This window comes from Oncorhynchus tshawytscha, linkage group LG34 (genome assembly GCF_018296145.1).
Source record: "Oncorhynchus tshawytscha isolate Ot180627B linkage group LG34, Otsh_v2.0, whole genome shotgun sequence".
Taxonomy (NCBI): domain Eukaryota; kingdom Metazoa; phylum Chordata; class Actinopteri; order Salmoniformes; family Salmonidae; genus Oncorhynchus; species Oncorhynchus tshawytscha.
Window position 1 is genome coordinate 11,005,398 of NC_056462.1, and position 72,089 is coordinate 11,077,486.

The 72,089-nt window shown below is 43.3% G+C and overlaps 2 protein-coding genes across 3 annotated transcripts in view; one reads left to right on the forward strand and one right to left on the reverse strand.

The window, feature by feature from the left end:
• Positions 1-3,250: 3,250 nt before the first annotated feature.
• On the forward strand, positions 3,251-37,663 carry LOC112231937 (deoxycytidylate deaminase-like). 2 transcript variants are annotated; one of them, XM_024398738.1, is made up of 6 exons: positions 3,257-3,414; positions 7,320-7,437; positions 13,816-13,951; positions 20,690-20,806; positions 30,077-30,173; positions 37,137-37,663. In XM_024398738.1, the coding sequence occupies exons 1-6, from the start codon at positions 3,347-3,349 to the stop codon at positions 37,213-37,215; spliced, it is 615 nt and encodes a 204-aa protein (XP_024254506.1). In that variant the 5' UTR covers positions 3,257-3,346; the 3' UTR covers positions 37,216-37,663. The 2 variants fall into 2 exon arrangements, with proteins under 2 accessions (XP_024254507.1, XP_024254506.1); XM_024398739.2 differs by lacking the exon at positions 30,077-30,173 and having other exon boundaries at positions 3,251-3,414.
• A 29,047-nt stretch (positions 37,664-66,710) lies between these two features.
• LOC112231645 (teneurin-3-like) overlaps positions 66,711-72,089 on the reverse strand; it is a 408,088-nt gene continuing 402,709 nt past the window's right edge. Inside the window, 1 exon segment of the mRNA XM_042311766.1 lies at positions 66,711-71,942. Coding sequence (XP_042167700.1) covers positions 71,187-71,942 — 756 coding nt within the window. The 3' untranslated portion in view covers positions 66,711-71,186.

Here is a 72,089-nt window from a genome sequence, read left to right on the forward strand (position 1 = left end):
CAAACCATAGCTAGGTCACTTGCTACTGTCTTCCCTTCCACTGGCATACTGTTATGTTCAGATCCAGTTCATTTGACCTCTCCCGGAACTTACCAACGCCTACCCTCGCTTTCCATTTACTGTAACCAGCATCTGCACCCACTGAGCACCGACCGACACGGACATCCATGGACGTTGAAAAGTAGGTGAAATTTGGTCAGTCCACCCTGGCCTTAATTTCATTTCGACATAATTGTTTTGGTCCGGACCCGCCTTGATTTCAACGTCCACAGACGTAGATTGGTTTAGACCAAATCTGAACCAATCATGTACTTCTATGTTTCATAAGTTTGGAAAGCACAATACAGTACAGTACAGGGAAGCACAGTGGAGTACAGTAGAGTGCAATACAGTAAAGTAAAGAAAAGTAGAGTGTAGTTCAGTGCAGTAGGCCTACAGTAAAGTAGAGTTCATTACAGTACAGTAGAGCACAATAGAGTACAGCATAACGTATTGTACTGTACTCTACTGTACTCTACTTCAGTGGTTCCCAACCAGGGGTACTAGGACCCCTAAGGGGACTTGGCCTATCCACAGGGGGTACTTGAGAAGACTCATGAGACCATAGGCCTACTGGTAAAATGCACATGAGGGGGTAAATCAGGGGTACTCCAGGCAGAGCAAAATAGTTGGTGGTACAGTAAACAAAAAGGTTGGGAACCACTGCTCTACTCTACTGTCCTGTACTGAATTCTACTATACTGTTTTTATTTTTTATTTTTTTTATTTCACCTTTATTTAACTAGGCAAGTCAGTTAAGAACAAATTATTTTTTACCATGACGGCACACAGATTTGGTTGGTCCGGACCAGATCAAATCTGAACCAATCATAGACGTCTATGTTTCACAAGTTTGGACATCACAGCACAGCACAGTAGCTTTAAACATCAACTATCTGAGCAGCTAACCGATTGCTACAGCTGTACATAGTCCATCTGTAAATAGCCCACCCAATCTATCTACCTCATCCCCATACTGTTTTTATTTGATTTACTTTTCTGCTCTTTTGCACACCAGTATCTCTACTTGCACATCATCATCTGCTCATTTATCACTCCAGTGTTAATCTGCTAAATTGTAACTATTCGCTCCTATGGCCTATTTATTGCCTACCTCCTCGTGCCTTTTGCACACACTGTATATAGACTTTCTTTTTTCTACTTTATTGTGTTATTGGCTTCTTTATTGTTTACTCCATGTGTAACTCTGTGTTATTGTCTGCGTCACACTGCTTTGCTTTATCTTGGCCATTTCGAAGTTGCAAATTAAGAAATTGTTCTCAACTAGCCTACCTGGTTAAATAAAGGTTAAATAAAATAAAACAAATGTGGTATTTTTTTTATTAAAAAAATAATAATTATTTCACCTTTATTTAACCAGGTAGGCTAGTTGAGAACAAGTTCTCATTTGCAACTGCGACCTGGCCAAGATAAAGCATAGCAGTGTGAACAGACAACACAGAGTTACACATGGAGTAAACAATTAACAAGTCAATAACAGAGTAGAAAAAAGGGGAGTCTATATACATTGTGTGCAAAAGGCATGAGGAGGTAGGCGAATAATTACAATTTTGTAGATTAACACTGGAGTGATAAATGATCAGATGGTCATGTACAGGTAGAGATATTGGTGTGCAAAAGAGCAGAAAAGTAAATAAATAAAAACAGTATGGGGATGAGGTAGGTAAAAATGGGTGGGCTATTTACCGATAGACTGCCCCCTTGTTTGGGGGCAGAACTCATTAGAACAATAGCATGTTTGTAGAATAATACCCATATATGCAAAGGAAGATATTGCATATTTCTCCCTTTGTGTACCTATTCAGGATACATCACCACTGTAAATTCCCAATCTGGTCTTCATACTGTACCATCATGGCCACCTAATCATCCCCAGTTTACAATTTGCTGATTCATCCCCCCTCCTCTCCCCTGTAACTATTCCCCAGGTCGTTGCTGTAAATGAGAACATGTTTTCAGTCAACTTACCTGGTAAAATAAGGGTAAAATAAAATGCAGAGAATTCTATAATTAGGAATTTCTGTGTAGTACAGATCTGGGACCCATGATGTAATTCTGTTACCGTAATTCAGTTACCAAGTGAACTCCACTTCACTTACTTTACCAGGTATTTTACCAGGTAAGATGAATCAGTTCAATTTATTTTATTTTTTATTTTACCTTTATTTAACCAGGTAGGCAAGTTGAGAACAAGTTTGCGACCTAGCCAAGATAAAGCAAAGCAGTTCGACAGATACAACGACACAGAGTTACACATGGAGTAAAACAAACATACAGTCAATAATACAGTATAAACAAGTCTATATACAATGTGAGCAAATGAGGTGAGAAGGGAGGTAAAGGCAAAAAAGGCCATGGTGGCAAAGTAAATACAATATAGCAAGTAAAACACTGGAATGGTAGTTTTGCAATGGAAGAATGTGCAAAGTAGAAATAAAAATAATGGGGTGCAATATATTATATATATTATATATTATATTATATTATACCAAAATATATTTTTTCAAACTCAAGGTGTCATGTCATAGCTGACACCCCATTCTTTCTGCAGACATCTTTGAATCTTAATTCAGGGCAGATATTTAACATAGTTTTTGGAAAACTTAGCCACATAGAACAAGGAGCTAGCTGTGTGGCTGTGTGTGTCGTCACAGAGAGTCAGAGGTGTGTGGCTGTGTGTGTCGTCACAGAGAGTCAGAGGTGTGTGGCTGTGTGTGTCGTCACAGAGAGTCAGAGGTGTGTGGCTGTGTGTGTCCTCACAGAGAGTCACAGAGAGTCAGAGGTGTGTGGCTGTGTGTGTCCTCACAGAGAGTCAGAGGTGTGTGGCTGTGTGTGTCCTCACAGAGAGTCAGAGGTGTTACTGTAACTGTTCTTCCCTGATGCAGATGTAAAATTCGGTAACAGAATTATGGTACAATCTCCTTTATTTTAATCTGTGGTTTTAGTAAAACACATGACTGCCACGTAGTGGCGGGGAGGAGGATATATTCTGTCACTCACTTTACTGTTTTTGGTCCTATGCAGCTTCATCTTCAGTTTACAGTGGCAGAGAGCACACACATTCCGCAGGTTTTACATATTGTTCACAGAAGTCCACCTTGGAAGGCTAACTGTAGTTTGACGCGCTCTACAGATGTTCGTTCAACAAGACAACTACGTGGATTTACACATTCCCTAATATAGGCTGGTGGTTGAACCACGTGACATTTACAAGCGCGGGAGATTTTCATGCCTTGTGTCTTGTCCTGTGACGCGGTATGCCAGTATCAGCTAGGCGACACATCACATGCAGCTTGCCAGCACCGAAGCAAAGATGAGCCATGAAATGAAGAACGAGACATCTAAACTGAATGGGTAACTTTTTTTGTTTTGTTTTTACTTTTCAATTTGAAGTTAGCAGCGAATTGTCAGTTGTTTGGTTGCGTGCGTTTCACGGTAGGACTAGCTAGCTAGGCTAAGTAGTAGTATCTAGCTAGCCAACTCTCAGTTCTTTGATAACACACAACGCTACAACGTCAATATATAAACATAGCTCGCGTTTGTTGTTAGCAGCATTTTCAGAAAGTCATTAGACATGTAAGATAGCTAGCTAGCTAAGTTACTGTACAGTGTATTGAAGTAAGGTCGCATTCAAGCTAGGCACTTAATGTATGTATACCTGCCAAAAAACTACTAACTAACTTTTGTCTTTAGCGTCAGGTAATATTCTATCTACTCCCCTTAGTTCCCTATGCCATCTTGGTGAAAGACATGGGGCGGGATGTGTAAGATGTAGAATATGGATACTGCATAAGCTGTGACACACACACAGTTTTTCTTCAGCTGAAACGAGTGCAATATGAATCTGTGGCCCTCAAAAAGGGAGGACGTGTGTGCCCATGGAATGGCAGCAGTGTTGGCACAGGGCTAATCCGCAGGAGGGCAATGAGGACACAAACACACATCCCACACACACTACTCCTAGTCCCAACCACACTGTCACTCTGACTCTGTGTCAAATGTCAAACACGAGGAGCACTCTAGCTCCACCCGTAACATGCCCTCAATTGTCTCGCACACACCTGGAGGGATTCCCGACACCCAGCAGTGTCAGGAGCCCAGAAAGGTGAAGAGGACCTGGGCCAACCCCTGTGGCCCCTGGCCCTCTTCACCACCACTTTAAGCTGGCTGAGGGCCCACTTTGGCTGTTTTGATCCCCCAAAATGAGCCGGTGCCTCCCAGGGCCTAGCTTGATAAGTCTCTTTCCACCGTGATTTCACGCTGTTAAGAAGGCTTGAGTTCCGGATGTGGTTGATTGAAATCTGGATGGCATTTTGAGACTGGTTGCATCATGTTTAGCCTTCATCATAAATATTTTTTAGTGTACGGCACACAGCTGTTCTCTTTTTACTAGTTCAGCCTTCAAATGTTTTCGGCTCTCTGCTCTGCTCACACTTGTATCACCTTCATTGATGTGAAGAATGCTTTGGCTGAAGGCCTATACCTTTTCCATGTCAACCCTCGGCCTGAACTCTTTAGGCTGCCTTCAGAGTAACTGTTGCTTGCCATCGAGTTGACAGTTTGGTCATGTTCTTCTGACCAAGCTCTGAGTTTGCATTCTCATCATTGCTGTGAAGAATGCTGGTGCTGAAGGCTAGGCATATAGGCCTGTCTTTTCCATATCAACTCTGAACTGGTTGCAACCATAAATGTCCTATTAAATTCCTAATTCAATGGTAGCAACCATAGGGTGCATGTATTAAGTTAGGTCGCGTACCTCTGACATTTCCATCCCCGCGCAACATGCATGTTGGCAAACTTGGCCTTCTGAAGGGCCTTCCTGCCTTCCCTAATACCACTCACTATGTTGAGCGTCCCTTTCTGACCGGCTTTGTGCACTTTCACTAAACTAGGTAGCCTAATGCCTTCATTTTCTACATTCTGTTCCCAGATAGAGCCTACGATATAGGGCCGAGTATAGCCAGGAAAAGTCCTATTTTGACGTGCTGCTCGGAAGCGTAATAGCCTAATCCTCCAGCTCATTAAGCCAATAAGGAATAGGCATTTGCGGGAATAATAAACCCCAGAAGGGAGAACGCCCAGGAAGAATTACCCCATGTCATGTTATCTCTTCTCCCAGCAGCTGTACGGTTGAAAATCCTGTTTTGGAAGGCCGACCACCGTTCTGCAGAGTGTAGGACCTCTATGACAATCTGGTGCCTGGGAAAGCCTGTAGAGCCCAGGGGAGCGAACACACTCATCTGCGTCTCATTAAAGGACTAATGTCCTGGGTGACACTGAGACCGCAGCAGCAGCTGCCATTGGAGCAGTATAGGAGAACCATATAATTACAATGAATTGAACTTGAGAGGCATGCAATTGGGGAATGGAATGTCTGACTGTTCTAGTCATTGTAATTCTATGTCAGCATTTGAACATATGACAGCAGGAAGATTCCAGGCTTCTGAATGACCGTGTGAACACCACCAGGTGTCAGGTCTCCGGTGGGGAAATATTAAGGTTTGCAGCCGGTTCAGTGATGCTTTAATGAATAATGAGAAGGAAGGCCCTTCTGCACAAATTGATAACAGAAGACGTTTAAGCTACCAAAGCTTCCCCGGAGACCAATGCTTAATTAGATGTATCAAGGAAGATTCAGACACTCCCTAAAAAGCTGGATCAAATTGAAGGTCTGTATTGGAAGGTGGAGGCCTACTCAACCGAATGTGTTTCAATTCATGTTTTATTCCTCTCATCTTGTGTTATTAAACAGTTTGAACAAATCAAATCTCTACATCAACTGTAAATGATTTTACAACAGCCTCTCTAACTAGATTTTTTAGGCCTAATTAAATGCAATATGCCACATTTGATCAAGCCACAATGAAAAACAAACAAGCAGTTTCTTTGTCTTTTGCGCAACGACGGCCCCTCTGCCCTATGATGTGCGCCACTTAATGCGTCCCAACGCCTGGAAATGTCACTTCACTTTAAAGTTTGTCCCCGTTTGGCAGTCTTGCTCCGCATGCTGTCAACCATTAGCCAATTTTGAAACGTAGGGACGAGAGATCTCACAGTCCGAGCTGTGGAGGAGTTCAAAGGGTCGGACTCCAAACGCATCCCTCTTTCTCCCTCTCTCTTTGATCCCTTCATTTCTTTCTAGTCCAGTCGTGTCTGCGGGGGTATAGGCGAAAGACGTCACCGATCTTGTCTTTGTAGACAGGCAGACGTCGTGCATTGCCGGACAACAATGGGTCTCGGTTGCAAACCTAGGGCAATAGGGCCACTTTCATTTCTTTGTCATGTGACAGCCAGGTGGGTAGGGTTTACTTACCAGGTCAAAACGCACGGCCGAGAGATCACACTCCAAACTGTGGAGGAGTTCAAAGTATCCCTTCCTCTTCTGCCGTCACTGTGTCTTTGGATCCACTTTAGAGAGTGCTTTGTAGACATGCAGACGTGGCATCTAGGCCTAGATCTATGGCACGATCCGCCCTAGGTTGGTGTGACAGCCAGATGGGTAGGATTTAATTGCTGGGTACTGCTGCTTCAGTTTCCAAGGTGCTCCAGCCTGACCCAGTGGGACGTTCTGCGACTGTACCCATAATAGCTCCCGGTTCCTGTGTCTGGATCCGTAATGGTGGGTGAGTGGCCTGGAGCACAGCAGTAAAGAGAGGATATAATGGTTTTCAAAACACAAAGAATGTACGCTGAGATAGTGAGGTCTCTAGACAGGGGTGTTGTAATTATAGGGAGTGGGTGTCTGCTCTCCGTGGGGTTAAGACCCAGGTTTGAAGCCCTTTGAATCGTCGCACTGCTGGCCTTGTGAGGATGTGTGTGTGAAGTGTCCGACTGAACTTGTGTTTGCGTTCACGCCAGCACGTGTTTTCCTTTGTAAAGCAAGAGGACGGAGACCGAGACTACATCATGCTGACCTCAAGTGAAACACGCGACCAATGCCACTGACTGCTCCTTTTTGACAAACGAGCCTTTTGAAGGTTCTATTTTTACGCCATCCCTCACTACCTTGTCACTTTCCTTCTATTCTGGCTTATCTCTCTGACTCCCCCGTTCTCCTTCCCTTCTCAACCTCTAACGCTACCCTCCTTTTCTCTTTCCCCCTTCTCTTCTCTTTCTCACTATTCTTTTGCCCATTTTTCTGACCTCTATATTCTTTTGTCTTCATGTTTTGTCTCTCTCCTTCTATCCTCCCGTTCTGACCTTTCTCCATTTTCTTTTCTCTCTGTCCTTTCTCCCTCTCCTCTTTTCCCCTCCATCAGGACCCCGGCCTCTGATCCTGCTCAGACGAAAAAGCGTGAGGACTACCTGGAGTGGCCTGAATATTTCATGGCTGTAGCTTTCCTTTCAGCTCAGAGAAGCAAGGATCCCAGCTCACAGGTAAATGCATATATATATATATATATATATATATCACACACACAACTCAAAGAAGCATTCAAGATCCTAGGTAACATCACCACCCCCTACCCCCCCCTTCATTGATCCTGGCCCTGCAACCACCTTTCTCTCCATTTCTCTCTCTACCACGGCTGTGTAAGGCGTCCACAGCCCCACCTGTTGTTAAATATTCATCCAGATGCCAGGCCCTTCGCCCTCAATAAGGCCTCCCTGCTTTTCTGATCAGGCCCTGGCACGGACGCCTCTCCTTGACACTGCCGGTCAAGGCGGCGGCGGGTATTTGATTGAGTTCCCAGAGTTCCCGGCTGTGGGTCGAGCACCTGGTTTGGGTGGTGGGGGGGTGTGTGTTTCAAGCAGTTGGAGGCCTTAGCCCTTGTCTGCCTTAGTCAGGGATTGGTTTTCTGGTGTAGGCCTGTAAGCGTCAAGTTGGATGTCTGTTTTGATTTGTTTCGACACCTATACCCCCTGTCTGCACTGTGCTGTCTAGTTTGATGATCAACCTAGAGCTTGTTTTGAAATGGATTTCTGACCCACAGAAGTGGATGGATGGAGTGAGGGATATCAGTGAAATGGAGGGGGGGGGAATGGCTACAGGTTTTCAATCCTAAAAATATTTGGTCAAAAAGAGATGTCTTGTGGGAAGTCTGGACTATACAGGGTTTATTAGGGAATTTAAATCAATAAATTATTTGATCCAGATGTATGGAAGTGTGTATGTGCACTTTAGTGTGTGAGTAAATATAAAAGTATGTAAGCTACATGAAGTAACAAAGAGAACATTTTTAATGTAGCAACTTTGGTTCCTACCCTGTCGCAATAACTCCTCCCTGGCGTTTTCATTCGTTGTCATGTAAAACGCTATGTCCATTAGAATATTCTAACTATTGATTTCAAATAATAATAATATTTCTATGATTCCAACAGTTCACCCAAGTGTTTAAATCGCAAGTCAACTTGCAACATTTGCCAATTTTATTTATTTTATTTCACCTTTATTTAACCAGGTAGGCTAGTTGAGAACAAGTTCTCATTTGCAACTGCGACCTGGCCAAGATAAAGCATAGCAGTGTGAACAGACAACACAGAGTTACACATGGAGTAAACAATTAACAAGTCAATAACACAGTAGAAAAAAAAGGGGAGTCTATATACATTGTGTGCAAAAGGCATGAGGAGGTAGGCGAATAATTACAATTTTGCAGATTAACACTGGCTAGTGTGCAGTGCTATGTGGAGTGTGGATATGATCTCAAATTAGTGCAGGAAAGGCAGACATTTATGAAAAATTCAGAGTTGAAGTTTAATTGAACAGTATAAAACAATCAGAATGGAGAGACCCATTGAAATCACTTGTGTTTCCACCCTAGGGTCATGTACTACTCATAAATAAATATTTATATTATTCAAAACCATAAAATAACGTCAACATATGAACCACAGCTAATGAAATCACTGAAACCCTTAAAGAGTTGTAGTCTGTTTTGGAATGGGTGGCCAGTATTAAACTGGCCCTGAACTTCTCCAAAACTAAGAGCATTGTATTTGGTACAAATCATTCCCTAAGTTCTAGACCTGAATCTGGTAATGAATGGTGTGGCTGTTGAAGAAGTTGACTAAATTACTTGGTGTTACCTTAGATAGTTTACAATCACGGTCAAAACGTATAGATTCAATGGTTGTAAAGATGGGGAGAGGTTTGTATGTGATAGAGATGTCCTGCAGGCTCTAGTTTTGTCTAATCTTAATTATTGTCCAGTCGAGTGCTGTAAGGAAAGACCTAGTTAAGCTGCTGCTGGCCCAGAACAGAGCGGCACGTTCTGCTCTTCATTGTAATCAGAAGGCTTATATAAATACTATGCATGCCAGTCTCTCTTGGCTACGAATTGAATCACTTCTTTTTATAAAAAAAAACATTGTCGAAAATCCCAAATTGTTTGCATAGTCAATTTACGCACAGCTCTGACACACATACACACTTACCCCATCAGACATGCCACCAGGGGTCTTTTCACAGTCTCCAAATTCAAGAAGGCATACAGTATTATATAGAGCCATTATTGAGTGGAACTCCGGTCCATCTCATATTGCTCAAATTAAGAGCAAACCTGGTTTCAAAAAACAGAAAGGAACACCTCACGGCACATCTCTCCCCTATTTGACGTAGATCGTTGTATGTATTGATATGTAGGCCACGTGTGCCTATACATTTTTTTTACATGTTCTGTCCTTGAGCTGTTCTTGTCGACTAATGTTCTGTATTATGTCATGTTTTGTGTGGACCCCAGGAAGAGTAGCTGCTGCTATTGCAACAATGGGGATCCTAATAAAATACCAAATACTAAAATATACGGTCAAACATTTAGAAAAATACCATTATATGCTGGCCATATCGTCCAGCCCTCGACGAGAGCTCTGTTCCTCTGTGATAAGCTCAACCCCAGGGGAAGGAAGGGGGGGAGAGGCCAGTGGGGCACAGCAGGGGGTCTACGGATCCAGTAATCCTCCATCCCTCCCTCCTTCTGACTCCACACCTGCTGCTGGGAGTTAGTGCCTTTAGAAACTATTCACACCTGTTGACTTGTTCCACATTTTATTGTGTTACAGCCTGAATTCAAACTGGATTAAATAGATTTTTTTCACTCACCCATTCAATTTCTTTTCATCCCCAAAAACTCAGTAGTCCTTGCCAATGACAAGCATACCAATAACATGATGCCACCACCACCATGCTTGAAAATATGAAGTGGTACTCAGAGATGTTGAATTTGCCCTAAACATAACGCTTTGTATTCAGGACCCAAAGTATATCTCTTTGCCACAATGTTGTGGATCCATCTTCAGTTTTCTCCTATCACAGCCATTCAACTCTGTTTTAAAGTCCCCTTGGGTTTGTTCTGTGTGTGTGAGTGCACATGAGACGCGTGTCTAGAAAACCTCCCTGGTCTTTGTGGTTGAATCTGTGTTTGAAATTCTCTGCTCGATTGAGGGAACTTACAGATAATTGCATGTGTGGGGTACAGCGATGAAGCAGTCATTCAGAAATCACGTTAAACACAATTATTGCACACAGTGAGTCCATGCAACTTATTGTGATTTTGTTAAGCAACATTTTACTCCTGAACTAATTTAGGCTTGCCATAACAAAGGGGTTGAATACTTATTGACTCAAGACATTTCAGCAACATTTAATTTTTTAATGATTTGGAATTCTACTTTGACAATATGGATTATTGTGTGTGTGTGGGCCAGTGACCGAGAATCTAAATATAATCCATTTTAAATTCTGGCTGTAACACAACTAAATGTGGAAAAAGTCAGGAGGTGTGAATACTTTCTTTCGGCACTAGTTACCAACCAGCCCAGAAAGAACGAGGGGGTGATGGAGATCAAGAGACAGCGGGAATGAGAGCGAGAAAGGGAGGAAATTTCAACAAGTCTTCTCTAATGACCTCTCCTTTCTAAACTAGTTCAGGATGTTGTCTTGTCTCTACCTCGGGGGAGAGAGAGAGAGAGAGAGGTGGAGGCGATGGGGATTAGAAGAATGACAAAAGTTTTTAAACCAGCCAAGCCTTCCCTGATCAAAACAGTGTGAGGATGAAACAGAGGGTTTGGAGCTTTAGTCGTCTATCCTTTATTTTCTCTTTTTTTTTTTCCCCTCTCGGAAGAAAGGGATATCTGGCTCCGTTTCATGTCTCAGCGACGGGTCCTCACGAGGCCTCTGTTTACAGACCGCCACGGGGGGGCCGAAGGACGACGCTTCCGCCTTCCGCTTTTGCCACAATTCCCCCATTGATATCTGACCACCTTAGTTGACGCAGTCCACCAACAAGAAAGGATGGTAGCTTGTCCCTCAGTGGGCTCTCTCTCAAGAACCCACTGTTTCTTAGTCTCCCCTCCCCCCCTTTAGTTCCCTCTGTTAATGTGGTCGTGTGTACGCTACAGCCTCTGTTTTAAGGCTCAGCTCGGCTCTCTAGTCTCTACCCTCTTCCCTCGTCAGATGTATCCTTCAAATAAGCCCCCTACATTAATTCAGCAATGCTCTCTAGACAGGCGCATGTGTGCACACAGCACAAATCCAAGGGGACGCGAGTCGAGACTGAACTTAATTTGATCTGTGATCTGAACAGCTACACTACGTATCATCTTCAAGCTTCGTCTGACTTTGTCTTAGTCAGTCCTATGACACCGAGAAGGACCCTCTATCATTTCACTCTCTCTCGCTCGTCTTTTTGTCTCTCCCTCTCGGTCTCTCTGGCTGACTTCGTCTTTCACACATTTCTCTGACACACTTTTATCATTCTAACATATGAGTGATGGAGCTGGGTGGGTGGAGGGGGGTTTATGTATTGATGGATGGGGTGAGGCTAGGGGGGGTGCGTGGGTCTTTTAAAGTGATAAGGGGCCTGGCGGAGCGTTTCTAGCCCTGATCAAAGCACAGCGTCCTGGGGAGAGCCTTGGCGGGGGGTGGGCTCTCTAGGTCGTTTGATGTGTTGGAGCTATGCCAGTTCACCTGGAGAAAACTAACAGTACAGTGAAGGGCATACGGTACGGTTCCACCGCCGCACCCTCATTGGTTAGATGACCGATTATTAGCCAAGAAGTGGTTAGAAAACTTCGATGTTTTTGTGAGTTAGATTAGAATCCCTCCTGATTGGTTGTTCCACTGTGTTCGTTATGGTGGAGTAGAGGTTTTGTGCTTTCATGTGATTCCTGATAAGTTGATGTCCCCCCCCCCCCACTCTCATCTCTCTCGCTCCATCTCTAATTGGCCTAGCTCTCAGCTGGAGAGCCCTCTCTTCTCTTTCCCAACTCTCTAAACCACTGCACATTGACCTCCACCCTTCATGCCAAGTTGCTCTGCCTCTACTTACATACACAGTGAGCTCCAAAATTACTGGCAATGCAAAAACAATATAATTATAGAAACTCAAAATACCAACATGTGAGAAATACTGTACTTTATTCATGTTTCAATGGAACCCACCAAAATCATTGATTTAGTTAAAAATCAATGTCCTCCAAATCAAGGTTTCACAATTAATGGCACCCTTAAAGATGATTGTAAATTGCATCTTCCAAAATTAAACCAGAAATTGAATTTAATTCATTTAAGTCTCAAGGAACTATATTGAGCCATTACATCACTTGTTTCACTAGGGTATAATGAGGTAACACGCATGCAATATCCCTTTGTCATCCAACACCATGAAGAAAACAACAGAACTGGCAGTTCAAGAGAGACAGATGGTCGTAGACCTTCATAAATCTGGTAATGGCTACAAGAAGATCCACAAACTACTGAGCACTGTCAGGGCAGTTATAAAAATGTTTAAAAAATCAGAAGATATGGAACACTTGAAAACCTTACGGTAGAAGATGCAAATGCATTTTGCCCCCCCCAGGATAGGGAGGAGGATGGCGAGAGAAGCAACAAAACCCCCAGAATCACTGTGAAAGAATTGCAGGCCTTGGTGGCGTCTTAGGGGTCACCCAGGTTTCAAAAAGCACCATCAGACGCCACCTCCACATCCATAGGCTCTTTGGAAGTGTTGCCAGAAGAAAGCCCTTTCTGACCCCAAGACACAGACGCAAGCGCTTAGAGTTTGCCAAACGTCATTTAAGTTATGACCGGAAGAAGGTGCTCTGGTCAGATGAGACCCAAATAAAATGTTTTGATCAGATACAGCATCGGCATGTTTTGCATCAACAGAGATGCATACAAGGAGAGGCACCTCATACCCATGGTGAAATATGGTGGTGGGTCAGTGATGTTTTGGGGCTGTTTTAATTCCAGAGGTCCAGGGGCACTGGTTAAGATTTGATGGCATAATGAATTCCACCAAGTATCAGGCAATTCTGGCTGACAATCTGGTTGCCTCTGCCAGAAGGCTGGGACTTGGCCGTAGGTGGACTTTCCAACAAGGCAATGACCCGAAACATACCTCAAGATCCACACAGAAATGGTTCTGTGACAACAAAATCAATGTTCCACCATGGCCATTTTGTATTAAATAATTGTATGATTTTTGGTTGGTTCCATTGAAACATTAATAAAGTACAGTATTTCTCACGTTGGTATTTTGAGTATCTAATTAATTTGAAAGTATTGTTTGTGCATTGCCAGCCAGGGGTGCCAGTAATTTTGGAGCCCACTGTATACTTGCATAAATGTTAAACTCTTAGGCCTACATGCTAGGGTATAAAAATATCTTCTTACCCAAATACATCATGTTTTGCCATTTGTTTTTGAGGGTGACCAATGATATGCCCAGTCACTTCTTCTAGTCTAGATGCAACACAGTTGAGAAATAATATGCGCACACTGTCTGAACTTTAAACGATCTCTCTCTCTGCTAGGTTGGAGCATGTATTGTTAACCAGGAGAATAAGATAGTGGGCATCGGCTACAACGGCATGCCCAACGGCTGTGATGATGACCTGCTGCCCTGGTCCCGCTCTGCTGACGACAGACTGGATACCAAGTATCCTTATGGTAGGATCTACCTAGGGACATCACTATAGTACCACAGTCCACTACCAAGTATCCTTATGGTAGGAACAACTTCCTAATATTGGGTTGCACCCCCACCCAATTAGTTGAGGCATTGACGCTACAAGGTGTCGAAAGCATTCCACATGGATGTTGGCCCATATTGACTCTAATGCTTCCCACAAAACGGTGCGTCTGGCACCTACTACCGTACCCTGTTCAAAGGCACTTCAATCTTTTGTCTTCCCCATTTAACCCTATGAATGGCACACACACACAATCCATGTCTCAAGTCTTAACAATCCTTCTATAATGTGTCCCCCTTTCTTCCTCGACACAGATTTTTGAAGTGAACTTAGCAAGTGACATCAATAAGGGATCATAGCTTTCACCTGGTCAGTCTGTCATGGAAAGAGCAGGTGTTCTTAATGTTTTGTATACTCAGTGTATGCTGGTTCCATAACTTGATGTAAGTTGGAACTAGGTTAAAACAGCATGAGCTTTCTTTGAAATACTTGGAGCATTTGAGCCTTTCTGGAGTGCCATATGAGCGATGTTAGCATTTTTGGGTCTATTCCATTGGTTCCAATGATCCAAACAAAGTCAATCAATCTTAACTAAAGCATTTGAAGGGTTGAACCCAGGCCTGGGCAACATGCTGGCCATTTCAGCAGCTCGTGACCTGTGAACCCCAACTGACATACTGCTAGGCCATAATCGCACTAGCCACTTGAACAGTACTAGCCAGTCCAACATGTGAAGTGTGTGCGGTGATTGACTCCTGCTTTCTCACCCCCCGATGCCCGGTCTCTCTCGCACTCAGACGCTAGGCTCCATCTGTCTGGGCCTGCTTTTTTCTCAAGACCACATGGTGCTCTTTTTCACACTCATCCTCATTTCTCTCTCTCGCCTCACCTCATAGCTGCCTCTCATTACAGTGCACAACCTCTTTCAAACCAGACAAGCCCTTAGCAGTAGTCAATCCCCTGTTGTTGCTAAGGCAGTTGTTTAACGTCAAAACAAGCATCACCCGCGCAGACAACACAGCTGAGGCCAACAAAGAAGAAAGACTACTCGGCAGCACAGATGGGGTTTTAATGTAACACCGAAGATGGAGGCCAGGTGCTCTTAACCCCAACGAACGGGAAAGGAAAGAAGAGATGTTTTTGTGCGGTTGTCATGGAAACCAGGTAGATTGAGGGTGAAATGAGAGCAGGTGGCACACTGGAAAATGAATGCATTTCTGGGAAAACGATAGAATAGCTGGATGGAAGGTGGAATGCTCTCCTGTCTCCAACTGCTTGCTTGTACTATCTGTTTCTACTTCTGAGAGAGAGCGTGTCCTTGTGAGAGAAAGAGCTTTTACAGTGAAATGATTCAGTAGCTATACCTCTGTTCTACAAGGACATCTTGATTCTTGTCTCAGTCCTTGGAAGTCTGAACTAGAAGTGACACAGTTTCACCTGAAGAGGGCGCTGGACACCAACTTCCAGTTAGTTTCCTTGTCCTCTCAAAACTCAGTGAATGTACACACACAACCTAGAGGGAACTTGCTAGTAGTGTTTTCTCTCCCAACTTCTGATATTGATGATATTAGACCTGACTCTGCCAACCATGACTGGCGTATTTTCAAAGTTTGACTTGTAAGCCTTGAGCTCATGATAGGTAATCGGACCAATGGGGGCAGTTAGTTTGAAGTGAAACGAGTACATCCCTAGTACATAAGTACTTACTAATCATATGCAATTATAACCTATTAGAGATACCTAGGGTGACTAGACGTCCCCGTTTTCCACAGCCAGTCCCCGGTTTTGGTGGCCTGTCCACGAAAAATGTCCTTGTTGGACCTTTTTATAACGTTTTGATTGGTGATGCACTGTAACCATCTCATGAATAACCATGGCTAGAAAGTATCTCCAACAGCATAGGCTAACAGACTTGGGTGGTTTTTGAATTACTAGATGGGCTAAGATTAAGAGAACTGGAGGGATAATCCTGTCTCTTATAATTAATAAAAGTATTGGAAAGAACTACAGTGAAAATTGATAGTTAAATATAGTTCCAGGGCATGCCACTTTAAAAAAAAATTTTTTTTAATGATTTTTGCGCAGCTATACCCAACACGCTCCCGTAAAAATAAATCATTACATTCCCAGATTTTAATTTCCTAAATCCGGTCTCTTTACCTAGGGCTTTTCAGAGTCCTACTTTTTACTGCAATCACATACAGTAGGACTCTGACACATTGAATTGTTTATATACAGTGTAGGCCACTCTGGGGGGGAAAAAGCTAGACGATTCTGAATGGGTTTAGGTATGGAGTTTAGAAGAGAGAAGGGGGGTGGGGGAAGAGCGATCGAGAGGGCTGAGGGCACAGCTGGCAGACTGTGGGCAGCAGATGCCAGCGTGGGAGACTATCAGCGGTTGCCATGGTGAGGGTGTGAAGAGGCAAAGCACTAAGAGCATTTTGTCAATTTTTTTGGGGGGGGGTTGATCTTTTAAACTCTTCCTGACCCCCCCCCTCCCCTTACAAATAGTGTCTCTCAGAAATGACTTTCTACCTTTTTATATCACAATGTTGCATTGTCCCACTTTGTTTAACTAGAGGGAATGTATGAACATACTGTAATATACAGCGAAGGACAGTATATTTAACACGATTAATACTGCGTCCACCCTTTCTACCTTTTCTAACGGCTCATTCAGAAAACCCTTTTCTTCCTCTAACTATTGTCTCTCTGTTCTGTAGATGAATCGTTCTTTAAGTACTGTTAATAAAGAGTCTGTGAGGAGAGGACGTTAAACCGCTCCCTTGGCAGTGACATACACACTCCCTCCCTCAGCAAAACTATCCAGGAATAATAGAAACTCGGTCCTCAGCCCTGTCCTGCTCCCGACCCGGTTCATTCCTAATGCCTTATTCGGACCCATTCATTCCCTACAAACACACAGGAATAGCCATGTAATTGCTTGAGCCGATGTAGCAAAGTTAACGGCCCTCTATTTGTCTGCTGTGTCGGTCGGCTCTACAGCCTCTTTCCCACCGGGTACACTTCTTTTGCTTTCTCTCTCCCTCCATCTCTTTTCTCTTCCTTCCCTCCCTATGCCCTCTCCATCTCCCCCCTCCCTATCTCTAGTCTCCTCAGGGTTGTGATATCTCTGGCTAGGGGCCAGGCACTCTCTCTGGTGTTCCCTGGCAGCCGAGACAGAATCTGTTCCAAATGACTCCCTAGTCCCTATTTAGTGCATTACTTTTGACCAGGACCTATAGGGAATAGCGTGCAGTTTGAGACGTAGACAGAATCTAGAGGAGCTTTAGAAGTCACATGACTCGACAAGCCTGTGGGAATCAGGAAAGACATGCGTCTCAATCAGAGTGACTGGCTGTATAGGCCATAGGCTGTAGTGCCGCAATATTCTTTTTGTGCTGCAGTGGTTATATTAGCACATTTGTTTTTTTGTGTGAGTGTGTTGACTCTGGGAGATAGTCTGAATACCCATAGCTGTGTCCTAAATATTTGTCTGTTTTGAGTATGCAGGGGGAAAAAATGAAGTTTAATACTATGGGACATTTTGAAAATCGAGTATACTTTAAATGTCCAGATACTCGTGTTGGCTTTGACAACCGCTGATCAATTAGATAAGGGGATGCGCTACCCGAAACCGAATAGCGTGAAACAGCGCAAAGACACATTCTCAGTAAACGAAAATAGAATGTTTTATAGCATGTTAATTTTTTTAACCATTTTGATGGTTTAAATGCCAGGATGTTATACTCATCTCAGCTCTTTATCTAGTAGAATTAGATGCACACTTTTCCACAATGCATTGGAAGAGGTGAGAAGTGAGTGATGGGCCCCGTTCTCTTTGAGTAGCCAAACAACAAAACTAAGCTACTTAATTGGGAAGATGCCAAATAGCGACGCTTCTGTGGCGGTTTTCAAATGTAAGCTATACTAGGCTGTTTGGTTTAATTGAATATGTTACAGCACTTTGGTTTCACTAATAAATATGTTCAAGTGGAAAATATTTACTTTATAGGTTGAATGTGATGGTCTGCTTATAACCAGCCTGAGTAGGCCTATAACTCCATACCTATTCCATTCAGAGTTTAGAGAAATTTATCAAATTAGAAGTGAGCTATTATCATCCTGGTTAATGTGATGCATGTTTGTTGAATTTTTAAAAATCCACCCGCACTCGGCCCCACCCCACTTACTCAACCAGTCAGGAGCTGCTACTGCGTTGCGGTCGTGGCATACTGCATACTTTTTACTAAACTGTGCGCTAAATAGTATGCGACGATGAGTACATGCATTGTATGCAGTTTAAGTATGTAGTACGCTAGTATAGGTATTCGGACATGGTGCGTTTTTTTTTTTTAAGGTGCATGCAAATACAAGACTCCATGTCAGTTAACAGGTGGCCAATCTTGACCTCTGACCTCAATAGCTTCTTTAATTGGCTACAGTGGTCAGAGAGCACCCAACTGACCATCTACCAGACACACACACACACTGCATGTGTACAGTTTATTTTACCTAATAGCCCAAGGCCTACTACTACTACTACAGATAATACAATTGTAGCCTTATGCAGTGCTTTAGGTTGGCAATGTACAGTCCTAACCCTTCAGTGCACTCCAGTCTATCCTTTCAATTCCAGACCCCTCCGTCTTCCTACAGAAACCCTATACACTATTCTATTGGGTCACAGGCAGCCTAACATCCACATGCAATTAGCTACAGGTGTTCCAGAATATTCCATTCCAACATTCCCAGACAGACTGTACGTAAGACGCGTCACTGTTTCATCACAGCCGTTTCTAATCGCCACGGGAACCAGATAATTAATCTCCTGAGTTCAGGAGAGAGGGTTCCACAAAAAATATGGAAAGTCAAACTAACTGCCCAGTTAATTTTTGAAGGAGTTATTTTTGAATTCTTTGTCTCATCGGTAATTGAAAGCAGTTTGAGTTAAGACCTGAAGCTTTGTGTGTGGAGATACCTGACGCTTTAAGGATGTATCCAGTTAATATGCAGAGGTAGGGGGGGTTGCTTAGTTGGGAGGACAGAGAGGGAGAGCGAACCGCCGAAAGTAAATGAGTTGGCGAACCTCCAGACAGCCCTTTTTTACATTCAAAGGATGTAGGCCTATTTCTTCCTCCAGTCCACTTCAGAATAATTTTAGAAGGGTTTAGAGAAACACCCTAGTCTTTCCTGTCTAGTTTCTCCCTACCCCTCTCAAGCTCTTTTATAAAGATGTTTGTGTTTTTGCAGATGGAATATATTGGGCAACATGTTGTGCCCAAGTCGTCTTGTGCTGTTAGCAAAGCTTGGTGAAGAATCACTTATTTACTAATCTATTTCTCACCCACTCTTTCTGGCCAATGTGTGTGTCTCTCCCCTCTTCCTCGCTCTTTCTCTCTCATGCACTCGCTCTCTGCTCTGTATCCTCTTCTCGTTAGAAGGAAGAATCTCATTATATTTTATCTTCAAACATAGGATATATTCTTCACCCCATCCAGGGGTATCCTAAAAGCCCTCTTAGGGTTGCCACTATCCAGGTCCTTGTGGAAATTTGCTGCCCAGGTCATAGCACCATGTAATGTTTTTAAAATATTTTTTTATATAGCCATTTCTTTGTGAAACTGGGTAAAGGGGTTGGTGGGGAGGGGAGAACCTTGTAGAAGATGTCTAATCATCTTCAAAGGGAGATAATTGGCTGTAATAAAGGCTGTAATATGCAATTACAAAGAACAGCAGTCTTGTTAGCCAAGACCACACACACTAACACACTTTCTTAACATCCCTCTTGTCCAGAAGGTCTCATGGTTACTGGGTATAATTGCCCTCTACCTGGGAAGGCCATTCTGGTAAACCTCAGCTGATTAGATTTTTTTACGAGCACAAATGGGTCATTTAATTACCTGTTTTCAAGTAACTGACTGCAGCTAATTGGGACCAGAAAAGGCTTTTGTGAGGTCCACATTATTAGTTTCAGGAGCAGTTTTAAAGGGGGGTTGGCTGTTGGGTCACAGTGCGGATCAGTGTTCATTAACGCTATTCACCAGTGGTGGTAATGGTAACTACCACTGCTCTAATTGTAACAGAGACCAGTGACTGTAACATTAAACAGTGCTCAGGATAATATCTTATGTTCCCCAACAAATACATGTTGCCATGACAACCGATTGCACTAATTCTCCAAGTGAACCATCCCATGGCTCTTTCTCTCGAATGGGCCTGATCGTATGAGTTCTGCCTGCTTGCTGTGAGAGCAGTGGACCAACGTGCATGTCGTGCCGTGCTCTGTTGTGCCAAAGCAAATCGGCGAGTTTGGCTGGCTGGCATGGGGCTAGTGAGGGGATATGGTAATCACACTACAGTTTGAGGGGTGGTGGTGGTGCTCCATAATCGGCCACGTCGCTGATTGGGCAATTAATTTCCCATAATTAATGTTAGGAATGAGTCATTTCATGTCTGCCATGGTGGTGGGGAGAGAGGAGGCATCTGTTCAACTCAGCACATTACTTTCCAAAGTGGAAAGTGGAATTTCTGAACTAGGATCAGTTTAGCCTTTTTAGATCAATGAATGATTATATGGACAGGGGGGGAACTGATCCTAGACCAGTTGATTAGTTGTATGTGGCTGTTGGAACTAGGAAAACTATCTGCATATTAATAAGTCTCAGTTTTTGATTCACTGCCACCCCTGGTGGGTTTACTCTCTCTCCTCCAGTGTGCCATGCGGAGCTGAATGCGATCATGAATAAGAACTCAGCGGACGTGAAGGGCTGTTCCATGTACGTGGCTCTGTTCCCCTGCAACGAGTGTGCCAAGCTCATCATCCAAGCAGGTGAGACCCCACACGCAGATGAACACACACATATGCACAGATGACCACATGCGCAGATGAACACACTACTCCTATCTTTCTATACCTCTTCTCTTGGACACACACACTCCTCCCTCTCTTGTCCTTGACTCAGCTATTCACAGCGAGACACCTCTCCTCCTTCCACCAAACACATCCTTTATCTTTTCTCTCTATACATCCCGGTTGACAACCACAATACATAGCTGTTTAGCTTCCCTGACATTGTATTTAGCCGAAGTACCATACAGTATTCACTCTGTACAGTATCAGTTATGCAGGTGTTAGACTAACACTGATGGGATAGCTTTGATGGATGGGCAGACACACAACAGCCAGATATCTGCTAGTCTTCCCTTTTTGATTTAGCTTCCTCCTGTACCGGTGTTTGTTTACCAAATGGCAGTCCTATTTTTTATTTTTTTGAATACTAATTAAACTGTGGTGATTGTCCCGAGAGCAATCTCAACAGATTGTCAGCAGAGTGTGTTGGGTGCGTTTGATCATCGACGCCCCTCGTGCATGTGCCGTGGTACAGTCTGTGTGTCAAGGTGATTCCGACAGTATGCTCGGCGAGGGAGCGACGTCACACGGGGGATTGGGGACGACCCCTAACAGAGCACAAGGTTTCAAGGGGGGGTACAACCCGTACCCCTACCCCTCGTTTGCTCCCTCCCACCTACGATAGAAAGCGAGATGATTATACTCCACAGCCTCCGCCTTTTTCAAACAACAACACAAACAGCAAGCGGAGCTTCTTTTTCCTCTTTCTCCTTCGCACCCTCTCTACTGCTTTCTGCCCTTGCTTGAAAAACTTTCCCTCCCCCGTTATCTTCCCACAAACCCCTGCTGTTGCTCCTTAGGCGAGAGGCCCTCCTGGAGCTGCATACGGAAGGAAGTGAGACACACAGACACACACACACACACACACACACACTCAACTCCTACACACACACACACACACACACACACAGAGCTATATATACTGACATGTATGCAGGCATGCGTACACATACTCATAGCTCCGACACTCTCCTACTCACACTATTTCACTCTGATTACCTTGCCAGGCCTTCTCTCCCCGGCACAGTGGGGTGTAAGCTCCTTCTCCAGGCTCCTACTTCATTAAGCAGGGAGTATATACACCACTTCCCGTTCACCTGCACCTTCAAGAGGAAGAAACTTAACGGCAACAAGTGCCGTGCTTCACAAAGGTGGCGTGTGATGACTGTTCACTCCGCCCTGCCACTAGAAAAAGCTTTTTCCCTCTCTGGATCTCTTACTAATTCTCTTTCTTTCCCTTTTTCTCCCCAACTCTCTCTCCTATCTGTCTCACTGTTATAACAGCATGAGGAGAATCAGAGGATTTAGCAATAGATGTGTTTAGATGTGTTTGCTATTTACCGTGAAACGTGTCAGTGAATCCGATAGGCCTACGGAAGGCAGTTGGGCTCAATTCCACAGCGCTGCACCTGTTCGTTTTGGTTTTAGTCTCCCACTCTAGAAATGGGCTTATTTCCATTCAGCCTTGATTAGAACTTCTCCATGTGTGGTGTCAAAGAGAGTGCGTTTCAACCTCTGAAACCTAGGGAATATGTTAAACTACAGCGTGGGCTGCTCTCCGTGTGTTTGTGCGCCACTCTGCCTAGCCGTTGGGTCGTTTGTGTGTTTTAATAAATGCGCCTCACGTACCGACGAACAGCTCAGCTCTCTAAGAACGGTAAGGGATCCTCCGAGTCCTTTTTTAAGTAACGTTTGCAAGGCCTTGAACGTTAGCCTCTCGGCCCCTCAACGTGTGTTGGTGCGCGCCTTGAACGAAACCCTCTTGGCCTCTCAATACACAGGCTCTTCAGATGAGAGATGGAGGGAAAAAGAGGTGTACTCTTTTGGCTTTAGGGGGCACTGTGGTCTTATCATTCTCACCGCTCCCCCTCCTTTTCTCTCAGTCTCCAGCAGGACACCCATTCAATCAACGTTTGAACAAATCTCTCAGTTGGCTTATTTTTGGACTGGAGTTCAAATGGTTACTGAGAAGCAGCACAATTCGTGTGGAGCCACCCAGAACTCTCTCTCTCCAATCTCTTTCTACCTTTTTATCTTTGGCTTTTTTCTATCCTGTTTTTTTCCCATTTTCACTGGCTCTTTTATTCACCCAATTATTTACTTTTACTCACCCCTCTCTCCTCCACCCCTCCGTTACCAGACAGTTAATGGTACGTAACTATTTTCAGTATAAATCCTCCCAAATCAGCCTCATCTATTATATTCTCAGCCAGTCTCAGTTCTAATGTGAGGAAGCTGCTGCTGTAGCCTGGCCTGACTCCCGCGCCGGTAGTGCTGTAGCCTGGCCTGACTCCCGCGCCGGTAGTGCTGTAGCCTGGCCTGACTCCCGCGCCGGTAGTGTTATGTCTTTAGTCCTGAACGCTGTCTTGGTGAAGTGCGCAAAACTATCTCTTCTCAATCCTCAGTTCAGTTATGCGTTGGTGCATTTAGCCTTAACGCCTCAGTATGGGACTTTGAATTGAGGAATCATTATCCATCTTAAGGTTGTTGTACAGAAAATGAAGAATATTTATGTTGACAAGCGGACGGCACTGTCCTAACAATGTAATTACAACCTAGCAGGTTATCAGTCCTCTGAGTCTACGTAGCTAATTCACTGGTTGCCCCTCTTCACCCCTCTCCTCCCAGTGGCCCCGCTCCCATTGTATTCCCATTAGCTAATCTGGAGGACTTTTGTTGCTTTCCTAATCCCATTGGAATGCTCCTCCATAGTGTCTCCCTCTCCTGTTTATCACTGGCCCATTACAAGACCTGCTATTGTAAGTCACTTCAAATAAAAAATCTAACATTTTATTTGCCAAATACAACTCTTGTAGATTTAACTGTGAAATGCTTGTTTACAACCCCTCACAACAATGCAGAGTTGAAACATTAAATGGTAACACACAAGGAATAAAATACAAGAATGGAGCTATATACAGGGAGGCCCAGTACCAGATTAATGTGCAGAGGTATTTGAGGTAGATGCACTATATATACAGTGCTGTTATTGTGGAGTGGAAACGTCTAGTAGCAACAGCTCACGAAGTGGTAGGCCACACAAGCTCACAGAACGGGACCGCCGAGTGCTGAAGCTCGTAGTGTGTAAATATCGTCCATCCTTGGTTGCAACAGTCACTACAGAGTTCCAAACTGCCTCTGCAAGCAACGTCAGCACAAAACTTTTTGAGAGTTTAATGAAATGGGTTTCCATGGCCCAAATGCATAGTGCCAACTGTAAAGTTTGGTGGATGAGGAATAATGGTCTGGGGCTGTTTCATGGTTCGGGCTAGGCCCCTTAGTTGAAGTGAAGGGAAATCTTAACGCTGCAACATACATTCTAGACGATTCTGTGCTTCCAACTTTGTGGCAACAGTTTGAGGAAGGCCCTTTCCTGTTTCAGCATGACAATGTCCCTGTGCAGAACGCAAGGTCCATACAGAAATGGTTTGTCAAAGATCGGTGTGGAGGAACTTGACTTTCCTGCACAGAGCCCTGACCTTATATGGTTGTTAAGCAAACCCCCTCTGAAGGATGTGTTTTAGACGGACTAGTTTAATTTCATCCCATAAATAACGAGAGGTTACTTTCTTCCTCACCTTGCCTTCTCACTCCTCTTTCTCATTCGGTCTCTCGACTGCCATGTATTAGTCTCCCCTCTCCTTTTGCTTTCCTCGCCTGATATTGGTCTCTTTCCTCTCCGTCGTAGCTGGTCAAACGGATGCTTAAAACATGGATTCATGGGAGCCTCCTCAGTCTACTGGGCTTGGACTGACTCCCCAGCGCCTGCCTGCCATCCATCTCTGCCATCTTGTCACTTTGGGATGCGTCTGTCACAGGCACATGCTCTCACAGGCATGCACACACACACATACACACACACCAACTTCCACTTACCACTCTTGTGGGATGATTTGAAATGTTCTAAAGTTTTAGTCTGGTCCCAAATGGCTAGCTACCCTACCCCCCTCCTTCCTCTCTTCTGAATTACTTATGGCTGCAATCCCAATACCGGGATCGATATGACAACTACCAGTGAAAATAGAGGGCGCCAAATTCAAACCACATATCTCATAATTACAATTCCTAAAACATACATGTGTCTTATATCATTTTAAAGGTAATCTTGTTGTTAATCCCAATGTGTCCGATTTAAAATAGGCTTTTCAGCGAAAGCACTACAAACGATTGTTAGGTCTCCACCAAACCACAATAAGTACAGCCATTTTCCAGCGAAATATAGCATTCACAAAAAGCAGAAATAAAGAAAATGAATCACTAACCTTGAATTATCTTCATCAGATGACACTCATAGGACTTCATGTTACACAATACATGCATGTTTTGTTTGATAAAGTTCATATTTATATAAAATCTGAGTTTACATTGGTTTATTAGATTCAGTAGTTCTAAAACATCAAGTGATTTTGCATAGCCACATCGTTTCAACAGAAATACTCATCATAAATGTAGATGATAATACAAGTTATATACATGGAATTATAGATATACCTCTCCTTAATGCAACGGCTGTGTCAGATTTCAAAAAAAGTTTACGGAAAAAGCAACACATGCAATAATCTGAGACGGCGCTCAGAACAGAAGCCAAATTAGCCGCCATGTTGGAGTCAACAGAAACCAGAAAATACATGATAAATGTTTCCTTAACTTTGATGAACTTCATCAGAATGCAGTCCTAGGAATCCCAGGTCCACAATAAATGCTTGATTTGTTCGAAAATGCACGTTATTTATGTCCAATTAGCTACTTTGGTTAGTGCGTTTGGTAAACAATTCCAAAGTCGAAGCCTGTCCACTAACGTGACGAAATGTCTAAAAGTTCCGTCAGTAGAAACATGTCAAACGATGTACTGAATCAATCTTTAGAATGTTGTTTACATATATCTTGAATAACGTTCCAACCGGAGAATTAGAATAACTTCAGATGACCAGTGGAGTGCAGGTGCTTCCCCTGTGAACGCGCATAGTGAATGCATGGTCAACTCATGGCAGTGGTGACTATTTCCTGTGTCATTCGACACCCCCCCCTTCACATTAGTCATCAAAGTTCTATTGACATCTAGTGGAAGGGGTTGGAAGTGAAAACTCATCCATATCTTGCTGTAATTTCAATGAGAGCTTGGTTGAAGATCTGCCACCCCCAGAAAAAATCCAAACAGGAAGTGGAATTTCTCAGGTTTTTGCCTGCAATATGAGTTCTGTTATACTCAGACATAATTCAAACAGTTTTTTCAAAACTTCAGAGTATTTTCTATCCAATATTACTAATAATATGCATATATTAGCAACTGAGACTGAGGAGCTGGCCGTTTACAATGGGCACCTTTTCATCCAAGCTACTCAATACTGCCCCTGCAGCCATAAGTTAAGCTGTCCTCAGTGGACAATCAATGTTGTGGAACGTTCCAGAATGGTGCGTTTTTTAACTACTCAAACGGTCTCTCTGGTTCCAACTAGTTTTCCATCCCAGCATGACTGTTTACTAGTTTTCCAGTGTTTCTGGTTAGTTTGATAACAATATTAAATGTTTGATTTGTCACATGCGCCAAATACAACGGGTCTAGACTTTACAATGAAATGCTTGTTTGCGAGCCCTTCCCAACAATGCAGAGTTTAAAATAAGTGTGCAAAGCTGTTAAGGCATAGGGTGGCTACTTTGAAGAATCTCTAAAATGAAATATATTTTGATATAACACTTTTTTTGGTTACTACATGATTCCATATGTGTTGTCTTCACTATTATTCTACAATGTAGAAAATAATGCAGATAGTCCGGGTAACTATTTAGCTTCAATCCCCAAGCCTTAAGAACGCTGTCTCAGAGCCTTTTGGTCTGAGATCCAATGATCCGGTGACATTTTCCAGACGTTAGCAGAGTGAACAGTTTGACTTTCGTCTTTGGCAATTTCAGGCCTTCCTTTTACACCACCTGATCTAGAAGTACTGGATGGCAGGGAGCTCGGCCCCAGTGATGTACTGGGCAGTCCGCACAACCTTCTGTAGCACTTTGCGGTCGGTTATCAGTTCAAATGTATTGTTTCTCAGTCTTCAATCTACAAAAAGTTTTTTCTTTTTTGCGAGTGTTGTCTTGGCAACGGCTAGAGATGGATAAAAGGCTTTGTTTTTTTTAGACATGATAAATTACACAGTGTGCCGTGCAGGCCTTTTCTTTTGACAGTATCTACAGAGGCATCGGTTTTCTAAAAGGTTGGGATGTGCATATCACCTTCAGTATCCTTCACAATAAATAGATATCTCCCAGACGCAGAGAGAACAAATTTGCTTTATTTAAAGATTTTCCTTTTTCACGTTTTTATATTTAAAATATGGATCTGTTTTCCTCTGTTGCTTCACTATAGATCAGTGGAAAGAAGTCGTTGTGGGTGATTTTCAATAGTACATTTCTTCAATTCCGCACTTTAAAAAAAAACATGACTACTACTGGCGTCTCAAGCTGTCAGACTCAGAACCCCATCTCGGAACTTCAGATTTTGTCTGTTTTTGGACAGTACCTGGGAAAAGGGAGACCGATAGTAGAAGCATAGGCAGAAGGTGGCTGAGACTGGGCTGGCTCGCCGGGGGGTGGGTGTTTGAGTCAAAACCACTAATGCTTGACCAGATTCCGACACTCAGATCCCCATCTCTATGGTCGTTAAGCAACCCCCCCCCCCAACTTGGCTCTGAAGGATGTGTTTTAGACGGACTAGTTTAATTTCATCCCATTTGCTTTTAAATTATGTGTGTCGGCTATCGTACACTAGACTAAAGGTCTTGTCCTTGGCAACTTGTAAAGCTCCCCGTTTGATGCAGAAGGTTATCTGAAACTGTCTCAAGCAGTGTGGATGTTGAGTCTTTTCTCTCTTGGAAGCAGCACTTTCAAAAGGAAATGCACCACTTCTCCGTGCTACAGCCTGTTAACTCAAGGCCGTCGATTGGGCTGATCTTAGATCCTCTACATGCTTTTCCTTCTTATTAGAGCTGTGAGGCTGTGAAGCCCCACTTCATAACCACTGCACCCCCAAACGACACACAATCCCACTCTCACACACAACCCGCGCCTTCCTTACACACATCAAAACGAAATGCCCAGTTGCCCAATTACATTGTAAGGACATCACATTTTTCTGCCAAAATAAACCAGTGTAATTTCAAGCCATCTCCCTGATTCCCCCTCTGTGCTACTAAGACTAATTTTGGTCTGACAGCATGAGCACCACCTACTGCTGGAGCCCCGCCTTTACCATCTTCACAAACCAATCATTATATCCCTTGGAGTTCAGCCAAGCGCTAATGCCAAATCCTGCAGAGCCCTCACCAGGAAATATTGACAATGCATTTTTATTCATGGTTTGTTTAGTGGCTATACATTTGGAACACTGTCATTATCCCCTTTCAGACTGCTACCATATGTAAACTCACACCCGGACATTACTTCAATAAGTAAGCAAGTTTGATTAAATGTGTTTATTTGCAGTTATTTATTTTTGCGGGGAACACTTTTTAAGTGTAGAAGTTCTTCCCCAGAAATTCATAGGTTGTGTGTGTTAATGTATGTAGATTCACGCTCATTGCATCTGTGCTTTTCAAAACCAATCCACCTAGGAATAAGGATAATACCTTTTGTATGCAAATCTAAATATCAGAGATATTATTTTCAGCGTGTGATTTATGAATAAAGGAGCTCGGCCCACGTACTGTCTCTGCACTCTGTGGCCTTCTACGGCTGCAAACAATCCGACCATAAAGGTCTTTGTTACTTCCACTTGGGAGAAGTGACGCTTTGTGCGTTTTGTTTATTTATCTGATCCATTGTTAGCCCAGTCAGCGTCGCTGCACACATTCAGATATGCTTTGTTGTTTTCGTACATATTTATTCGCTGCTAATGTTTCTTTTGAATAGTCGTCTGTATAGTTGTTGTGAAGTAGGCTAAACTCTTGTAATTGTTCAGACCAGTTTTTTTTTTTTTTTTTTTTTTTTGATCCTGGGGACTCAAAGGGGTGCATTTCTGCACTACACACCTGATTCCACTAGTAAAAGGTTTGACGATGAGTTGAGTAGAATCGGGTGTGTTGTGTTAGGGCAAAAAAACACATGCACCCTGGATTACCAGAATTAAGAACCACTGGATCAGGCCGTAGCTTTACTGTGATTACAGTTGGATTTCAGTAGCTCCACATGCTGGCATTTCTCACCCTTATATTAACATCAGCGATCGGAGTAGTAACTGTACAATTACTGGTGTGATACGAAGAGAATATGATGAGCATTCCAGTCCATACCAGGTGAGTGGATATTATTACCACCGTTTGTCTACTAGAAGGGGTAAACCACTATGCTAGAGGCTAGCCTGTCTTTCACTCCCTGTAGAGCTGGTGTTGCTAACAGTAACACCACCGGCCAGCCCTATAGTCAGTCGCTCTTTATCTACTGTGGTGAATAGAATTCACTCTGCGTGGTCTCCCCTCAGCGGATCACAGAATAAATACCAGCTCTTTCACAGTTTCCCGCAGATGAAACTGTCCGATAATACAGGGCAGGTGAGACTGGGAAGCCATGCTGGGTAAAGCTGAGCCGGATTGAGCCAGCGGCTCCTAAAGCTCTGATGATGCGGGGGAGATATCAGGCGGGCTCAGCACAGAGCCATGGGGGACAACCAATCCTATCTCTGCAGTTTAGGGGGGTTTCAGGGGGTGTTGGCAGATAAGGCGGGCACCCGCTGTATGCGACCTTTTGCCAGAGTGAAATTGTGTGTTTGTGTAGGGAGCTGCAGACCTCCCAAGCATGATGGTACGGTAGATGTACTAATCGAGCCAGGCCCTGTTATAGTGCTTAGTGTCTCTCTCACACACACACACACACACACCTCCATTAAGTTGGAAGGGGGTGCTTTTAAAGATGACAGCTGGAGTTGGTAGATTTCCTGTTTCGTCTTTAGTTCTCGGTATTGGACTCAGCCTGCTGTTGAGGGTTTATCGACCGCCCCCATACAGTATGTGTGTGTGTGTGTGTGTGTGTGTGTGTGAACACACACTCAAAATTGCACCCCTCATCACTCCGCAGGGTTTACTGAGGCCTCCCTCCCTCCCTTAGTCAACGCTCACCATCATCCCGAGCCTGTCCGATAGATAATTGACTCTCTCTCTCTCCCTTTATTTTCCCCTCTTTCCCCTCGCTGTCTCTTACCTACAGGTATAAAGGATGTGATTTATTTGTCAGACAAGTACCACGACATCCCTGAAATGACTGCCTCCAGACGGCTGCTTAACTTGGCAGGGATCCAATACAAGTGAGTCTTCTGAGCCGCCGTGTGTGTTGCCCCTGGATGGAGGGACGAGGATGTTATGATAACTTAATTGACATCTGCCAGCCAGAGAGGGCTGACCGTTTTGTGTGAAGAGGTTTCCAAACAAACAGGGTTGGGGTTTAGATGGCGCTCCCCTCAGAGTTACATGTGTCTTTGAACCTGTATTTCAGAGGGTTTGCGGGGTGAGGTTAGTGCCTGGATATGGTTGTTTCAGGGGTGTAAATCTACCCACTAACTACCTGTCCTGGGACTACTGGGTGGTCAGCAGTGGAGAGAGTGATTAAGGGGTGGAGAGATGACTGTTAGGGGAGAGGATGAGAAGGGGCGGAGAGTGAGTGGTGTGATAGAAGGAGCAGGTAGATATTTTGGTAATGTTGTCTCTGTCTACATATTTTATACTGAACAAAAATATAAACACAACATGTAGTATTGGTTTCATGAGCTGAAATAAAATATCCCAGAAATGTTCCATACTAACGAAAGCTTATTTCTCTCATTCTGTGCACAAATTTGTTTACATTCCTGTTAGTGAGCATTAATCCTTTGCCAAAATAACCCATCCACCTGACATGTGTTGCTTATTAACCAGCATGATCATTACAGGTGTACCTTGTGCTGGGGACAATAAAAGGTCACTCTAGTCACAAAACACAATTCCATAGATGTCTCAATTTGAGGGAGCAGGCAATTGGCATGCTGACTGCAGGAATGTCCTCCAGAGCTGTTGCCAGAATTTCTCTACCATGAACCGCCTCTGTTTTAGAGAATTTGTCAGTAAGTCCAACAGGCCTTTTATGGGGAAGTGGTTTGCTGATGACAATGTTGTGAACAGAGTGCCTCGTGGTGGTGGGGTTATGGTGTGGGCAGGCATAAACTAGATACAATTGCATTTTATTGATGGCAATTTGAATGCACAGTGATATCGTGATGAGATCCTGAGGTTTATTGTCGTGCCATTCACCAACCGCCATGTATAAGAATGAGAATGCACAGCCCCATATTGCTAAAATCTGTACACAATTCCTGGAAGTGAAAATGTCTTCCAGTTCTTCCATGGCCTGCGTACTTGGACACTGAGCATGTTTGGGATGCTCTGGATTGATGTGAAACAGCGTGATCCAGTTCCTCCAATATCCAGCAATGCTCTGGATTGATGTGTACGACAGCGTGTTCCAGTTCCCGCCAATATCCAGCAACTTCGCTCAGCCATTGAAGAAGAGTCACAGTCAACCTCCTGATCAAGTCTATGAGAAGGAGATGTGCTGCGTTGCACGAGGCAAATGGTCACACAAGATACCGACTGGTTTTCTGAGCCATGCCCCTACCTTTTATGTAAGGTATCTGTGGCCAACATATACATATCTGTATTCCCAGTCATGTGAAGTCCATAGATGGGGCCTAATACATGTTTTTCAATTGACTGATTTCCTTATATGAACTGTAACTCAGTCAAATCTTAAATTGTTCCATGTTGCATTTATATTTTTGTTCAGTATATACATTTTAGAAATTCATATACAAACATTGGAAGCATTTAATGAGACAAATGTACAACTCTCGTTTGGCATCAGTCATGGCTGCAGCATTTCTTAATGACCAAGCCCCAAAACTAGGCCAAATCATGAAGTTCAGCCCCCCTTTAAGAATTATATCTTCATATTTTTACAATGCGATGCGGCACAGCCTGTAGAAGGATCTTTGGCATTCTTATTACCAAATGAAAGCCTATAGCCGACAAATCAAATCAGTTTATCACATGCGCCGAATACAACAGGTGTAGACCTTACAGTGAAATGCTTACTTACAGGCTCTAACCAATAGTGTGGAGAAAACCTTTACATTCAATGTTGTTTAGATAATCAAATAGTTGAATTGAAACCTAAATAATTCCCAGAATCAAATAGGCTATAGGCTGCAAAAATAGCCTTCATTTATTGAGTAGGCTATTGGCTACTTTTACCAGATGCACAGGTTTAAACTGGCTGTGAACGGTCGACTTGAACGAAAGTCTGAATTAATCAACTGAATTATCGGAAACGCATACCTGTTGCACTTTTGCAGGCTGTGCATCCATCTACTGGGTTGTCCTCCTTGTCCACAATAACTCCAAACTGCCGATTTCAGTCGAGCAGCACCAGGTGTATTTCACCATCGTAACCTTTTTATTTCTCCTGTTATGTTACCCATTTTCACGTGAGCTAGGAGTCAGGGAAAATAAACTTTGCAGCGTAATGTCACGTGGCAGAAGGAAACGCAAGCTCTGCACGTCGACAAATTAGGAATGTTTTTTTGCGGAACCGTAGGTATCCGACCCGTTGCATGACTTTAACACACTGTATAGACCCCGAATAACACATACATACTCTCTAGATACACATATACACACTGGGAAAAATAAAAATTCACCCACAAACGTCTATCTGCAGGTACATGAATAAACAGAACTTTATCATTGATTCCCATTGAAATGTCCTTTGCTACTTAACACACACACAGTAGGCATGGAAATCTCCCACTGAGCCACATTAAATACACAGGGTTGCAGCTCAGGTATTTAAATACAGTCTTAATACTTCATCCCCGACAGATCAACTAAGACTTTTACTGTTTGAGACAAGAAGCCAGAGGAGACAAGAAATAGGCTGTGTTCCAAATGGCACCCTATTCCATATGTAGTGCACTACTTTATGGCACTACCCATAGGGCTCTGTTCAAATGTAGTGCACTCTACAAGGAATAGGGTGCCATTTGAGATGCACTTACACTGATTCAATTATTTTTTTAAATTAATATAGCAATATTTGAAGATTTGTTCATATGGGCTACCAGTCTATGGAGGTGTAGAGGTTAACTCCACTAGCTGGTTTGAGGATGTCCTCTACATGCGCACACACACCTATTCAGGTTGTCCTCTAGCTCAGGGTTTCCCATACTCAAGCTTTGATTATTTTAATCAGCTGTATAGTGCTAGGGCAAAAAAACGTGTACCCAGTGGGTCCCCAGGACCGAGTTTGGGAAACTAGGCCAAATCCCTGAGCTAGCTGATCATGTACTTCCTCCTACACGTTTGCGATGACTATTTTATTTCTCTCCTTTCCGACCTCCCTTTTTCTTTCCGTCTCTATCCATCTTCTCTGTCCGTTGGCGTTTGGACCGAAAGCGTGTATTAAATTGGACTGTTAACTGGATCTCATACTCAATAGAAGTTTCAAGGGACATTTTTGACCTTGAGGAAAGTCAATGAACGAATGTCTGAATCAGTGTTGACGCAGTATAACCAGTTGAAATTGCCCTTAGTATTTGCAGATACACGTTTCAGCCTTCGACGAAGGCAATAATTCCTATCTTTTAACTCCGCTTAAATAACACACTTGTGTTGAGCAAGTGTTACGCCTTATCCTTTTCAATTATGATTACTTTTTTTGGTAGAACCTTGACTCATGTTGGTTGATTGCCATAGATAGGAATTAGAGAAATAAAATTTACTGTAATTTGTCAAATGTTGTGGACTGAACTGTAGCCTTTGAGAATTCGTCTGCGAATGGATAATCCGCCTTTATCATCTACTGGCTAACACGCAATCCCTGGAGAATAAAGTGGATGAGCTCCGTTCGAGACTATCCTACCAATGGGACATTAACTGTAATATCTTATGTTTCACCGAGTCATGGCTAAACAAGGATATGGATAATATACAGTTGGCTGGGTTTTCTGTGCATCGGCAAGACAATAGCAACCTCCGGTAAGACGAGGGATGGTGGTTTTTCAAATTTGTCAACAGCTGATGCGTGATCTCTAAGTTTCAAGGTTTTGTTCGCCTGAGGTAGAGTACCTCATGATAAGCTGTAGACAACACTATTTACCAAGAGTGTTTATCATAAACCGACGCAGGGACTAAGACCGCACTCAACGAGCTGTATAAGGCCATAAGCAAACGAGAATGCTCACCCAGAAACGGTGCTCCTAGTGGCCGGGGACTTTAATGCAGGAAATCTTAAATCCTTTTGACCTCATTTCTACCAGCATGTTAAATGTGCAACCAGAGGACAACTCTAGAACACCTTTACTCCACACATAGACGAATACAAAGCTCTCCCTCTCCCTGAATTTGGCAAATCTGACCATGATTCTATCCTCCTCCTTTTTGCTTACAAGCAAGAACTCAGGCAGAAAGTACCAGTGACTAGCTCATTACGGAAGTGGTCTGATGCAGATACTAAGCTACAAGACTGTTTTCCCACTATGCCATCCGACAAACCGTCAATATGGGACTAAGATGGAATCCTACGACACCGGCTCTGACGCTCGTCGGATGTGGTGGAGCTTGCAAACTATTACGGAATACAAAAGAGAATCCCAACCGCAAGCTGCCCAGTGACGCGAGCCTACCAGACGATTTAAATGTATTCTATGCTTGCTTCGAGGCAAGCAACACTGAACCATACATTAGAGCACCAGCTGTTCCGGACGACAGTGTGATCACGTTCTCTGTAGCCGATGTAAGACCTTTAAACAGGTTAAACATTCACAAGCCCTGCGGCCTACCAGGACTTGTACTCCGAGCCTGCGCTGACCAACTGGCAAGTGTCTTCACTGACATTTTCAACTGCTCCCTGACCGAGTTTGTAATACCTACATGTTTCAAGTAGACCACCATATTCCCTGTGCCCAAGAACGCCAAGGTTGCCTGCCTAAATGACTACAGCCCTGTAGCACTCATGTCTGTAGCCATGAAGTGCTTTGAAAGGTTGGACATAGCTCACATTAACACCATCCCAGAAACCCTAGACCCACTACAATTTGCATACCACCCCAATAGATCCACAGATGACGCAATCTCCATTGCACTCCAAACTGCCCTTTCCCACCTGGACAAAAGGAACACCTATGTGAGCATGCTGTTCGTTGACTACAGCTCAGCATTTAACACCAAAGTGCCCTCAAAGCTCATCACTAAACACCTCCCTCTGCAACTGGATCCTGGACTTCCTGACGGGCCGCCCCCAGGTGGTAAGGTTAGGCAACAACACATCTGCCACGCTGATCCTCAACACGGGGGCCCCTCGGGTGCATGCTTAGTGCCCTCTTGTACTCCCTGTTCACCCACGACTGCGTGGCCATGCACGACTCCAACACTATCATTGTTTGCCAACAACAACGGTGGTCGGCCTGATCACCGACAACGAGGCAGCCTACAGGGAGGAGGTCAGGACAACTTCTCCCTCAACGTGAGCAAGACAAGCTGATTGTGAACTACAGGAAAAGTGGGGCCGGGCACACCCATTCTCATTGACGAGGCAGGTTGAGTGCTTCAAGTTCGTTGGCGTCCATATCACCAACAAATTATCATGGTCCAAACATGTCAGGAAGAGGGGAAGACCATGCCTATTCCCTCTCAGGAGACTGAAAAGATTTGGCATGGGTCCTCAGTTATAAAGCTGCACCATCATGCATCACTGCATCCAACCACAAGGTGCTACAGAAGTTATTGCATACAGCCCAGTACATCACCGGGGCCAAGCTTCCTGTCATCCAGGACCTCTATACCAGGCGGTGTCAGAGGAAGGCCTTAAATTGTCAAATGCTCCTGCCACCCTAGTCAGACTTTCCTCTCTGCTACCACACGGCAAGTGGTACAGCTTCTACCTCCAAGCAATTAGACTAATGAACAGGTAATTAAATGTCTACCCGGAGTATTTGCATTGACCCCCCCCCCATTTTTTTTATGCTGCTGCTACTTCCTGTTTATTATCTATACATAGTCACTTTACCCCTACCTACATGTACAGTATCAGTCAGTTTGGATGCACCTACTCATTCAAGGGTTTTTGGTGCGACCAAACTTTTGACTGGTACTGTACATATTACCTTGACTAACCTGTACCCCTGCACATTGGCACGGTACTGGTACCCCCTGTATATAGCCTCATTTTATTTTTTTAGGAGGTAATTCTTTAAAAAAAAAAAATTATCTGCGTTGTTGGTTAAGGGCTTGTATGTAAGCATTTCATGGTAAGGTCTGCACCTGTTGTATTTTGGTGCATGTGACAAATGACATTTGAGTGAACATGTTTGGCCTTGGGATTTAAAAGCAGGTTTGCAAGCAGCATTCATTCCGTGTGTGTGTGTGCGACTGAACAGGCTAAGGGTGTGTCTGTGCAGGACGGTGGGTCTGTCTTCAGAAAGAAAGGTGTCCTGGAATGCTATTATTGATGGCATTTTAAAAGGCAGCAAGGCTTTTAGTGTGTCGTGCAGTGGTGGACTGTGACGCTACAGTGCCTTCTCAGTGTCTTCTCTTCTGCTTGGGCACGTACGCCACAACAAGGTGTTAAGAAACTGCTTTATAGAAAGGTTAGTGGCTTGCCATTTCACTGCAGTAATGGTAGCTGTTATGATACAAAACTTTGTTTACGTCCCAAATGGTACCCTAGACACTGGTCAAAAGTAATGCACCACATAGGGAACAGGGTGCCATTTGGGATGTAGCCTGTGATACTCTATTGCGCTTGACCCACAGAGGCATAAGAGTGATTAGAACAGGAGGAGTCTGCTCTCTGCTGGTGTTGGGGACCTTGGCAGGGGGTTGAGGCGAGGGGCGATAGGGGGGCAGAATGCGCTCCTGGTCATTACCTCCTAGAGTGGGCGGCCGCTCCACCCTACAACCCCTTTCTCCAGGGGACTTGTGGGTAATTGGACCCCCTCCCCAGAGCTCCTTCCTGGGCGCAGGATGATATTAAGTTGAAGGGTGGGGAGAAATCATCTGAAAGCTATGAGTTTCTTCTTAACTGTCTCCCCTTCATCTTTGTCCCTGCTGCCTCTCCCCCTATTGTCTCTCACTCAAAACCAGTCCCTGTGCTGAAAAAGTTCCAGGAAAAGTTCATAGCTTCACAAAAAGAGTGACTTGCTTTTTCTCCTTTTCTCATCACACTGTTTGTCTGTTCCCAGGCAGTTCAAGCCCAAGCGAAGCAAGTTTGTCATCGATTTTAATTCTATTAACTCCGGGATGTTCAACGGAACAGGCTGAATACTCACCTTGAGAAAGAGGAGAGGGAAAGAGTGGGTGCTTTGATGTCTACTCCTCCCCTCAACCTACCACACCTAGAGGAACTCAAGTATGTCTACTGTAAATGTTAAATCATATAGAAACATTCATTGGAAAGGTTTTTCTTTTTGTTTTTTACAGTGCAAAAAGTGATTTGAGTTGTGAAATTGTGAAAATTTACATTGGGTCTCATGGAGTTACTTTTACTGTGGTCTCGTTAAACATTTATTTAAAAAAAAATCACAATCAGGATACTCTTCCACAGTTTTACGGTTTTAGGCCAACTACTGATTTTGTAGTTAAGTGTTAGACTAAATGTATTAGTACCATATTAGGTCAAATGTTGGGGTACTGAAACACTAAACCATATCATATTGTGTGCTGCACATGCAATGTCAACCAAATAAAACTGAGGAATGTTTTAAAATCATTCAAGTGTACAGTCTGTTTATGCAAAAATATAGAAACTGCTGTAGCTTTGTCTCATAACTTTGAATAGAAGAGCAATCAGCTGGTAGAAGTACTCTCTACTTCGAGGAATTGGAGATTTTGTCAAAGTACAGACATAATATTTTGGGTGATATCGAAGCATAGATCTGCTGGGCATGAAGTGGTGCATGTGTGTAATACTGTGAATATGCAGGTCAATTCAATACCCCACACTAAACTATACTGTTCAATTTCACTGGACCCCACGTTCTCCCGAGTGGCGCAGTGGTTTAAGGTACTGCATCCCAGTGCAAGAGGCGTCACTGCAGTCCCTGGTTCGAATCCTGGATGCATCACATCCGGCCGTGATTGGGAGTCCCATAGGGTGGCGAACAATTAGCCCAGCATCATCCGGGTTTGGCCGTCAACGTAAATAAGAATTTGTTCTTAACTGACTTGCCTAGTTAAACAAATCGAGCTGGTGGTTGGACCCAGACAAAGTGGGAGAGAAATGGAAGGATATCTCCATATTAGATGCCTTTTAGGTGTGCTGCTCAAAACAGCCTCCATGTAGACATGTATACAGAATTTGAAATCGTTCCCACTCACACCTGACAAAAAGGCAGCGAGTGAAGTGGTAATAAAATAACCGGGCATTTCCATCTTTCCCCAGCCTTGAAACAAGTGTGTGTGATGAAGAGGAAGGTAGAATGAGAAGGTAATTGATTAGCCTGCGTCTGATCTAGAGGGTGTTGATATGGTGAGTCTGAGGGTTCAGAGAGGTCTGTAGGGACACCACACTCAAACACTCTTTTTTTCCCCCGACCTCTTCCTCCCTACCCTTCATGCTCTTTAATAGGTGTCATCCTCTGAGGTGCTCTATCCTCCACAGATTAACACCGAGAGAGACTCCTGACGGAGGTACACCGAGAGAGACTGTGTTCAAAAGCTTTGAAAAGGAGCAAGGCAGTGCATGCACATCTTACCCTGGTTCCCTCTCCACCTCCAGCTTGTCAGGGCCTCTGTTGGCCAATAAACCCTGAACCCAGCCACTAAACGTTTTGTTGGATGCCTCCACTTACAATCGCCTGTCTCGTCTACATCTCATCTTCCCCGAATCGCCTTACTAGTATTACCTGAACTGCTTTTGTCCTGCATGCTCACATCTGATTTTGACATGAGTGTCTTTAGGTTTGCCAACCAGCGTGGACGGCATGAGTGATTGCTGCAGTCATCGTATAAAAATGACACACCGGCCAGCCAGGGCTGGGAGAGAGAGTGGGGGCGGAGAGGGAGCATGGTGCGTAGTGGACCCACATTTATAGCTAGCTCCATGTGGAGGTACAGGTGGACAAGCCAACAAGCAATCACTCTGGTTTTGTCAATTCTTGTCTCTCACTTTGATTAAAGAAAAATATCAATTTAAAATATATTTAGGGGGATGCATTTTAGAATACAAAAATATACATTTGTAAATGTATTTGTAATACACTAATGTTCAAGTTTGGGATCACTAAGAAATGTATTTTTTTTAAAGAAATGCACATTCTTTCCATTAAAATAACATCAAATTCATCAGAAACACAGTGTAGACATTGTTAATGTTGTAAATGACTATTGTAGCCTGAAACGGCTGATAGGCGTTCAGAGGCCCATTATCAAAAACCATCACTCCAATGTTCCAATAACACGTGTTAGCTAATCCAAGTTTGAGAAACAGACGCCACAAGTCCCCAACTGGCAGCTTCATTAAATATTACCCGCAAAACACCAGTCTCAACGTCAACAGTGAAGAGGCGACTCTGTGATGCTGGCCTTCTAGACAGTTCCTCTGTCCAGTGTCTTATTTTGCCCATCTTAATCTGTTCTTTTTATTGGTCAGTCTAAGATATGGCTTTTTCTTTGCAACTCTGCCTAGAAGGCCAGCATCCCGGAGTCACCTATTCACTCTTCATTGGCATATCAGCATTACAGAGCCATTATTTTCCTATCCGTGTGCATGCCAGTCTGGGACGATGGAATCCGATGTGAAAGGACATTTGACACCATGCAGGGGCTTGTCAACAACGTGTGAAATTGTCACCTTGGCGATAGGGACAGAAACAGGAAATTCAGTGTAGAATGAGCCTCCTGCTTGACATAGATGCTCTGTTATAAATGAGCTATACACACATGCTAGGAGACTGGTAGATGGGTAACAGAAGCTGTTGATGGAAAAACAAGCACCCACACACACAATCAGCAAAAGCTACCTCGACAGGCCTTTGATTGCATTCGCTGACTACAGATCACCACCGAAGCCTCTGATTGGAAAGAACAGATCATCCACAAACGTCTAAAAGACGTGATACTTCATGACAAATCACAGCTGGGCCCGTTAAGGGATGTGAAGTGGATTTCTGGGGAAATGGCATATTACTGATCCCGATGCCTCACATCCCATCTGCTTTTCCCGAGTGGGAAACAAGCTAAATAGTTCACAGCTGGACATACTATCTCTGATTAAGAACAACGAAAATAAGGGCTAGGGTGGAGAACGACAGAAGACAATAAGTTTATTTTTTTTAACCGGAGGCGTCTTGTTTAATATTCACTCCACTGTATGTCAACACACGAGAGCGCAAACGCTGATAGTTTTGTGAGACGATTTGCGCGCACCTTGAAATTGATTTCCAGTGTATATTACAGCAGATGGAGTGTACTGAACATGGCTAGAAACAAAAGACATCTTCAGCTGTGTGCTGAATGTGTCAAATATGTTTAAGTAGTTTTACGTTTCATTTCAAAGAGGATAGTTGACAGCTTAATGAAAATGGACTATATTTAAAGATATCACATTCATTCTGTTTACCCGATTTGAATATAGAACAAAGAGATGAGTTTCAATTTATGTTTAGACATTTACTTTTTCCCATGGACTTCTTTATTTAATTTAATTTCAAACAGGTAAAACCACATTAATCTCAAACTGCAATGTAAACCTTTTTCATCCGCCAAACATTCACACTCTCCTTATCGATTTATCAATTTACCCATCTATTATCTAGAAATTCAGAAATGGCAAGGCAAAGCACTGATGGTGTTCAAAAAAATCTACCTTACACTCTTAGAAAAAAGGGTTCCAAAGGGGGTTCTTTAGTTGTCTGTATAGGATAACCCATTTTGGTTCCAGGTAGAACTCTTGTGTTCCATTTATAACCCTCTGGGGAAAGGGTTCCTACCTGGAACCAAAAGGGGTTCTTCAAAGGGTTATCATATGGGGACAGCTGAAGAACCCTTTTAGGTTCTAGATAACACCTTTTTTCAAAGAGTGTAGGATAAGATGATCCAGGCAATCTGTAGCAGACACATACGCACAAACGCAAAGACTCATCCATCCACCGCCCTCCTTACATTCCGACTAGGACGGACGGGCAGTTTGTGATAGGAAAGGAAAGACATAGGAAAGACACACTCCATAGCTGTCTCCTCTGCTGAAATACAGGACAGGAGAGTGTGGCGCCAAATAATAATCATTACACACTTGTCTCTTCCCATTAAGTCAGTGTGTTAGACTAATAACTGCTGCGGAAATAACTACTGCTTCGCAGGTTGACATTTTTTGGGATGAATCATGTTCTGGAGGCAGCTCTGCCCCGAAGGAAAACGCATGTGATTGGTTGAAGTCAACCTGCTACTGCTTCTCTCCGACAAGGAGGGTCACGCCGGTCTCCTAGCTAGCTGACAAATATCCTGGGTGGCTGTGGAAATGGTATGTGATTGTACGCCAATTAGACAGAGACAGGAAGTTTCTTCACGGTTCTGTAGATGTCAATCAGGCGTTTTGGGGAGAAACAGAGTGCTGATGCACGCTGGAAGACATCTTAGTTTGTGTTCATGGTCCGAGAACAGAGTTATGCATGGTTGGTGTCGGTGGGACGTCAACATCGCTGTTGTAGAGAATAACCCCCTTCCTGCATTACAAACCTATTCCCACCGGTAGTAGACAGCCGACTCCATCTAATACTCAGGAAATGAATAGAGATGAATGAGAGACATGAGATCCGTCCTTCTGTGGGGTCCTAATGATATCTCACAGGATAAATCTATCAAAGTAACAATTTGCTCTCTCTACCTGAGCAGATGTAATTGACTATTCACAGAGCTGTCCTGTCACGGTGCCTGTGTAAAAATAGTCTCAACACTCCCACCTGGGAATAATATAACATTCCCATGAAGATTCCCGAGATAACATCTTATCTCAAGAAAACAATGTTGGGGAGAGGTTCAATGACCTCTCACGCACAACACACACACAGGAAGAAAGATAGAGTTGCTTTTCTTTAATAGTCAGTGTTCTCCTCGCTGCACCAACGTGTAATTCATTATTGGTAATCTAGTTGAGGGGAAGAGTTGTTTCAGCTAAGAATAGGAAAGACAATTAGATAGAGTGACAGGGAGAGAGAGAAATAAAGCGAGAGGAATGAAATGGAAGAGAGAGAAACAGAAAGAGGGAAGGGCTATCTATGTATCCCTTCTATATTACAGGTTGTAGGAATCAGGATGTGTCACAGTCGGCCAGCAGAGCCCACAGGTCTGGGATTTTGGATTTCCTGCTCCGCCACACGCGCACACACACAGGGTTGTCCTGGGAGCTTCTCTAATTGCTGTGGGAGCTGGTCAGAAGCAGTGATGGGTGTGCGTTTTACTAATGAAAGACTGAGCTGGCCATGGGCTAAATAATAAGTAACTCCTAAATACACACACGTGTGCAAAGGCCTACACACCCACACACCCTTTCTCTTTCTGACAGCTCTCTCTGTGTGCGTGTGTGTACTGTACACAGATTTATCATGTCCTCCCTTAACCTCCCCTGCACTACAGAAGCTCCAACTCCTTCAAAAGTAGTGCACTATATAGGGAATAGGGTACCATTTGGGACGAATCCAGGGTACAGTTAATAGTTACACCATGCAACAGTAAAAGGGAAAATAAAGCCCAATTCTTCACATTATGTTTGGTCCATCTCCCAAATGAGTAATGGCCTATGCATACACAGTGGGCTCCAGCACAATGTCAAGCTAAATAGCTTTCCTATTATCTGCGGGAAGGAGCAATGCTGGCTGACTTCTTTTCCAATATAATTCAATGGGGATGGAATCTTGAGTGTTCTGGTGATACACAACATAGTTCATGGTGGTGAAATAAGTTTTTCCCGATGCCATTCACACCGAGAATGCACGCACGCACGCACGTGCACACACGCACAGGTCATTTTCAGCGGCAGAGATAGAACAAGCGGCAGAATCTCCCACTTATTGCATCGCGCTAGTCGCCAATTATTGGTACTTCGTTCACTTCCTCCTCGCCCGGCTGTCATCTTGTTGTTAGGCAGGGTGGGCGTTTGTTGCTGTTCGGCAAGGGGAGAGCACTAGCTCTGAAGTGGAATGGCTCGTGTCCAAGTCTTTGTTATTTCACAAATTTCTGTTTTCATTTAGAAGATGAAAAGAGAGTCGACTGCATTTTAAATCAGGCTTTTTCTCAACACCCCTCAGGGGGAAACAGCACACACATTCCCACTGTGGCGACACTGACTGGAGGTGTTGGGTGAAATACATTTTGTTCCCTCACGTAGAATCCTGACATGTGGCTGACTAAAGGCCTACCAGTGGAGGCTGCTGAGGGGAGGACGGCTCATAGTAATGCCCTGAGTGGAGTGAATGGAATGTTATTCATCCCCTCAGCAGCCTCCACTGAGGCCTACTGTACAATACTTGTAAAAAGCAGTCATTCTCGCTGACTTCTTTTCCAATGTTATTCAATGGGGATGGAATCTTGAGTGTTCTCTCGATACAGTTTATGCACAGCGAAGTTCATTGCGATGAGAGAAGCTTTTCACGATGCCGTTCACAGCGAGAATGAACACACGCGCACCACACACACACACACACAAGTGCCACAATCTCCCACTTATTGCATTGTGATAGTCGTCAATTATTGGCCGAGCCGCCCTTCCTTAACTTCCTCCTCGCCCGCCTGGCTGTCATCTTGTTGTTAGGCAGGGTGGGTGTTTGTTATATTTTGTTCCTTCCTGGTCAATTCCTACAGACGAGCTGTTAAAAGAGGAGAGCTAGTCTTAGTTTTTGAGCTCTGAAGTGGAATGGCTTGTGTCCAAGCCTTTGTTATTTCACTCATTTCTGCCTTCTCAAAACACGCCTCGGGGGAGGAGGCCACACACATTCCCACTGTGACTAAACTACAGTACACCACACCGTCAGTTTATCTTGTGGTCAGTCTGGAGATATACCCCCCCCATGTAGAATCCTGACATATGCCTGACTGAAGGCCTACTGTATAATACTTTTAAAAACCTGTCAGTCTCACTGCCTTTTGTCAGTCAGTCCACAGTGTATAAGACAGATGGGCGATGACACTATACACCAAGGACTTGGTGTCACCACGTCCTAACCCCGGAGTGACCTTCAGAGGGTTTCAGTTAAGGGTCACCTTGAAATGTCCTTAAAGAGATCGTCCCTCAAGATAGCTTGACAACTGACCAGCCAGAAAACGTCATGCAGATTGAATATTGCCATGGGCTTAAAAGAAAGTACATGAGTTGCTTTATTGCTGCAGGATGGAGACACACGAGAAGGAAGCTGGTAAATTAGATTCTAAGTAAGACGGCACACACACACACGCTCGCTCTAGGCCGACGTCAGGAAATGAGAGGGTTTAAAAGCTTGACCCAAGAGGCCTGCTGGTAATCTTTTGGCAGACTCAGGATGCTATCCTGCTAATGTGCGGTGTGTGTGTCCGTGTGTCCATGTGTTCGTGTGGGTCTCTCGCTTGGAACACTCAGGACGCTCTCCTGCTAATGTGCGTACCGTGGCTCATGCTTATCTGCTGTGACATTTGGATTAAAGAATCATTCGGCAAGCAGCGCTTGACCTTCTCAAAGATAAATTTAAGTCAATAGTGCCACACTTAAAAGTTGATCATTTTTTATAGACAGCTCCTTGATATATATTTCATTTTATGTAGTGTCTTTTGAAGATGTCATCAACTTTTGGGAGGGGTTATTTGGAGACTGCCAATTCATGTAAGTTTAGGCTAATAGAAGGAAAAAAGCAAGGGTTTTTCAGCAGCTTCTCTCATTAGTGTGAATTAAGAAACTAAAATGAACTGGAAAATAAAAAGGTCTTAATCTGTACTGTCAGGTCCAGATGGTGAAATTGCTTGAAATAATTAACTTCGAATCGCTTTTGGATTAAAGTGCTTCTTGTTGACCATATCATCATTAGGCTACTACACCGCTCCAAACCATTATCATTACTACATTACTACACCTCTTGAAACCATACAGCCTTAACTAGGTCCATCTTCTGAGAAGTAAGAAAAACACAAGGTATATTGGTCTGGTAAACCAAGTAGTTCTGTATGGGCCAGTTTCCCTGACACAAAATAAGCCTAAATGTAGGACTAAATAGCTATTTAAATTAAGATTTCCCATTGAGCATACTTTTTAGTCCAGGACTAGCCAAAATCTGTGTCTGGGAAACTGGCACTTACCCATTGGTTGAATCAATGTTGTTTTAACATCATTTCTCAACGTACTGTGATGTGGAAAATAATTGGATTTGAAAGAATACATCAACGTAAAATGTTTTTTTTTGAGGGGGAAATTACAACCACAGGATCATGGTAACCAAATGTCAATAGAGATTAACTTCTAAAACAACGTCAGATTGTCCACATTATACCCAAGATCAGAAGAAAAAAACCGATATGCTGGGCAGGGCCTCCTACTGGAGAATGTATCGATGTACAGCTACCCTTTGATCTCCCATCCAGGGTTTTTTAACCAATACCAGCCCTGCTTAGCTATGATATTTGTCACTGACTAACCAATGTGCCATCATCAGAATGATTGTTGAGAGATCTCCACTTAAACATGAAATATATTCACTGTTGCTATCGAAGACATTCCTAAGGGAAGGTTAAACAGTGCAAATTTAATGTATCCATACTTTACCACTTATATATAATCAAATATACTATTTAGGCCTATACAGTATAGCATCCACAGCTAATGTTTCAACTCAACAAGGAATTCAACTAAAAATAGACAATAGTCCTCGGGTTTCAAGCTCAGTAGGATTTCAAATGTAATGAGATTTAATGATGTTGAATTGTGTTTAGTTGTCAACACAACCAAATAGCAACATTTAAAAGGAGATGAATCTTCTGCTTGGATAGTTCCATTTGAGCCACTGACTTAGTCTGGCTTTAATTTCATTTTGTCTACAAATTGATAGGTTGGATTCACGTCTCCATCTTAACCAAAAATCTAAGTTGGTGTATATAATTAAATCAAACTTTATTTAAAGTGCATTTAAAGTTTTATTTCATTTATTCCTATTCTTTAACGTAGATTTTTGGTTGAGATGGAGTCGTGAATCCAACATCAATTATTAGCTGTCCGGGTGGCTGGTCCCAGACAATCCTGCAGGTAAAGAAGTCGGATGTGGAGGTCCTGGGCTGGTGTGGTTACACGTGGTCTGTGGTTGTGAGGCCAGTTGGCCAAATTCTCTAAAACGACGTTGGATGCAGTTTATGGTAGAGAAATTAACATTCAATTCCCTGGCAACAGCTCTGGTGGGCATTCCTGCAGTCAGCATGCCAGTTGCACGCTTCCTCAAAACATGAGACATCTGTGGCATGGTGTTGTGTAACAAACCTGCACATTTTAGAGTGGCCTTTTATTGTCCTGCTCAAATGGGTAGCCTAGTGGTTAGAACGTTGGACTAGTAACCGAAAGGTTGCCTGTTCCTAGGTCGTCATTGAAAATAAGAATTTGTTCTTAACTGACTTGCCTAGTTAAATAAGGGTTAAATAAATCAATAAAAACAAGGTGTACCTGTGTAATGATCATGCTGTTTAATCTTCTTGACATGCCACATCTGTCAGGTGGATGGATTATCTAGGCAAAGGAGAAATGCTCACTAACAGGGATGTAAACACATTTGTGCACCACATTTGAGAGAAATACGCTTTTTGTGTGCATGGTACATTTCTGGGATATTTGATTTCAGCTCATGAATCATGGGACCAACATGTTGCGTATATATTTTGTTTAGTAAACATTTGATTGTATATTACCTGGTCGACAAGTTAACAAAATGAGAAGTTGGATTCTCTTCACCAACTCAACTACAAATAAAAGTTAAATGTGATTAAGCCAATGTCTCAGCTCATGGAAATACCCAAGCAGTAGATCTCCTTTAAAATGTTGATATTTGGTTGCATTGTCAACCAAACACAATTGAATATTACTTTTGTAATACAATAAATCACCTACAGTTAATGCCATGTTACAAACTATTGTAACATCCGACCTTAACATTTGGAGGTTCCTATAACTATACATTTCTTCTTGTATGTAATCATATAAAGCCTGCATGTTTAAGATAATATGCGTAGGTCATTGCAGGTCTGTGGAGATCTTCACACTTGCTGTAATAATCTGCGCCATCTATTTTTTTTAATGTAATCTCAACTACAATCCAGGTCATTTTTTTTGCTGCTATCACAGTGATAACATGTTCATCTGTTGTACAAATAAACAAAATATCTGACATTTTATTCCCATTTTAACTTTGCTGTGGTGGTTTTAAAATGGTTGAAAACACAGTGACAGATATTTGGGTGACAACTAAACCAAAAATCAAGAAGAAAAAAAAAGTCCACTGGAATTTGGTTGTGCTTTTAGCTGGTTGAAAACCATCGTGATAACATCGTGATAACACAATGGAAATTCAACTAACTTTTGGCTGTCTTTTTGAGTGGATGAATATAGGTGGTAACCTCATTGATCAACGTCTCAACCAAATATTACCCAATTATCCACTTTGAAATGACGTGGTGTTCCCAGTGGGTACTCCTTTATTGGATTGGGATAGTTGGGCCCTACATCTGCCGGGTTTGACTGACGTTGGTTTGAACACAATGTAGACGTAAGGCCATGTCCCTCCCTGTCACGAGAACTAAACGGGGACGACAAAGCAAAACATTAAAAGAACATTCTTGACAGTCTCTCTAGCTTTCAGACTGTGTTACTTGGCATCCTTTTATAGTGTCTGTGATTGACAGATTAGAAACCAGGGTCTGTATTCATAAAACGTCTCAGAAGAGTACCGATCTAGGATCAGGTCCTCTCCTTTCCATATAATCTTATTCATCATGATCTAAAAGGCAAACACTGATCCTAGATCAGCACTCCCACTGAGACGGGTTATGAATACGGGCCCAGATAGACACAGAGAAAAGAACGGAAGAGGAAAGTTAAGAATGTGTATCATGGCATCCTCTTCCTCTTTAGTGTAGTGACTTCGATTGACAGTTTAAAACCAGATAGTCATTGAGGGGAAACAAAATGGAAGAACAAAATGAATAGCTGTTTCCTTCGTAATCTCGGTGTGTAGATTTTACACTGTATACAGTCAGTTAGAGCACCCAGTGTTTAATCATTATAGAAACTGTCACCCAAAAACCCAGTGAAATATAAATGAAACAGGGGTTTAAATGTCCCCATAATGCAGTTGTGTGTCCCTAGGGGATTTATAATCTGCACTCAATCTCTTTTCTCTGTTTATTTCCTCTCTCTAGCTATTTTTTCTGTTCCATTCTCTCTCTCCCCCCCTCCCCCTCCCTCTCTCTTTCAAGCCAAAACTCCTCTGCACCTCATTGAAGGCTGAAAGCCTAAACACCGTTTTGGAGATATCAGACATTTTGGCACTGAACCTGCCCTGAGTGGCGGTTCTTTTTCTAATCCGGCATTAAGACACAGCTTTGACAAAAAGCTCTGACAAAAAAGCTCGGAGAAACAACTTCTTCTTCCAGCACACTGAGAACACACAGAACACACAGTACACACTGTACCAACACTAAATCTAAACGTTAGTCATTAGCATTAGACCTTGAAAAATGGGCACAATTGTTTTGTGAAGGCTCCATTAAAATGAGCCATTTAGTATTCCTATAATAGAGTAATACTGTAACACAACTGAGCCAAACCAAGCTGAGCTGTGCCGAGCTGTACTGGTGTTGGCCTGTTTACACATCCACCATAGTTACTGGAAAGAACAATGTGAAAAGAAAATATCAGAGCCAGTACAGTTTGGGTCGGACTTATAACGTGAATCAGGCATAACACACTGGTTGAATCAACATCGCTTCCACGCCATTTCAATTAAATTATTTTGAACCAAAGTGTAATAGAATTGATGTTTGTGCCCAGTGGGACATCTGTCTGGGTAAGGCATTCTTCTTGCTGTTTGCTGGGCCAAAGGCATTCATTTTGTTCCTCCAGCATCAGTACAAGCCACTGGGCAAAAACTGGCTGAATCAACGTTGTTTCCACATTATTTCAACCTCAAAAATCTATACGATGACACTGAATCAACATGGGAAACCGATTGGATTTGCAAAAAGTAACCTGTGTCCAATGACATGTTGACATTTCTTGTCGATTTCACGTTAGTTGACCACTCAATCAAATGTAAATCCAAACGAGACGTTGAACTGATGTCTGTGCCCAGTAGGAACTGACTGAAAATACCTGCTGTTGTCTTTCATACCAATCTGCTGTCTCTCTCCTCTCTGGGGGTAATGGAGAGTCTGGGTCTGGACATATGCAGTGTGTGTCGGTGTGTGTGTGTGTGTGTGTGTCTGATTGTGTGTGTGTGTGTCCATTCGTCATTACTCCTCTCCAGCCAGTCTCTCTATGGTCCTGTCCATTGTAATGCATCTGGACAGCTGGACAGCGGCAGGGGGCTCGGGAGTTTAAATTGCTCCCCTAGCAGCTCTATGACTGAATAGAGCTACCATGATCACTGACAAACTCATACATCTTGCTGTTGCAGCACTCTTCACAAGAATCTGAACTTTTCTCACACAGTCTGAAAAGTTAGGGATTCGTGATAGAGGCTTACTGAGCTAATTTCAAGTGGAGATTCTATTTAGAAGGCAAATATGATGTGCCATCGCCATGCACTATTACGATAGAAGAATAGAGTTGGCCTCAGCACATACGCTATAGTATGGCTTCATTCAAGGCTACAATAAAACCCAACCACTGGGAAAACAAGAATATTTGCTGCTTTTGTACCTTCTTAGTTGGGATGTAAAATTTGGTGTTTTCTGATCGATTCCACACTCTTGGAAAGGTTTTGACTAAAGGAGCATCGTCACAAACAGAGACATTTCCTTCTGACTTCTAGATTTCTGATTGATCTTTGCGTTCAGAGGAAGTGGCGGTAAACAACGATTAAAGTCTGGCTGATTAATCAAAAACAATCTGTCCCTCTCTCCCGTCTCCCTCGCTCTCTCCCTCCCTCCCTCCCTCCCTCCCTGTCTTAGACGCGTGACGATGCAGAGCGATGGGACGGGGAAAAGCCATCAGAGAAACTTGGATGGATGATCAATGTCAACAGTTTGTTAAAGGGGAAGACAGCAGCCATTTTGTATGGAAAGCGATGTGATGTACTAGTTTGTTTATCCTGTGCTACATCATAAATTAGTTCAAAGAACGTGCTGCAGTTAGAAGAGGAACCATTTATGTACATTCACTATTTGATTATGCAATTCGGAAATATGTGAGTGATTTAATTGCAACAAACTACACTTTACAGAGGCAGCCATTGATGCAGCACTGACTGGGAGTACATGATATGATCATTGTTGCCTTACAGTCCATGATGTGGATTCTCTCCCTATGGCTAAATCACAATGTCACCTGCCAGAGGCTAGATGAGTGATGCTGAAAATACCTGGAGATTCAGTGCTGTGATGTTGATATGAAAAGGCATCTATCAACACGAGGTGCCTGACAGTACCAACCCAGCGTAAACGTGCATCATGGGTGGAATTTCCGACCCGAGTTAATGGGACATAATTCCCTTTTTATTCCATTTCCCCCTTTAAACGTATTCTGACCTTGAACTTAAGCAGGAGAATAGCATGTTATAACACCCACTATTCATTTGGGATGGAGATCAAAGATACTGTATGAAGGTGTGGAGGTGGTGTGTCCACAGATTTGCAGTATTCTGACCTCGGCTTAGTTCCATCATACTTCTACCACCTTTAGGCGCGATGACATCACAAACAAGGTCAAGCAGCCTGTCAGTTCCTAGTGAAACAACATCTACTTCCGTTTGCCCCAATAGAAATAGCGCCATTCTCCATGCTCTGTAATTTACAAAATGATAAAGAGTTATTGATAAGATCTTTTTTTTTTTTTAAATTTCACCTTTATTTAACCAGGTAGGCTAGTTGAGAACAAGTTCTCATTTGCAACTGCGACCTGGCCAAGATAAAGCATAGCAGTGTGAACAGACAACACAGAGTTACACATGGAGTAAACGATAAACAAGTCAATAACACAGTAGAAAAAAAAGAAAGTGTCTATATACATTGTGTGCAAAAGGCATGAGGAGGTAGACAAATAATTACAATTTAGCAGATTAACACTGGAGTGATAAATGGACATGTGCAGGTAGAGATACTGGTGTGCAAAAGAGCAGAAAAGTAAATAAATAAAAACAGTATGGGGATGAGGTAGGTGAATTGGGTGGGCTATTTACCGATGGACTATGTGCATCTGCAGCGATCGGTTAGCTGCTCAGATAGCAGATGTTTAAAGTTGGTGAGGGAGATAAAAGTCTCCAACTTCAGAGATTTTTGCAATTCCTTCCAGTCACAGGCAGCAGAGAACTGGAAGGAAAGGCGGCCAAATGAGGTGTTGGCTTTAGGGATGATCAGTGAGATACACCTGCTGGAGAGCATGCTACGGATGGGTGTTGCCATCGTGACCAGTGAACTGAGATAAGGCGAAGCTTTACCTAGCATGGACTTGTAGATGACCTGGAGCCAGTGGGTCTGGCGACGAATATGTAGCGAGGGCCAGCCGACTAGAGCATACAGGTCGCAGTGGTGGGTGGTATAAGGTGATTTAGTAACAAAACGGATGGCACTGTGATAAACTGCATCCAGTTTGCTGAGTAGAGTAATGAAAGCTATTTTGTAGACGACATCGCCGAAGTCGAGGATCGGTAGGATAGTCTACCGACTTGCCTAGTTAAAGAAATTATGAAATTGTTGTTTCTAATGTAGGCCTACATGGTTTCTTTCATTCATTCCCAATGTTATGAAATTCTCTCCATATATTCTAGTGAGTCTGTCGAGAAAATGTGAACTAAATCGTACAACGAATTTAAAAGGGATGGCTTTAGACAAATTAACTGAAAATCCGATTGGAATTGGGCCCCATACGCATACATAGTTATCCACTGTCAACACAGGAAGTCCATAGGTAATGATCATGTGAGATTTTGTATTCTTTACAACTGAGAACCACATAGGGAAACTTGTTTTAGTGCTTTGATGTCCCCTGGGCCCTAACACATTATGGCATATCTCAAATCAAATCAATCAACCAATCAGTCCATCAATCACAACCTCAGACAACGTTCTATAAAAACAGTGTCTGGAGTTCTATGAAACGTCTGTGTGACTAGAACTCCAGCTCTGGCCTAAGCTCAGTCAGAAGGAAATGACAGATGCAGGATTACAGTAGTGAAACTGGGCAGCTGGACTGTAGGATGAGTCCTTGGCATGTCTGTGGTGGCCATTTTGTCTCTAATGTTTGCCACGGAGATCACTCACTCAGTTGGATGAACACAGAGCCTCAGAGACTCTCTCATGTTCAGCCAATGGACATCAGTGACCATTCATCTGCTCTACTAGAAGTTAAGTGGACATGGTCTGTCTGGAGTGGCGGCCATGATGGCTCTAACGTCAGTGGGATGTGTGAGAGGATACAGATGGAGATGTGGTCCCAAGGTTCTTCTAGCTATTCATTTCTCTCAGTTGATTCTATTCTAATAATATCAACTCCATAGGCAATGCAGTAGACATGGAGTACATCAATTGAATCCATACTCAATGGTCATTTCACTGAACCACCGCCACATACAGTACAATGTAGAAATATGGTCCACTCCTGGAACTTCCCTCTTCCTAAACCTGATGATAAACTGAAGATAAACCTTTTTGTCCAGACCCATCATCGCCTCGCTGCACTTCATGCCTTCACAGGGTTAGTGCGTTGGTCATCTCACACACACACACACACACACACACACACACACACACACACACACACAGCTGTATTACATGCCCCTACAGGGTTAGAACAGTGGTCTGTCGTTACATTGAGAGTTACCCATTAGACTGAGGAGGTGCTGTATGTGACATTACGCTGTAGTTAAAGACCAGACCAGAGGCCTCTGATAGAGACAATGCCAAATCTGGGGCTCCGTTTCCCCCCAAATAAGCACAAACCAGAAGCAAAGAACCATACAAGATTGATCTTACCTGTTTAGTTCTACTCAGTCAGTAAAGTCATCAAAATAAAAGTAAATTCACAAAAGAGGGATGTTATCTGAAAAAGATACCCCAAGTAATCCAGTCAGCCTCAGAAAACAGCCTGAGTCTAAACATGATGTCCAGATGAATAAACTGTGAATATAACACCACATGCATTTATGATGCATTTCTCCTAGTTGTCCCCCTTCCTTCCTGACACACCCCATTACCTATTTGACTCTAACGAGGTAAACGAGGAAGCCACTATGGGTTTTGGCTGGGGATTGACTGCGGCCCACAGCCTAATTAAACATTCTAAGGAACCATGGACATTTGTGGGTTACAGTTAGTCCCAAAAATCAAGACATGCCACTCAAACCTAGAACCCTGTTTGGTCAATGCCAGTAACGGCTCATTATGAGACGGCAATGTTGGAATCAATTCACACATCAGTGGGGCCTGCCAATTGGCCGCAGGAAAAACATTGTCCGGTGTTCCACTGTTGCCTTGGCTTTACTAATCATCACCCTCATTAAAAGATTAAAGAGAACACCTCAGAGGACAAGACCCCATGGATGGTAAACTATCAATGAATGGTAAACAAACAAGGCAAGATGGACGCCAAACCTAAACTCTACCAAACACTGCAAAAAATATCCCCAGATAACTGTAACAGAGTTTCTTCTCATCCTCTGAAATTTTTTATTTATTTTTATTTTACCTTTATTTTACTAGGCAAGTCAGTTAAGAACAAATTCTTATTTTCAATGACGGCCTAGGAACAGTGGGTTAACTGCCTGTTCAAGGGCAGAACGACAGATTTTGTACCTTGTCAGCTCGGGGATTTGAACTTACAACCTTCAAATCAATGCTAATGTACCTATACTCCCCCTCCACCCGTCCAGCAAGGCAACCAAACCGCACAGAGGGACACAGGGGTGTTAAAAACGAAACAAGGGACCCAATGTTGTATATCATATTGATTCCCTTAAAATTGCTTCAAACTATAAAAAAACTTCCAGTCGGGACAACCCACGGGGAAATAAGAGCAAACATCATGCATCAATACAGTCAGATCCCATAGTTATTTTTGTCATTGTCTACTTCCCCCTATGGACTGGAATCATAGTCTTTAAGATGTTTTTTAGTCTAATGGTTGTGTTATGATTGTTTGGGTTTCCTAATGGAACTTATACAATAACACACACACAGCTGTATTACATGCCCCTACAGGGCTAGAACAGTGGTCTGTTGTTAAATTGAGAGTTACCCATTAGACTGAGGAGGTGTATCAGTAGGTGACATTAAAGACCAGACCAGAGGCCTCTGATGGAGACAATGTCCGATTTGGGGCTCCGTTTCTCAGCGTTAACCCCCCCCAAATAAGCACAAACCAGAAGCAAAGAACAATGATTGATCTTACATGCTTAGTTCAGCTCAGACATTAAAGCCACCAAAAGGAAAGTAAATTCACGACAGAGGGATGTTATCTGAAAAAGATACCCCAAGTAATCCAGTCAGCCTTAGAAAATGGCCTGAGTCTAAACATGATGTCCAGATTAATAAACTATGAATATAACACCACATGCATTTATGATGCATTTATCCTAGTTGTCCCCCTTCCTTCCTAACACACCCCACTACCTATTTGACGCTAACGAGGTAAACGAGGAAGACACTATGGGTTTTGGCTGGGGAGTGACTGGGGCCCACAGCCTAATTATACACTACATGGCCAAAATTATGTGGACACCTGCTCAACGAAAATCTCATTCCAAAATCATGGGCATTAATATGGAATTGGTCCCCCCTTTGCTGCTATAACAGCCTCCACTCTTCTGGGAAGGCTTTCCACTAGATGTTGGAACATTGCTGCGAGGACTTGCTTCCATTCAGCTACAAGAGCATTAGTGAGGTCGGGTAGTGATGTTGGGCGATTAGGCCTGGCTCGCAGTCGGGGTTCCAATTCATCCCAAAGGTGTTCGATGTGGTTAAGGTCAGGGCTCTGTGCAGGCCAGTCAAGTTTTCCACACCGACCTCGACAAACCATTTCTGTATGGACCTTGCTTTGTCCACGGCGGCATTGTCATGCTGAAACAGAACTGTTGCCACAAAGTTGGAAGCACAGAATTGTCTGTAATGTAATTGAATGCTGTAGAGTTAATATTTCCCTTCACTGGAACTAAGAGGCCTAGCACGAATCATGAAAAACAGCCCCAGATGATTATTCCTCCTCCACCAAACTTTACAGTTGGCACTATGCATTGGGGCAGGTAGCGTTCTCCTGGCATCCGCCAAACGCAGATTCGTCCGTCGGACTGCCAAATGGTGAAGCTTCAATCATCACTCCAGAGAACGCATTTCCACTGCTCCAATGGCGGCAAGCTTTACATCACTGAACTGATGCTTGGCATTGCTCATGGTGATCTTAGGCTTGTGTGCAGCTGCTCGGCCATGGAAACCCATTTCATGAAGGTCCCAACAAACAGTTATTGTGCTGACGTCACTTCCAGAGGCAGTTTGGAACTTGGAAGTGAGTGTTGCAACCGAGGACAGACCATTTTTACCCACTACGCACTTCAGCGGTCCCGTTCTGTAAGGTTGTGTGGCCTACCATTAAGCGGCTGAGCTGTTGTTGCTCCTAGATTCCACTTCACAATAACAGCACTCACAGTTGACCAGGGCAACTCTAGCAGGGCAGATATTTGATGAACTAACTTGTTGGAAAGGTGGCATCCTATGATGTTAAAAATCACTGAGCTCTTGAGTACTGGCCATTCTACTGCCAATTTTTGTCTACGGAGATCGCGTGACTGTGTTAACAATTTTATACACCTGTCAGCAGCGGGTGTGGCTGAAATAGCAGAATCCACACATTTGAAGGTGTGTCCACATACTTTTGGCCATGTACTGAACATTCTAAGGAACCATGGAACTTTGTGGGTTACAGTTGGGACCCAGTGTTATATACCATATTGATTTCCTTAAAATTGCTTCAAACTACAAAACTTCCAGTCGGGACAACCTACAGGGAAATAAGAGCAAACATCATGCATCAATACAGTCAGATCCCATAGTTCTTTTTGTCATTGTTGTTAGTCTATTTCCCCCTACGGACTGGAATCATAGTCTTTAAGATGTTTTTGTGTTATGATTGTTTTCCCCGTTCTGGGTTTCCTAATGAAAGTGATACACACACACACACACACACACACACACACACACACACACACACACACACACACACACACACACACACACACACACACACACACACACACACACACACACACACACACACACACACACACACACACACACACACACACATACACACACACAAAAAGAAAGTTCTACATTTGTACCAGCTAAGATTGACCTGACAAGGGAGAGTGATGGTGAGAGATCCCAGTTGGCAGGCCCAGACGCATAGTCAATAAAACAGAAAGAGAGAGAGGGGGAACGACAAAGAGAGAGAGGGGGGGGAGAACGAGAAAGAGAGAGAGAGAGATCGAGGGAAAGAGAGAGCGAAAGACAGAGAAAAAGTGAGAGTGACTGAGTGAGAGAAAGAAAGCGAGATAAATGATATGTACAGTTGAAGTCAGAAGTTTACATACACTTAGGTTGGAGTCATTAAAACTTGTTTTTCAACCACTCCACACATTTCTTGTTAACAAACTATAGTTTTGGCAAGTCGGTTAGGACACTTTGTCCATGAGACAAGTAATTATTCCAACAATTGTTTACAGACAGATTATTTCACTTTGCCTTTAAACAGCTTGGAAAATTCCAGAATGGCTTTAGAAGCTTCTGATAGGCTAATTGACATAATTTGAGTCAATTGGAGGTGTACCTGTGGATGTATTTCAATGCCTACCTTCAAACTCAGTGCCTCTTTGCTTGACATCATGAGAAAATCTAAAGAAATCAGTCAAGACCTCAGAAAGATAATTGTTAGACCTCCAAAAATCTGGTTCATCCTTGGGAGCAATTTCCAAATGCCTGAAGGTACCACGTTCATCTGTACACGACAATAGTATGCAAGTATAAACACCATGGGACCACGCAGCTGTCATACCGCTCAGGAAGAGATGCGTTCTGTCTCCTAGAGATGAACGTACCTTGGTGCGAAAAGTGCAAATCAATCCCAGAGCAACAGCAAAGGACCTTGTGAAGATGCTGGAGGAAACGGGTACAAAAGTATCTTTATCCACAGTAAAACGAGTCCTACATCGACATAACCTGAAAGGCCGCTCAGCAAAGAAGAAGCCACTGCTCCAAACCGCCATAAAAAGCCAGACTATGGTTTGCAACTGCACATGGGGACAAAGATCGTACTTTTTGGAGAAATGTCCTCTGGTCTGATGAAACAAAAATTGAACTGTTTGGCCATAATGACCATCGTTATGTTTGGAGGAAAAAGGGGGATGCCTGCAAGCCGAAGAACACCATCTCAACCGTGAAACACAGTGGTGGCAACATCATGTTGTGGGGGTGATTTGCTGCAGGAGGGACTGGTGCACTTCACAAAATAGATGGCAACATGAGGTAGGAAAATTATGTGGATATATTGAAGCAACATCTCAAGACATCAGTCAGGAAGTTAAAGCTTGGTCGCAAATGGCTCTTCCAAATGGACAATGACCCCACGCATACTTCCAAAGTTGTTGCAAAATGGCTTAAGGACAACAAAGTCAAGGTATTGGAGTGGCCATCACAAAGCCCTGACCTCAATCCCATAGTACATTTGTGGGCAGAACTGAAAAGGCGTGTGCTTGCAAGGAGGCCTACAAACCTGACTTTGTTACACCAGCTCTGTCAGGAGGAATGGGCCAAAATTCACCCAACTTATTGTGGGAAGCTTGTGCAAGGCTACCCGAAACGTTTGACCCAAGTTAAACAATTTAATGGCAATGCTACCGAATACTAATTGAGTGTATGTAAATGTCTGGCCCACTGGGAATGTGATGAAAGAAATAAAAGCTGAAATAAATCACTGCTATTATTCTGACATTTCACATTCTTAAAATAAAGTGGTGATCCTAACTGTTTAAAAACTGTAATTTTTATTTGGATTAAATTCAGGAATTGTAAAAAACTGAGTTTAAATGTATTTGGCTAAGGTGTATGTAAACTTCTGACTTCAACTGTATATAGACATTTGAAATGTCTTTATTCTTTTGGAACTTTTTGTGAGTGTAATGTTTACTGTTCATTGTTTATGATCCATTTCACTCGCTTTGCCAATGTAAACATATATTTCTCATGCCAATAAAGCCCCTTGAATTGAATTGTGAGCGAGAGAGACAGAGAGGAAAAAGGCCTATATGTTATAAAGCCATTGAGAATTCTCCTTTTATTAATGCCCCACTTGCTTTAAACTAGTGCTTTAACAACACTATGACAAATGTGGCCCCTCTCTTTTAACATAATAACCTGATCAAATGGTGTGTTTGAACGTGCCTGCGTGTGTCTCTATTCTCAGCAGCCGTAACAGTAACAGCAGCAGTACAGCCTTACTCAGCAGTCCTCCCCTATATACTGTAGCTCTGGGGATCTAATTTCTCATGGTAACTAATGGTTCTAGAATGAGCCATGTAGAACGTTACTGTGCCCCCCCCACAGACAGGCAGTTTACTCAATGTAGTGTGAGACGCATCGATAAATCACTGCTAAGTATGTGTTTTACGACTTAATTAGTCAATTCAATCAAAGTCATGGCTAGATGCTACTGTGGCTGTGGCCGTTTCCGAGCGAAAGAGATCTATTGGGCCTTGAAGGCCTCAGCCCATTTACTCCACGTGTAGACTAAAAGGTTGCTGAGGTTGCTGATTGGAAAGGTGCGGACTGACAATGAACACACATGAACAGACAGAATCACCCCCGTCACCCCAAGATGTGGTTATATGTATCTAAACTACAGGCCCAAACAAATACATCAATATAACGATGACCAGGATTTGAGAGAGAGAGCAAGGGGGACTTTGAGAGAAAGAGACAGAGGGACCGAGAGAGAGAGAGAGAGGCCGAGAGAGAGGGCCAAAGAAGGGGAGAGTGAGAGATAGACGGAAGAATGGAAGAAGAGAACAGAACATTACGGCCATCACTGCCAGGCCTCTGAAATGGGTTGTCCGTGCCGGCGCAAACATCATCAAGCTTAGCCGGTCTGAGCCTTACAAGAAAAACACTTTAATCTTCCTGGTGTCACAAACTAAGAGTTTCTGGACAAGAGCACCACCCGCCACCCATCGACTCTGGCTTGTTGCCAACTCCAAGGGGACTGGGGAGGAGAATGAAAAGGACTGCCGAGTCATTACCTTTGCCTTTTTTAAATGATCGACTCTCCCCAGTCTCCCTCCACAAGCAAGGGTGCATTTATCAGCAACACTTCATAGACAAAGAGAGCCGAGTTTCTCGATGGAGACGTTAAAGGCTAGCCAGGTTAAACTATTTGGACTCAAGCCATTGTGCTGCCATTGTGAGCACAGCGTTCAGTCTAGCTTATCCAAGCTTGCGAAACATTAAAACTGTAGACGAAACGTGACAAAGAGGGGGACAAGTATTCTTCTGTGACAAACATAGTGACTTTGTCTCGGCTAAATGCGAGCAAAGTCCCTCCTTGGCTTGGTTCAAAGCCAGAACAGGGAGCTGATGGATTTGTTGTTGAACAGTAACCAATGCCAGCATATTGCCTCTCAGAATTAATCTATTTATATCCAATACCAAGGTTTGATGGTTTAACCTCCTAGAGTCGATTGACACACCGCTGCGTCAATCTGAGTTACATAATATAGATATCCACATCAAAATCTGCCAGTTTAAACTAGAGCTGTTTTTTTGCAATGGACACGTCTCAATCCACCGCATCCGTCTGTGTCGCACTGCATCCGTCTGTGTCGCACTGCATCCGTCTGTGTCGCACTGCATCCGTCTGTGTCGCACTGCATCCGTCTGTGTCGCACTGCATCCGTCTGTGTCGCACTGCATCCGTCTGTGTCGCACTGCATCTGCAGTGAAAGGTGGCAGAGCTAAAGCTGTGTTTGTCATACCACTATTATGACCACTCTAATGAAAGGGGAGACTCTCATGAACACGGTGGTGTTCTCTGTTTTGCTCCACAGGTGTCAGGAGACACGTGTGAAGTCGGTACCGTTGATGTGCCAACTTCTGTTTGGTACAGTAGCGTCTGAACCATTTTGGCTACACACTAATGGGACCCCAATGTGGAAAGAGGAAATTCCCACGAACAGGTGTTATCTGTTTTGCTCTATGAAGGTACGTTTGTGCTTAAATAAAAAAAAGTGGTTAAAAATGTTTTTTAAAAAAGAGTTTTTTTTTTTACATGTCCTAGATTTAGGACAGACACATAAAATCCTTGTTGCTCATGATTTTTTTGACTGTCCTGTTTGCCATTGATGAATGTGTTATTCAATATGTTTCTATTGGGTTTAGTAGTAAATGTCAAACTTAATATTTATTGAAAAACATTATTTTATTTTTATTTTTATACCTATCGGGGTCCTAAAAATCTAAATAAAATAGCTAAATGATCCATAACATGGATCTTAAAACCTTTCCAAATGTCAGCTCAGAACCCCCTTCTCCTCCAACGTCTTAGACTCGAAATAATTCATTATGTTTAAGTCCTATTCAACACCCGCTCAGAATTTATTTAATTTTTTTATAATTTTATTCATGATTTCATCAAAAAAACCTACCTGGAACCGTATTGAACAGACCTCTGATGAACTGCTGATGTGAGCACATATCAAGAGATAAATATTTCCATCACAGAACCACCCACCTGGAGAGATGAACAGGAGATAGAATATTATTACTGAGGTAGAAGAAGAAACAGTCGAGGTTTTTGCACATAAATTAAAATAAATATGCATCACCTAAAGAGACCGGTGACATTTAATCAATTACAGCTCAGAGCACAGAGGTGAATCAGACATGGCCTGTTTCCTGCTCTTCCTCTCCTCCTCTCTTCCTCTCCTCCTCTTCTCCGCTACAGTACAGTTGTGATTTAGAAAATGCCACAGACAGTCCACAACAATGATTAAACCCAACCAGGTCCTGTGTGTGTGTGTATGTGTGTGTGTGTGTGTGTGTGTGTGTGTGTAGCAGAGCCACATAAAAGTGACACAACGTGACACTTGTGAAATTGAATTATGGAGATCAAGCAAAACGCCCCACTAGCAGTCTGACAGTCTAAATAAAGCTTGTGCTGTGTGTGTTTGTGTGTACGCCTATCTTTGTGAGAGAACGTGTGTGTGTGTGTATGTGTGTGTGTGTGTCACAGCAGGACTATTAACCTGAAGTCCTCGAGAGCTACCATGGGTGTTAATGTGTCTGTACCCGCATTTCTCTATGCAGTGCAGAGGCAGACCGTGAGTATCCTCAGACATACATATGCTGATTTGTGTTTTACATAATCTCTCTAAGTGTCAATACTAGTGTGTGTCTGAATACCTCTCAAACTGAATATTCTAATCTAGCGTGTATGTGTGTTTGTGCTAGCTTGTGTCTATCTTTGAGTCACATCCTAGTGTGTGTGTGTGTCAGGTCTCTTCCTATTGACTCAGTGTACCTGGCTGGGCTCCAGTCAGTCCCCTTGAGCTGGAATAAACAATTGTGACTGCATTATGCTAATCTGTTTTATTTTCTCTCCCCTTTCTCCCTCCCTCCGTCTCTCCTTCCCTTTCTCCCTCATCCTTTTATTTCTGTCTGTGACTCTCTACCTCCCTCCTTCATCCACTCTGTCCATCCCTCAGTCTCCCTCCCCAGACCATGCCAGCCAAGTCCCTTTCTTTCTATTTCTTTCTTTCAGTCACACTCTACTTCCCATGCAGATACAGATTGATCGTCCGTTTCCTCCAGTCTTCACTGCGCTGTGCTGTCTCAAAGAACCAATGGAATAACCCCTAAAGTGCGAGCCCTGCACATCTTGTATTCGTGATAAGCTCAATCAAACAGGCGGAAACTATTTGAAAAGAAACAGAGAACAAATGGCATTTGAACCTGGCTGATATGAAGCCTTGAGGCCATATGCTCAGCCCCAAAAGAAAGTATGTTGTACATGTCGTCAATACAATATAGCTCTTCTGTCAGACACACACACACACACACACACACGCACACCAGGTGAGAGGGGAACATAACATCCAACCCGTCCAACGTCCCTAAGCGTCTAACACACACAATAACATGTGGGTTTGGTTTATGCTTCACAGCCGGCTAATAAATGACAAGGTAGATGGATGTAGTTTCACATGACGGCTGGGGGATCGCTGCACTATGGCTGTGTCCCAAATGGCACCCTATTCCCTTATAGTACACTACTTTAGACCAGGGCCTACAGTGCTCTGGTCACAATAGGGAATAGGATGCCAATTGGGATGCGCACTATGAGGTATGACACACACGGCCAGGTCTGGAAAAGCCATTTCACCAGGGTTGGATTGTTTAATGAGGTTGACGTCGGCCTTGGAGTTGGGTCTGTTTCCTCCCAGTAGTACCTATTATATTCTCTACAGCACTGAGAGACTACAACAGAGGGACAGTATGTGTGTGTGTGTGTGTGTGTGTGTGTGTGTGTGTGTGCGTGCGTGCGTGCGTTGTGTTTTGCGAGAGATAATGAGTGGGAGAGAGTAAGAGAGAGCAAGCGTGTACCTCTCTGACTTGCATGTCTGAGAGAGAGTGTCAGTGTGTGTGTGTGTGTGTGCGTGCAAGGGAAAGCTAGTGTGTGTGACTACAACACCAGTGGCCTGTACTGCACCACTGTGTCTCTCTAGCACAGTACAACTGGTTGCTTCATGGTGGTCAGGGGACACCGTTCGGTCGGCGTCTCTGCTTTCGCCTTTTGAAAACAAAGTCACCGGAGCGCATCGCTCCGCTACACGACATAAAAACACCCGTGAAACCAGAGACCGTGCTAGTGATGTGGACTGGAGGCTCCTGGGGCTGTGAGCCTGCAGCCTAAGTGGCATCCTATTGAGTGCATCACTTTAGACCAGGACCTATAGAGATCTGGTCAAAAGTAGTACACCATATAGGCCCTTTATTATAGTGAATAGGGTGCCATTTGGGACTCAGCCTAGCTCTGTTTCAGACGTGAGCTAAGAGGTCGTAGGCCGCGGTTCTCTCACAGACAGGCGTTCACTTTGTCAGAGCTTTTAGCATACGAATAACAGGAAGAGAAACGAAAGAGAAAGCTACACAAAAGTCCTTAGCTGCTGGCTAACTGGAAGGGCAATAGTAAAGGGTTACATGTGTTCCGTATGTATACTGTATGTTACTGGAGAAGGTCCATTTGGGAGATGTATACGTTCCCCGTAACACGTTTGGTAACAGGAAAGGAGCCAGCATTTATTACAAGTTAAATCAGTTGACAGACAGCTTGACAACTTTTATTTTTTTAAATGAATTTTTAAAATCTTATTAACACTTTGTTCTAGCTATTTGTGTAGGTAGCTATCAAGTAAACACGATCTTGTCAGAGAGGCTAAGTTGCTGGCTTAGTTACTGGCTGAAGTTGCCAGGAGTATGTTGCTATAGAGTTTTTGTCCCTTGGTTGTCAGGTTCCCTCAGTAGCTACAGTGGGGAAAATCTATATTCATCATTCATCTAATCAATCTGCAGTCTTCTCTCTTACCTGGCAGTTGTCTAAACTCTTCCCCTTCTTCTTGGGGTCCCAAGGCATATGACTGCTCCAAGTCAAGACAACTTCACCTATGGCAGTGGGTGCAGTCAGTTTTGGTGGTTGTATGGTTGTCAATGGGGAAACTAGTATTTATGTTTCATCTACTAGAATGTTCCCTCTCTTACCTGGAAGGGTTGTCTTCCAACTCTGTATTATGATCCCTCCAAGACCATTAGGCCTTTGTAGTCCTTCAAAAAAGTCCTTAGTTACTTGGTCATAAGGTTTCCTACCCAGTAGAGTTGTCCAGCTTTCTCTTCTTCTTGAGGTCCCAAGGCATACTGTACACTCTTAGGAAAGAGAAGGTGCTATCTAGAACCTAAAAACGTTTTTAAAGCTGTCCCCATAGAGAACCCTTTTTGGTTCCAGGTGGAACCCTTTCCAAAAGGGTTCTACCTGTAACCAAAATAGTTTTCCTATGGAGACAGCCGAATAACCTTTTTCCTAAAAGTGTATGATTGATCCAAGGCATCTTCACCTATCAGGGCTACACAGCTCAGGATCCCGTTCAGTAGCCAGACGTTGTCGAACGTTGAGCTCAACGTTGAGCCGTTGAGCCGTGATTCCTTTCATTCTACATGTCAGAGAGGCATATTTGCTCAACATAGCATTTTTCTATCTGAACGTTTTGAAACGTTCGGTCTTGCTGAACGCACCCCAGGCTCTCCGCAGGTTGTTGCTTGTCCTGGGAACTTACTTCCTCAGTGAATGTTACTGGTCAGCTGGAGAGTGCACACACACCAGGGGCCTCATTTATAAAACCTTTGTATATGCATTTGCTAAGGATTAGGTGGAAATCATGCATATAAATAGACACTGCTCAATTGCTTAAAAATATGTCCTCTTCGCCCATCTTCAGTTCATCTGCACTGATTGAAAAAGACTTGACAGGTGAAAACAAAATGGTGGAATCTCATCATTAGGTTGGCTTTCACCTGATCAATTTTTGGTTTTTCAAAATCAGAAGACTTTTTAGGCAATAGCGGAGGTGTCACGTTCTGACCTTAGTTCCTTTGTTATGTCTTTGTTTTAGTATGGTCAGGGCGTGAGTTGGTTGGGTTGTCTATGTTCGTTTTTCTATCATTTGGGATTTCTGTGTTCGGCCTAGTATGGTTCTCAATCAGAGGCAGCTGTCAATCGTTGTCCCTGATTGAGAATCATACTTTGGGAGCCTGGTTTCACTTTTGTTGTGGGTGTTTGTCTTCCGTGTCAGTGTTTGTTGCCACACGGGACTGTTTCGTTTATTCACATTTATTGTTTTGTTCCAGTGTTCTGTTTTGTTTGATTAAACATTATGGACACTCACCACGCTGCGCATTGGTCCTCCGATCCTTCTGGCTACTCCTCCTCAGAAGAGGAGGACGAGATCCATTACAGGAGGTGCATAAAGATGGCGGCCCCCATGCACTTACAAGTTCCTCGTTCTGCTAAGTTCACCATACTGTACATTGCTCTCTGTTATAATTTTTTTGTACGGTATTTAACACAGCATACATGACTCAAATTTCAACTTCAACACCCCAAAATTGATAAAACTCTGTTGATTAATTGGCACATTGAACCATATTACACGCTGTAGTTTTAACAACTCAGTGGATAGAGCCAAACGTCAAATCTGAGTTCTGCCATCTTTATGCACGTTCGCCATTGAGAAAGAGCTTTGTCTCAGTGGTACCACCAACACTAGAAATAAATGATGTGCAACCAACAGTAAATGACATAACACTGATGAATATATACACTCAGTGGCCCGTTTATTAGGTACACCCTCCCGTTCATTAAAATGGTTCGCTCCTACAGACATTGAGTCACGTGACCGTGGCTTGCTATATAAAGCAGGCACGCCGGTTCCAGTACCTCAGAAACGTCCGGCCTCCTGGGCTCTTCACGCACGACAGTGTCTAGGTTTTTTTTTTACAGAGAATGATGCAGCAAACAAAAAACACCCAGTCAGCGGCAGTCCTGTGGGCCAAAACTGCTTGTTGATGAGAGAGGTGGAAGGGAGAATGGCAAGAATCGTGCAAGCTAACAGGCGGGCCTCGAACAGGCATATACTGTAACCGTGCAGGACAACAGTGGTGGGCAGAACGGCATCTCGGAACGCACAACTCGCCGGTCCTTGTCTCGGATGGGCTATTGCAGCAGATGACCACACCGGATTCCACTCATATCAGCTAAAAACACAAAGAAGTGGCTCCTGCAGGCACGCGATCACCAACCCTGCACAACTGAGGAGTGGAAAATGGCGTGGGGAAGGTTTTCCCGGCACACGTTAGGTCCCTTGATACCAATTGAGCAACGTTTGAACACCACACCTTGAAGAATTCAGGCTGTTTTGAAGGCAAAGGGTTACTAGATGTACCTAATAAACTGGCCACTGTCTGTGTATTTCATGATCTGAGTGAGTATGTTAAAATAGAACACACACCGTGTATCCCAAGCCGTTACAATGTAACCAATGAACAGGTCAGATACACTCTGCTTTTTAATTTCTATGGCCATACCTTTATGTATTACGTTTGCGCTATCATACACTAATTCTCTTTTTGAAAGCATCCTTCAAAGAGATATACTAATCAAGCAGGTGAGAGGACATGTTTATCTTCCTACAACAGATACATTAAAACTCAGTTGGATAGATTGATCCGGTCGGCCCATCACGTTCGGTAATAGGGAAGGCGATTCATAGAGCAAGCATTTGCATCTGTTGATTAGCAGGTGCTAAAAGCACGAGGAACAGAGTGGGATAGGTGCGCGTGTGTGCGTGTGTATGTGTGTGTATGTGTATGTGTGTGTGTGTGTGTGTGTGTGTGTGTGTGTGTGTGTGTGTGTGTGTGTGTGTGTGTGCGTGTGTGCGTGCGTGCGTGCGTGCGCGCGCATGTGTGTGTGTGTGTGTCGATCCAGTTCGTTGAGCGTAAATAAAGAGCAGTTCAAGCCGAGCTTCAGAAACCTTCACAGTATGACATGTTTATTGTTATCATGATTGATCTCTGTTGGATCTTTAACATCTGGGAGATAAAAGGGATGGCATCCCCGGAAATGACCTTTTGGGAACTTACATTAAAATTGCACTTTAATTGCACTCTAAAACAGCAATGTTTGTTTATATAAAAACAACATCGTTATGATGAAACTTTCGCGGAGGATGTCGATTGAAAGAAAGTGAAAAAATTGAAAAAAAAATGAACAAATCTCTGAATAAATTAAAAAGATATGTTGTACCTTCTTTACAAAGAGAGGACTGACTGAACAATTAAAATCCCTTTTCGCCAACCCCCATTAGTTCCTGCCAATCTGTATCATTTTTCAGAGAACCAAAACAAATGACAAAATACATAGAAAAATCTTTATCAAATTCCCTCAATCTCCAAACCCCAAAACATCAGCTAACCTGTGACTCTGGACAACAGGGTCTTAATTAACAAAAATAAAAAGTACACATTTTCTTTGCTCAAATTCTCATCACCACACAATACAGAAGACTCCCGGCTAACACACAACCACCACACGACGTTGTCTCAACGTCGCCGTGTTTGCTGTCCCTTCAGGTCTGTAAACTGTGTCACACCGTAGAACAGATGTGTGTTTTTTGTGATAGGGTGAGAGAGGTGGCTGTGGTGGTGCTAGTGGTGACATCACTATAGACATCATTCTCCAAAATGGCGGTAATATAATATTTATAGCGACGCTGGTGCATAACTCAGCGTTACGGTCAGCAGTGGTACCGATCCCATGAGCCTCTCCTGCTAAAGTCAGGAAGTTCTTTGAGAAAGGAAATTCCTCTACCTAATCACCATCTTCAGACAAAGCGGAAGGTGGGTATGATGCCTTTAGACTGATCTAAGGCCAGTTTTGTATTTTACCCCATAATGGTGAAGTAGGATTGGAGTTGGAGGCTGATCCTAGATCTGTGCCTAAGGGGAAGCTTCTACCTGGAGCCCAGACATAAAGGTTATGACCTGTCATCGACCAGCACTTTAAGGTTATTATATGGACTAAACATTAAGCAATAACGCTGTTACATTGTTGTGCAATATAATACAGAAGCATTTAACCATGTAGACATGTAAATGTCTGTTCTAACATGGATGGGAAACAATGACTGACGGATGGAAGGGCGTTTTAAAGTGTATGTTTGTCTAATTTTGGGGGAAGTGTTATTTTGAGAGATCAGCAAAGTCAAAAGGAAAACTCAGTATGTTGAGTCCTGGTCTTCAGCCACTGTATGTGGCTGGGCTACTGCACTTTCAGCTGACGATGGGGGAGAGGGGGGCGTCATAGTAGCAATGTGATACAGCAGGGGTAGGATCAACTTTGACTCCCCCTGCAGAATAAATGGCACATGGTACAGACCAAGACCAACCAATAACACCAGAGAAAATCCGACAACAACATAGTCAAATCAACACACAAACTACCTGGAGTATAAGTCCTTCCGCCTTTTGTCCACCTTGTCACACACATGAATAGAAAAATAAGCTTGGCAATACAATTCAATGATTGATATATATATATATATGTGTAAAAAATCATAAAGCAAAATAACAATACTTTCTCATTCGCTAAGTCTTTTTTACAAACTGTTTACAAAGGAAACAGGTTTGAACTACTGTATGAGGCGGTCACATTGACTGAAAAAGCAACATGGAAACATGAGAAACATCTGAGGAAGGGTGTTGTAATCTTCTGTTTGGGTAGCAGGTTGACGCTTATTTTCACGAGTCTTATTCTAGAGGCAGAACTGAGCGATTTCCCCTTAGACCAGCTGGAAAGTCAAAGTTGGCTATATTGGAAAAATCCATGAAAACTAAAATTAGATTTTTGGTCTTACTTCAAGGTTAGGATTAGGCATTAGGATTAGTAGTGTGGTTAAGGTTAGTGTTAATGTTATGACTTTATGGCTGAGCCAGCTAGTGACCACTCTGCAGAGCTGCCTCTAGAACAACATTCATGAGGAAAAATGCGTTTGGGCTCCTGGGGATGTAGTGTTCGTGTGACTGGAAAAGTTTCCTCAAGAGTGGTTCAGATCATCACAACAACTAAAATCTTTGAAATGGTCATAGTTTGGTGTTAAAAAACTTTTCTTTCTCTTTCTGTGGGTGAATATGTGTGTTATCCCCCTCAGGCAGAGAGATGAGTAGGGAGAGTTAGTTCATAGTGCTGATGACATGTTCATCACCCTGGCAACTCCTTTACATTACACTCACTAGCCATTTAGGTTATGTCGGAAAGATTACCCAGAGTGCACATAGAGCCGTTTGTAGGCTTTTCCCAGGTTTATTCTCTCGCTCTTTTCCCCTCCGGAACTTGAGCTAAACTCTGCCCTTTGCTCTATCTAATGAACCGTTTGATGTGATTGTGTTTGCACTTGATTTTAGCCATGTTTAGGATAAAAGAAGTGAAGTTGGAGGAATACATTTACGAGCATGATGTTAAATGGTCCCTTGGATTATGGTGGTGTTGTTTCTGTTCAAGTCAAGAGGCTCGTATTTGGTTCTGTTCAGTTCTCACTGCTGCAGTCCTATCTGTGCTCTCTGTGCTGGTACAAGGAACATGAGTTTTTCCTAGCCACCTGCACTGCTTGCTGTTTGGGGTTTTAGACTGGGTTTCTGTGCAGCACTTTGTGACATCAGCTGATGTAAGAAGGGCTTTATAAATACATTATAGATGAGTTAAGCTCTTCCTAAAGTAGGTAGAGAAAGAGCAAAGAACTATAGTGGTTAGGACTGGAAAATTCTGGAAACGATCCCAGAATTACCAGGTTTTTCATAAATCCCAATTGGTTCTTCCAAGTTTCTGGAATTTTCCATCCTTAATAGTGATTACGAGAAGCCTTCTCGTTTGAGCTGAGATCTAAGAAACAGCATGGTTTTGTGATAGGAAAAGCAGAAATAATATCTAGGTAAGACAACCAAAGGGTTTTGTTTTCAAACCCTCTAGCTGAAGAAGGACAAGTGGCCCGTCCTTGTGTCCTACTCAAAAGGACTTAAGGTTGAAAGGCTATTTCCACAAGGCAGGATATACTACCGTACCGCACAGCCAAACTATTCTCCTGCTCTTGAGTAGTAGTCTAGTATTTCCTAAGACATGGTTGTCTGACTGACATCGACCATTCAACTGACACTTTTCTAATAAAAAATATAAGTGCCAAAACAAAACGTGGTTTAATCTCAAGATATCAGGGAATCTGATCAATGAAGGCAAGAAAATTAAAAACCCTACTTGGAATATTCTCAATGCAGAAATCAATAATACAGTAGGGTTGATTTTTAAAATGTTATTTCAATAAGCATTACCATGAATTATAATAGGATCAAATATTGAAAACTTAATGAAGAGTATAAACAGTAACGTATGACGAAGGGAAAAAAAAACATATTTTTTACAATTTTATTTTTTTAAATGTATAAACACTGTACATAAATTACTTTCTCTAAGAGGCTAATATTGATGTACGGATAAGTTTGGAATTTTTCATCTTAATAAAAAAATCCATAAAGATACTGTCTCACATTGTTTTTCAAAAGATTGGTTGGATATGATTCTTTCATTTCATTTAATTGATTAACTTCCTCCATACATACACACACACAAATTGTCTCCATTGTACACACACACACACACACACACACACACACACACACACACACACACACACACACACACACACACACACACACACACACACACACACCACACACACACACACACAACCTCCCGATTCCCAAAACGTCCCACTTTGATCTAGTATTGGTAAAGAAGTCACTTGGTGGGAGCTGTTTTGTCCCTTTTAGAAAGAAAAGCAGGAGAACAAGCAAGTGGTTTCAACAAGTGACTGTTTTGACTGTCTTGATGCCACCATGGTCCTGCAGCGAACAACAACACTACCTTTTTCAGTACACAAAGGTCAATCAAAGGTCAGTCGTCAGGATGTAGAATCAGATTATAGACGTTGTCCTTTGTAAGAAACCAGAAGTCTTTTTTTCTATTAGTCCAGATGTGTTGTAGTGGTATGCGTATGTAAACACATTTTTTCTTCCTTTTTAAAATATTTTTTCCGAAAGCAAATAGCAGGAAGTTGATTTAAAAAGCAAAAACTTTTTTTTCCTTTCACAAAACTGAGAGTTCTGACTTTTTTTCCCTCTCTTTTCAAGAGAGTCCACAGTCCATTCAACGCTGTATAGCAAGGGACAAACATCTGCGTCAGTTGGAGCCGTCCCACAGTGGTAGTATTAGGTTTAGTTCAGTTTGAGATATTTCTACATTTTACTGTGTTTGTTTCAGCTAGGCGGCGCTAAACACAGCACTAGCCTGGACCCTCCCCCTTTTTAGAGAAAAGGGGGGAGGCGAGGGAGGTTGGGGTGCAGGATTTGGAGGGGGTAGTCTCTTTGGCGGCCAGTGCCGAGGATTCTGTCTGTTACCTCTTCCCTATTTCGCTCTGCCTGAGGAACTGGATGTTGTTAGCGGAGTCTGCTAGCTCGGGGTACTGCTCTATGGAGAGGACGTAGTACCCATCGTAGCCCAGCACCTTCCCTCCGCTCAGCAGCTGCCTCTTCTCCCCCTCCGTCCACAGCCTCACTCCCTCCTCCCCCTCCCTCACCCGTTGTTGCTCCCTGGACCAAGCACTCGACAACGCCTTCTGCCTGGCCTGCTCCAGAACACGCGCCTTCTCCTCGTCCAGAGTCATGCCGTAACGCACGTGGAGCGCCAGTGCGCCATACTGCAGCTCCACATCGGCGAAGCGCCGAGTCCTGCCGTTCACCACGGTGGTGGACTGGGACACAGTCACGTTGACTCCGTTCTCCAGCGACTTCCTCCCGCTTGTCAGCCTCAGCGCTCCCAGGTCGCTCTCCGGGAGGCTGGTCTTGATGAAGTAGTGCGTGTCGCGTCCCTCCACCGTGAAGTGTAGGTCCTCGAGGTAGAACGCATTGTTGAGGACGGCGGCGACCTTGATGCAGTCCTCGTTGGCGATATTCAGAGTGTTGGTGACCACACGGCCCTGCGTCACCGCCAACATGACACCCTTACCGATCAGCGACTTGGCTGTGGCAAACCACAGCCAGGGTTTCTCCCGGTTGGAGTGCCGGCGGCTCAGCTGGATCTCCGGCATCCTCTCAAAGGACAGGAAAGCCTTGGCTTGCCGGGTCACTTCCTGTTGCACCCCCGAGATGGACTGATGGAAGGAAAGAGGGAGGAGTCAGAGAAGGGGGAGAAGAGAGGGAGGAGAGAGAGAAACGTCTAAGTTACACAGATATCAAATCAGAACTCTCTCTCCTTAACGGACACTTCTATGGGGTTGTTCAGTTTGTAAAGCCTGTTG

What these genes read in the sequence shown, in the direction of transcription:
- LOC112231937 (XM_024398738.1), top strand. Translation starts at nt 3,347, where the DNA reads ATGCAGCTTGCCAGCACCGAAGCAAAGATGAGCCATGAAATGAAGAAC. An exon ending in GCAAGGATCCCAGCTCACAG is followed by an intron (nt 7,438 to 13,815) that starts GTAAATGCATAT and finishes TCTCTCTGCTAG; the next exon opens with GTTGGAGCATGTATTGTTAA. An exon ending in CAAGCTCATCATCCAAGCAG is followed by an intron (nt 20,807 to 30,076) that starts GTGAGACCCCAC and finishes TCTTACCTACAG; the next exon opens with GTATAAAGGATGTGATTTAT.